We start from the raw sequence: 71,623 nt of genomic DNA, 5'->3' as shown, positions 1-71,623 counted from the left end.
GTGTCCCCCCAGGTTGCCAAAAGGTCCCCAAAAGGGCAGCACAAGTCCTTCACGTCCCCTGTGCCTTCACTTCTGTGTGACCTGGACAGTTTCCATGACTATGAACCCAAGGCTGTAGAGACAAGTCATTGCTTCAGGGAGAGGAAAGGTTTTCCATCTGTCAGTGGAAATACTGTGGGAAGCACACGGACCGGGTCTGAAGGAGGAGAGAGTCAGTTGAGTTGTGTACAGGGCCCTGGCCCAGGGCTCCATAGCTGGGATTATGCCAAGGAGTTTGAACAAAAGCCTGTGCTCCCAGCTGCCAGCCCAGCCAGTGAGAAAGCCCCACAGATCAGCCTCCCACAGCAGAGGGCGAAGGCAGTGAAGAACACAGAACTCCGAAGCATTGATGCCTGCCCTCCAAGCCAGGAAAGCCTGAAGCGCACCAAGATAACTTTTTACATGGCCCCAAATAAAGCAAGCTCTTGGAGGGCTCCAGTGGAAGAGGAAAACCAGCCATCCACAGCAAACACCAGCAGCAGCCACTCACCCAGCAGCAGCATAGAGCGAAGCCTGTCCAAGAGCGTGCAGACTGTGAGCCTCCATATCCCCCAGACCGTTTTCTATGGGCAGAATACCCCCCTTGTGCTGCAGTCCATCTCCAGGCGCTACCACCATGAACCAATGACCCCATCCCCACAGACAGAGCGCAAAGGGAGTCCCCAAAGTACCTCCACTCACCAGGAGCTGGAGAGCAAGCCGGTGGCAATGGCGCAGGCGCCATCCCAGAGCAAGGGCTTCAACACCTTCAGCCACACCATCCGTATCATCCTCCCCGCCTCCATCCGAGACACCGTCAGGGAGTATTTTAAGCACGATGACACCAAGACCTGTCCCGCTGCTGCTGCAGAAGCAGTGGAGAATGAACTCCTCCGCAGCAGGGTGGAGTGGCTCAGGAGCCAGCCGCTAGCAGAGGTGGCCACAGAGGAGTGTGACCCAGTGGCCATCGCAGAAGAGACGTTTGTCTAGGGCCGTGGCCGTGGCTGAACTGAGTGTTGTGTTTTGTGTATGTGCAGCAGGAAATATTCTGTAAGATATGATCAGGGTGTGAAGAATCTGGAAGATTGCATGGAGCACTACGTGTAAAATGATGCTAATGTGTATGTAATGTTGAGGTTTAATATTAATTTGGGGGGGGGGGGTCTTGGGGTTTGGGTTTTTTTTTTTTCTTTACACTGTCTTTCTATGGAAGAGACGCCACTGGCTGGGCGTCTAGTGGGCTGAATGGCACCAGCTGCTGTCTGTGAATTAGTGACCTGTTCAGGGCCTGACTCCAGTTCTTTTTAAAAGCAGAAAATGAGAAAATGCTTTACTTTCTCCAGGCAGCTGCTGATGTGTGTAGATAACCAGAGAACTGGGACAGCTAATGGCCCATCACGATTATTTAAAAATTATTTGCACTTACACAAAGTCCTGCACTACTCACTGTTCATCACCACCTTTCCTACAAAGGAAGACCCTTCACCTTCAACCCAGAAGTCACTGCTGGGGCTCTGTGCTCATCTCTTGTCCCTGGGTGGTCTGGCTGCCAGTCTGCATTCGTTGCTGTTTGAGGCTGTGTTCCAGACACAGCAAGCAGAGCCCAGCTTTCACTGACAGACAGCATATGTGACATTCTAACCCCAGGATATTTTTTCCCCCAATTAATTGTGTGTTGATTCATGAACATTTGTCATCTTTGGTGCCCTGGTCCTTTTAGTCCTGTTAAAAGGTGACATTTCAGAAGGCCCTTTCCAGAGGCAGCGTGGCTGGAGCCACTAATCAAATTCATAGTCGTGCTGAGAGGGCCTTAAGTAGGATTTAGCTTTGGCATGAGGTCAAGGAGTTGTGGAAGTTGTCAAGAATGTCGTTGAGTGGATCCTGAAGCAAAGCCCCATTAGGCCAGAAAGTTGTCAGACCAAAAGCTGAGACTGTCCAGGCTTCAACAGCACCGATGCTGCCACAGAGCAGCAGTGAGCTCCTGTGCAGCGCAGTACCTGGCCCACTGTGCTCCAGCACAGGTAATTTTGGAGAACTGCCAGGCAGGGAGGCAGGAAGCAGGCTGTTTGTGCTGCACTGCTAAAGCAAAGCAGCCAGTGGACTGTTGGAGGATGCCCATTATTCCACTCAAGGCAATGCACCACAGCCATAATGGGGCTTGCTTAAAGGGTTGTGATGTTGCCAGTCGAGCTCTAAACTGAAGCTGAGCGCTCCAGGTTAGTTTGACAGGCCTTAAGGAAACGATGGGGAAGGCTTGAAGGGTGACTGGTTGGGGATGTTTCACATGAAAGTTATGAGAGAGCTTTCCAAGGTGGTGTCTCCCTGAGAAAGGACAAGAGAAGTCCATGGATCCTGATGACTGGAAGGTAGTCCTGGTGTTCTAGGTGCCCTGCGAGTTGCTGAGTGTCTGCAAATAGCCATACCTGGAGCTGCTCGGCACCGGCCGCGGTTCTGTCCTTGCACGGAAGGGGAAGCCATGGCTGCAAAATGACCCAGTAGGTATCACATGCCCCCGCTCATCTGCCAGGTGCCTGTGAGTGGAAGCTGGCCTAGCACTCCAAATACACACCAGGGCAGGGAGAGGAGGGGGCAGAAGGCCAGAGCCCACTTTCCAAAGTGCACAGATAGATTCCTTATATGCAGGGTGTTCAGCTCCCCGATGTGGCACTCTGTGTTCCAAATCACCTCGGTGACCCTTGTATGATGAAGGGTGTATATAATCTTAATACAAGCCCCTGCCCCCACCATCATTTCCTTTACACATGAACACTGACAAGGCATTCACAGGCTTTTTTCCAGAGCTGCAGTTGTAACTATTTCAATAAAAGACACACGTTAGTTTGTCATTGTGATGCAGTGATCACCTTTTATTCCCTTGCTTGGACTTTGGTCTCTGCTGTGCTTGGGTGGTGGCATGTACAAAACACCAAATTCACCCATGAAACACGTGTAACCCCCCCCCCCACCAGACCTGCAAGGCTGGCATGGAGACCTCTTCCAGCACATCAGCTCAGGCATTGTTGCTGCTGCCTCTTGAGGAAGGTGGACCAGCATTGCAGTACCTGTCTGTACTTGGGGGAGAGATTGTTCTGTATTCTAAACATGCTAACGCATTCTACACTGGCTGGACTGGTCTCAAGTCCAAACATGGGGGACCTGGAGCAAATGCAGAGTAAGACCTCCCTATCTGCATCACGTAAAAGAACTGCAAACAAGTTAGAAAGAGGTAAGTATAGAAATGCTGAAAGAGGTGGGGCAAAACAGTTTGCTCATCTTGGGCTCCCTAATGGTTTTTCACATTTCTGTGGGTAGTTGCTCAACCCTAGCTCTCTTCATTTACAATAAAATCTTCTGAAATGTATCAGACACGATAGCAGAAGCCACCACTGGTCCCCTGTGAGAGCACGTGTTTGCATGGCATGGGAGGGTGCTGCACAAGGAGCTTTGGTCTCAAGACCATGCTTACCTGGTCCCTCCAGTTCTGGGTCTGCAGCACTCCTTTTCTGTGAGCCCAGGCAGTAACACAATTCCAAGAGTCCAGCTTGCTCCTCACATGTTGGCACCAATCCCACATCCACCAAGTTAACAGAAGTGTGCCACTTCCTTCTGATCCATCAGCACACACATAGCAAATTAGTCCTGGATTGCTGTTCCTAAAGATAGCAGACTAGAAAACCTGTGAGCTATGCCACCATACAGCACACACCAAGCAAAGTTGTGGGGATGCCTTAATGCAATGGCTCACCTGAGCAGGTGGAACTTGCTCCCCAGGGAAGTGGTCACAGCCCTGAGGCAGGCTGAGTTCAAGAAGCATCCGGACGATGCTCTCAGTCCCATGCTCTGACTTGGCTGGCACTGTGTGGAGCCAGGAGTTGGACTCGATGGGCCTTATGGGGTCCCTTCCAACTCAGGAGATTCTGTGATTCTGTGATCTCTAACCCCCTCCGCCCCCCCCAAATCCTGGCCCCGGTCCCCATGGGACTGGGCAATAAAAAGCAAAAGGTCCCAGAGCTGAAAGAATTGAAAATGTTGCAGAGCACCCAGCTTGGTCCTAACAAGACATGCAAACACACAGACAGTTGGCTTTCTGCCCCATAAAGGCTGTATTTTCTGTACAGCCCTCAGACACAAAGGTTTTCCCTTCTGTCTCTGCCCTTTTTCAGATGAAAGGGAGAGATATAGTCCAAGTTGGCCTGAGACACACTGAGAGGCCTGCACGGTGCCCTGACAGATAAGGGAAGATGCATCATACGCTTGTCACGTCCGGGAAGCGAGGAGCCTTCAGGACCTGCTCCCAGTATCAAGGCCAGACCAGGAGAGAACCTTGAGGAGACAATGACTCATGTGCTTCAGCCTCTCCTCATTTCTGCCTGGCACGTATGGTTCCCTCCCTTATCCTGCAGGCTGATGAAATGCCCACGGGCTGCTGCAGTTCACTTCAGCTGTCTCAATTTTCTGACAGCCCAGAGTCAGGAAAGCCAGTCTGCTGAGACACGTGCTCCCCCACCCTTAGCAGGTAGCCCCTTTGTGCAGAGGGGCTGGCTTTACTGCTTTCATTTAATCCATTTCTATTCCCTTTATTACAGTAAATCTAGGGCAAGCTGGAGGTTTGTGAGAAACAGGCACACCCGGGTGGAGTTTTCTGAGGTGGAGCAAAGCAAAGGGCTTGGCCTTGCATTGGTCATCAAGCATGGACTCAGAGCTCTGAGCTTTCTGAAATAGAGCTAGTCACAAGCCAGCATGCCAGATATGAGAAAGGAGGGATTGAGATAGAATGAAGTTGTGTCCTCTGCCTTCCTGCTTGCTGTGCTTGCAGGGAGCTGCCCCCCACGTCCCGCAAAGCCCTTGGTGGTCCCCATCCCTTGGCCTGGGCGTGCCACCAGCCCAGTGCTGGAGGAATGGTGTGTGGTGCTGGTGTTGATCCCAGTGGCTGCAAGGCTGAGAACTGGGAGATGATTTTTCTCCTTTTGCTTAGCTCTTCTTCCAGGTGGATCCTGTCTTGCAAACCCAACACAGAGGCCCAACCCAGCAGTTAATGAGGGAAAGCTCCAGGAGGAGACAGAGTAACAAGGTGGTCCCAAACAAAATAATTTAATGGACTTGCAGAGATCCTGACCTTTAAAAGATCCTTTCTACTCACTTTGCACCAGGATGTTTTGACCTTCCAGCTCTTACTTCAAACCTAAAGAAGCACTCGCATGTGTAAAAGTGTTTACTCTCCCTTGCTCCCCCCAGCATGACACGAGCATGGAGCAGTTGTTGGCCTCTCACACAGGACAGCCCTGCAGCACTGCCCTCCCTCCCCCTGCCATCAAAACTCTCTAATTTATGCCAACTACAACCACGAATGCTCTTTAATCGGGTGAGCATTTTTTAAATGTGTCCATCCCTTACGGGGATGATACCTTCCCTAAGAACAGTAAGCAAGCTTGTTGGTTTCAATCATTTGCTAAACATAGCCTGAGTTTTAACTAAATCCATAGGAAAGGTTTCTGTACAGAATTCTGTTTGGAAAACTTGGTTACAGATCACACATTCTCTATGACATTTAGATGGAGAGTTTGACACGTTCACTCAAACACGAGGGGAAAATCCAGTTGAGTTAACTGGAGCAACAGGATATTACACCTAAATTTCCATCACACTCATTGTATTCCAGGCAGGCTTATGTTACCAGAAAAGTGCATCTCATAGGTCTAAAAGCCTGATTAGTAGAATTTTATTTTACTTATGTGCTAGTACAGCAATGGGAAAATTTAATATTTAGGGAAAGTAGCAGATCATGGCACATAATTCAGAGACATGTAACATCTCAAGTTCATAGACACTGGTCAGCATTCCAGTGGGTATCACTATGTTCTCATGAAGCAAACTCAGTCTGTATCGTCAAACCAATCAGCACACCATCTCGAGTTTGGAACAGCTATCTCTCCTTAAGCTTCCCAAATTGGGAAAAATCTGCTGTATAGTTAAAGAGCCAAGCCTTGAAAAATTCCTAACAGTTACTTAGAATAGCAGAATTCCCTAAATTTCAAAGGAGAGGGTGAGTCACATACAGCACAGATGCTTACTGTCACCCGCCCAGGGAAATGTAAAGTCATAGGCTTTAGTCAAGTTGCATTCAGCAGAACACTTAAGCACTTAAAATATGTACCAAAGACCCTAGCATTAAGCCTTGTTTAAATAAGAGATTTTCCAAACAGGCATTTATACTGAATCAGACCTCAACTGTCTACTGCAAGCCAGCCACAGCATTAACCAAAAGCAAAAAGTAGTGTGCCACACCTAAAATGAGGACGTCTGTTGAGCAGGAGCTGTTTCCAGTTACTGTTTGCTTTGCTTTCCAGCTTCCAGCTGCCTCCTGATGTCCGATACGTCCATGGGGACCCTCACTGTCAGACCATCCATCGACTTCTTAACACACACCTGGCAGCCAAGGCGAGATCTGAGAAGAAAACAAAGTGAGGCTCAGCTGTTCTCACAGTAAAGGAAGAAGCTCCCCACCCACACTTGGATGTCTGGTCCAGGCTGGGTTTTCACTTAATTTCCTATTAAAGGTCTGTGTCCCAAGAGAAAGCAGCTCCAGAGGCACAACCCTGAAACACTTGAAGTCCTGACCCCTTGGAAATAGGTCCTGGGGGCTAAGAATCTGCCTCAGAATCTTGAGAACCTGACACGATCAGCAGGGAGGCTTACGTCTCAGTGAGTCCATATGCCAAGTCCAGCATGTCCAGCTCTTCATCTGAGATGGCACCCAGCTTTTGGAAGGTGTCCTTCTCAAAGATGAGGTGGCAGGTGGAGCAGGCCAGTGTCCCTTCACATGCACCTGGCAGAGAAACAAGGGAGTGAATCAGAAAATCAGTAAAAACAAGGGGGTGAGAGAACAGTGTGAGAAAAGGTCCTTCAGCGGATCTGGGGTGTGTCAAAAGAGACACCAGCAAACAAGACAGAGGGATGCAGATTTCAGCCTGCTTCTTCTCTGGGAGGCTCACAATACATTTTCAAATTTGTGCTTCAGCTTTAACCAGCTGCACAGACACAGGCATGACCGTATGGAAGGCACACTGGCATCTCAGTGTGGTGAGCCAGCCCAGCAAGCAGCTATTTGGGAAGGAAAGCTTACTGCATGGCTTCACCAGAACACAGTGGCTTGCATACAGCTCCACTCATCCCAGGTACCCACTGGTCACAGCACAAACAACAAACCCTTGTGCGACACCTACCAAATCCATCGATGGCCAAGTTTTGATTGACTACTACTTGCAGCAAACTCTCCCCTTCCTTGGCTGTGGCTGTAAGTTGCTCTCCATCCCGGTTTATAAAATGCACTGTCACCTGGGCTGCAGAGCTGCAAGACAATTTTGCAAGAGTCAGAGGAGCCCACCCTTTCCTGCACACTCCCTGCTGACGTCTCCTGGCTGAGCACTATAGCCATGCCACTTGGAAGTGAGCGTGCATACACTTTCTAGAAGGATTACACCATGCATGTCAGAAAAGATTCAGGTTATCAGTTCTCAGAGGCAGGCAAATCTGAGTTGGCTCAAAATATTTACCCCTTTCTCAAATATCCCTCAGAATAAATGTTTAGCTGCCTATGAATGAGCGCAGATGCTCTGTGCCCACTGCCTCTGCCTGGGCTGGCTGTTGGAGGAGTGTTTGTAGGCAGGCAAAGCTTCTGGAACACCTGGGATGTTAATCCTGGCTGGAGTGATGTCATAACAAGAAAAGTGCTCAGGATCAGATACTAATCATGCAATAAGGACTGTCATCATTCACATGTTGCCTCCCCTTGCCTTCCCAAGGGGATTACTTGATGATTGTTCCTTTTCTGGTGCTTGTTCTTTCATGAAGTGTCCACTCCTTTCCTGAACTCAATCACAGGGAGCCTTGTTATGATGAGACATGCTCAGCCCCAGCTTACAGAGCAATCATGCTGAGTAACCTCCTCCAAGCTGATGTGATCCTTGCTGAAGAGAAATTGCTAGCTGTTTGGAGAGCCTGCAAGCTTTAATCCGGTAAAGAACAAAGCCAACAACATCTCTTAGTGCTCTACTTGTGGAAACCACATCTAGAAACAAGAGGGAACTACCATCCACTTCATCTCCTCAAGACCAGGATCTCCCCGACAGTGGAGAAGTGCTGCCACCCTGAACAGCAGCACCTGAGATTTCTCACCAAGAAACTATGTTCTGAGACAACCTATTGCATTTGCCAGGGGAAGCACACCAACAACCAGTGCTTTTTCTTAGTGTACATATCCAAATGGTCACTGAGAAGCAGGAGGTCCCAGTTAACTCCTGTGCCGAACCACGTCAGCAGCCCGGAGGCTGTATATGTTACCCAGCACTCTCAGTGTGGCACTGCCCCAGTGCCCATCATCTCAAAGCCCAGGGCAATCTCCACTGGCAGAGGCAGGGCCCATGCTCTTTTCTCCCATCAGGCCAATGACATGCACCACTCCCCCAGATCTCTGGAAAAATCTATTTACTTTTGAATTTGTTTCTTGCCAAAGTGTGAAAAAAAATCCTTTCACATGTTGTTAAGAAAATATTTTTGAACCAGAATTTTAAATCAACTCAAAACTGATTAATTGATTAAAATTTTCCTTAATTTAGACTGAATTTTTACAATGCTGTTACTGTCACAGGATACACAGTCAAAGCTTTGGAAAGATATGATCAGGATTTGACAAACTCAGCACTGCAAATTCAATACATGATAACTAATTAGTCCTCTTTAAACAACGTGTCAAACTTTCTGTGACACAGGTAACTAAGGAAGGGGGTTTTGGGAATGTTCTTCTCCCTATCAGTGTTTTTCCCTACAAGACATTTTCCAAGGCCAAACATACTGCAAGATGCCTACAAGTACTGCCAGGGATAACTTCATGGGCAACAAACCAACGATAACGAGTCTTTATAAGCAGGGTTATCAGTGTAACTTTTTCTAAGGTCAGATAGCAAAATGGTTTATTGTATTTTCTGTGACGCTGGTTGGGTCTTTTTCTCAATGTCTAATAGATTACAGTCTGACCCAGACTGTGCTGGCCCAGGAGATCTGCAAAGTGCCTTTATTCTGCTCAGAGAAATGCAATCTCCTTCTAAATTACCCCTAAGGAACAGAGGAACGACTGGCGGGGTGCCTGCTGCAGTTCCTGCCTCAGAATTATGGATGTGCACTCTGTGTCAGGCAGCCCCTCTGGTCAGACCCCTCCTTTGGGCACAGGGAGGGAGCCTGCTCCTGCATCTTTAAGGTTTCATTCTGGAAGAGTGCCCATTCTTCCAAGACTCCTTTGCCCTCCCAAGCAACTCTGCCATTCAGGGCTCCTCAACAAGCCCAAGCCTGCCCTTTCAGACGACTAGTTGGGAGTCCTCCACCCTGGCAGGGACCAAATGCCTTTAGAGGCATTCAAACCACATTCTGACCAGGTTCCATGGCAGAGTTCAACTCACAAACACCACAACAAACCTCCTGCAGCCCTCGCACCAGCAGACACCTGCTGAGTGGCCGCTCCCTCGCACTGCCGGCATCACTGGCTCCCTACTCTGCCTTTCCAATAGCAGGGACAAGAAGCCCAAGAGAATCTGGAATTCCCAGAGGAACCCAGCAGTCATCCCAGCCTCCCCACAGCAGGAGTGCAGCAGGCTGACAGCTCATCTGCCCTACACGCCTTGCCCACCACCCCATTCCCCCAAGGCTGGTAACTGGGCCCCAGAGCTGTAGAGACTCTTGTGCCATGTCACCATCTTCATGCTTGAGATCCAGACCACAAGCTGTGGCCTCCGCAGCTCCAGAAGCTCTCACAGAGCAGCTCCCTGCATCACCCTCCTCCTGCCAGCACCTCCCTAGCCTTCACTTCCTCATCCACCTCCTCCTGCAGACCAACCAGGCTTTGCACCAGTCTCTCCTCTCCCATCTGTGGGGCAAGGCAGGAGCAAGCATGGTTCCCTCCTGAAAAGCCCCTTCCAGATGCAGTAGGGTAGGGCTCAGCATTTTACTCACCTCGATTCTCCAGGGGCATCCTGGAGCTTGAGCGTGGAGCTGAACCCTCTTTCTGACCCCAGTGTAGCTGGTGTATGGTGCTGCTCAGTCACCCCACACAGGGAGGGAAAGCGGATTTTCTTCATGCTCAGTCCACTTCGCAAGGGCCGCACGAGTCCCCAGATGCCTTGAACTATCATACTGGTGTGGGTCCTGCTCTGTCTCTCCGGGGCTGTCACTAGTTGCAAGGCCAGCTAGATTGAGTTGTAAGTGCAGCTGGCAGGGGGGGGGGGGGGGGGGGGGGGGGGAGGGGGGAAGGGGGAGGAGGGAAAGAAAGGGAAAAAAAAAAAAAGGAAAAATTAGGACAGCCTCCTTGGGGGTGGAGGGAGGGAGGGAGGAGGGAAACATGGACACAAGGCTGGAACTTGCTGCAGTCCAGCCCATCAGGCATGGGAAGCATGGCAGCATGAGCATCACCCCCACATACCAGTCCTCAAGCAACGTTCACCTTGGTTTTGCCTTCCAGACTTCCCCTTTATGAACTAGGCTGCAATAGCAATACTCACTGCAATGTCTAATCATAGGAGGGGTTACAAGGTGAGAGCTGGAAAAGCAGACTGGCACGAGCACCAAAGCCTGCTGTCTCAGGAAGAGAGCCATGCCAGTTCTTACAGCAACGGGGTGAGGTACTGCTCGACATGGATGTTGTCCAGCCACACCGTTGCCTTCCCCAGCACTGCAGGCACCCAGCTCTAAAATGTGAACATTCACTTGCTTCACAGGACAGTGGTGAGCAGCTGCCACAGTTTGTTCATTTGCTAAATTCTCTGGATCCCTTCATGCTGATATCCCACGCTAGGGAGACTTCTGCAGAAGAAAATTCTTTTATTCCCGGAAACACTGTCATGGGTTTCACCTACCTTTCTCTCCAGGGTAAGTCAGTTTGCCCCTGAGGACCAAAATGCAACAGTGAAGAGACTTTCAGTTCCTGGTTTCTCTGGAGTTTGGGAGCAGCTGTCATTGCAGGAGCCTGAAATGTCCTTAATACCAAATTAACAATTCACCATTTGGTAGGATGCCTGCTTCAAGTTTTTAAATGTAGTGACATATTAGCTGCTGCTGTAAACAAAAACCTTTGACACTGGACTCTTTAATCAACCCATAAAGGGGAGAGAAGCTTCAGCATAAGAACAAAAATTGGCTGGAAAATATTCCCCTTAACACATACACACGTGTGCGTGCACACACATGCACCCCACACACACACACCACCCCCCCAATCCCACACCCCTTTATAGTTTTGAAGATAACTGGAAAGTTTCAACTTTTCACCCCCAAAATGAACATTTTCCACTTGAAGTTTTCAGGTTGAAAGGGGATGCTTAAGCTTTTTCAGAAAAGCACCAAAACCATCGAGGAGCACAAGTAGTTTCCACAAAGGGGCAGAGAAATCCTATTCTTCTGTCCAGTAAAGTTTTAAAGGGGAGTGTCCAAGCACTCAAACACACCACTGAGGTAGATGACTTCAGTGGAGAGAAACTCATGGGCAGTGCATAAAGGATTAAAAAAAAAATGAAACCTTTTTTTTTTAGGGGGGAATCCAGTTTCTAAAATCCCCTGTCTATTTCCTCTGTTCACAGATGCCACCTCACCCCTGAGCAGGCTGGCAGTTACTGCTCCTGTGACAGGGCACAGGCAAGAGGAACACGTGGTGCTCTGCTATAGAGGGGCACAGTCTGACATAATGTAGTTGGATTTGCAGGGCATTGTGGACCAAAATCTCCTCCTTTTGCTAAACATGGGTGACACTTCCCAGCTCACTGTGCGATGGGCTTGACAACCAGCAGGCACAGCACTCCTCTGCCAGTCCCTGTTCATCCCACAAATGCATTTGCTTTCTGTTGCAGGGTTTGTCCCTCAGGTTTTGTTCAGGCCAACAGCTCTGCAAGCACAAGGATGGGGAGATGAACCACTGAGTATCACCAGGGTTTTCACCCAGGGTGAGCACGACCCCCAAGTGCAGAGTCGGCGCGAGCGCTGCCAGCTGCCTGGAGGGACCCACAGCACGTCCCTGGGCACAGTGTGGAGGTACAGTGCCAAAGCTGGAATCCCATGGGGCAGGCATGGGTGCACAACAGGACAGCCCAGCCATGAACAGGGTCTCTGTGACCTCTCTGCAGTTCCACCCCCTTGCCCCAGTTAACGTAAGAATTCCTCATTGCAGGCTATCTGCAGGATGCCCTTCAGAAGCTCCCTCCCTGCTCTTTGCTTGCATCACAGTGGAGAGCTGGGGAGTGGTTTGTTTTAGCTGGGCACAGCTCTGTCCAGCATCGCTGCTCTGTGGTCCCTCACTCTCAGCTTTTCCAGATGGTTTGCTCTCTCCTGCAAGCTGCCTTCAAACCCAGGCTCTCAGGCTGCAGGTCACCCCTGCATTTAAGGTAACTCTGGGCAGCTTCTACAGCTGAGACACTCTGCCTAGTCCTGCCTTCACTTTCCAGGCACTGCAGAGATGCAGTGGGCAGCCTAGTTCTATACCTTGGTCATTTCCATAGGCGGAGAGCTAGGCTTGCCCTGAGTAACACAAGGAAAGGGGCCACAGCACATCCAAACAAACCACTAAATATCTTATCTCTCCAGCAAACCTTGAATCGAGATACACACTAGATAAATGTGCAGCAGTTTTCACAGCAAGGACATCTGTGTGTTTGCCTGGCACTGACCTCTCTCCTTGCCAGGAACTCGGAACACAGCAAGTGACAGGTCAACGCCCCTTGACGGGAGAGAGTGAGGTCGGGTCCAACACGTGGTACCCAGTCCTGCAGGGAGGAGGGAGGCAGCCAAGGGGACAACTGTCTTCTGGTGAAAGCAGGAACAACCCTGCTGGAGGAGGAGAGAATCGTGGCCCATACTGAGTTTGGATAGCCTGGTTTAAGCTTTGAAGCAGGGGAAAGGGCAGAAGTAAGATCTTGTCTTACCTAGTCTCCTCCACTCTACCTATCAGGAATCCTTAGAAGTAAACACAGCCATTCTGGAATAAACCCTTGTTCATATAGCCCAGGACACAAATAGAAAGCTTTGCAACCAACCACCCCTCCCACACAAAAAACCCACAAAACCAAACACAAAAAACCCAACAACAAGCAACAACAAACCCCCCCCAAACAAACCACCAGCCTAGTTAATGAAAAATACTTTTGCTTTGAAAAAAAAAAACCCTTCAAAAACATTGCTTCAGAGGTCAGCACACACTTTGTGGGCAGGACAGACACGGCTGAACGGAATCTCTAGCTCTGTGTCACAGCAGTTGAGCAGAAGCCAAGCTTCCATCCGTGCACACACACTCCCCCTGCCTCAGTTGCCCTCACACGCTGCTGCTGGCGCAGTGGCTGTGGCCACGGGTCCAGCCACGTGTCAGCACGTGATGGGAAGGAAGCAGGGGGGTTTCTGGCTTGAAAATAGATCTCCCAATTTCTTCTGCAGCACGCAAAGGACAATTTTCTCCTCCCCACTCCCAGTCTAGGGTCTCTAATGCAAATGTCCAAAACAGGTCTGAGGTGCCACAGGCTCCAGGTCATCCCTGATTCCGGCACAAGAAGTAAGCAGGTTGCACTCAGCACTGTTGTGATCCAACAAGAAGTTCCAGCCCAAATCACACTCAGACTTCTGAAGTACCAGACCCAGCTCCTCCAACCATCACTAGGGTTTCAGTCCCTCCATGGGCCAATTCTGCAAACAGGTGCAGTCAGCACAAGACAGACCTGCCCAAAGGAGCCAAGGCAAGAGACACTGTGCAAACAGCTCTGACCAGAATAGCTCTCCTGTAAACTTTGTGGCTTTCAAGAGACCCTAGATGGTTTAGAACTACCATATTAGCCTGCTGCCTCTCTGAAAGCAGATGAAAATAACTGTTTAAACCTGCATTTATTAATATACACATTAATATTATTTTAGCAATGGCCTCTGGGGTTGTGAAAGTAACTCCATTACAATTGGAATCAAGATTTAATACATTTGATAAATTAAGGGAGGAAGAGGTTCCTCCCTTCCTCTGCAAAGGAACAGAAGACTTAGAAGGAGCAGGAAGAATCAGGAGAGGCAGCCTGTCCTGCAGCAGAGCAGCCACAGGAACAGGAAAAGGAAGAGACAAATTGCACACAAGGCAGAAACCACCTGGCTGCTCTCCATGAGCAAGCTGCAACAGACACAGAAAGATTGCAGGTGTCACCCAGGCAAGCAGATGAACACCAGTCTGCTTCAGTACCAGAGCATTTTATAAATGAATTATTTGATGAAATATTAACCATATTATAACATGTAAAATATTATATCAAACCAGCATTTGATAAGATCCCGGGTGCCCCAAAGGAAGAGCATCCAGAGGGGAGGGAGGAACTGAGCAAGCAGCTCAAGGAGCCATGACAGAGCTGGAGGCCAGCACTGTGCCCTGGTACAAGTGTCATCACTCCCCTATTGTGTGGACCCAGCGGGAGTGGCCCATGCTCCCCTCAGGTCTGGGGGTAACAGGCAGGCTGGCACACGAGGGGCGCAGAGCTGGACGCCTGAGCCAGGTTCTCCCGGCTTCAGCCACAACTCTTCTGCCTTGGCAGAAACACAGGACCCTCTGTGCCTTGTTTTCCCCCTCAAACAAATGGGGGAAAGGATTCCTGGTTGGCCTATGAGGAGCATTAGCTGGGGACACTGGGTAACACACACAGCTCTTGCCAGAGCTGCACTGGCTTAGTCCCTGCCAGGAGGTAGCCAGAGGCAAGCCCGTGCTGTCCCTGTGGGTGAAGCCTCAGGGACTGTGGTCAGAGCAGCACTGGCACAGACCCAGGGATTACAAAAGGTTTCCAGAATGCAGCCTTCATGCTCAACTTGAACAGCCTGTCCCTCACCTCCTACTGAGCCCACCACCTCACACACACTCTATAAGGAAACAGATGATGGCTGCTTACTACACAGAACAAGACTGAAATTCCCCTTCCCTGTGTCACTGTGAAAAACATCAACCACCTTTCCTGCTCCAGAACAAGCTGCTAACACAAGCAAATAAGCAACCTGTGGTTATTTTGCTTTCTCTCAGCCCACAGGACCAGGTATATAGTGCTGCCCCAAAACAGATGCACTGGATGCAAACCTGCAGATAAAGTGCTTGCATGAGGTGTGCCTGGGTCTCAGATACTGCCTTGTAGGGGCTGGAGGGTCAGGAGGAAGACTGTAAGCATGCCTCAGTTTCTACATTTGTCAAACAAGACTACCAGCAGCCCACTTCAACCTTTCTCTTGTTTGGAAACCTTCTGAGAACCAAACAAAAGGAACAAGGGGCAAATTTTCACCTTTGGAAGCAACAGAGCTATAATACAATCAGAGATGAGCTAATACTGCAGCAGAGAAACAAAATGAATTCACAACAGGGCTTCTTGACAGCAGCACCTCTGGCAATGCAGCTGCTGCCTGGCTGGGTGAAGGCCACTACGAAGTTGTGGTGTTCCAGCCAAGGTCTTAATTTGCAGATGCTTCTCCTTCAGTCAGTCAAGGATGCATCAAAGATAGATGGGAGGGCAAGACAGCCCTCACAGTACAGCCTCCCAGCTAAAGAGCAGCATATTCCAAATCCCCTTGACCCTTTAGGCAATCCTGATGATTGAAAATCAACCCTGGCTTGTGTCTCTTCAGAAGAGCAGAGTCAGAGGCAATAGCAGTGCCTTGTCATTTTCCAGCCAGCTCTGCTCACCAGAAAGCTGCATCAAGGGTACTAAATGCCCGCTCAGAGCCAAGGGCATTCGCAACACAAGTTGGAGGTACAGCCCCTCCCAGGAGCTCCCAATATTCCTTTTTGCTTCACTGCTCTTTGTTTCACATCTCCTCCTCACTCTTTTCTCCACTCCTCCCCATACCCACGTTATCTGCTGTCTATCCTGAGAAAGTACATCTTAGAATTCCTAGCAGCTTTCAGAGACATCACTGGGCACTAGAAGTCCTAGAAACCTGCACCCTGACCTACAAACTGCACTCAGAGCTGCAGGATGAAAGCCAGCTTCAGCCGGACGTTCGATGCATTGACTCTCACATCCTTTATCTCTTACAGGTAAGTTAATCTGTTGCCACATGCTCCAGTTACACACTGATGTGAGCTAATTAGAGTTATGCATAGTTGCAAAGGTGGCACTTAGTCACACTGGCTGTACGGGGTGAACCAGCTGCACCTCAGCCATTCTCTGCTTTCTTACTGGGATGCCTTTGTAGATGCTCAAGCATCTACATCTACAGCTACAACTGCCTGTGACTGTCATACCTCACCCTGTACATCACATTACTGAGCTTTGCAAGATGCTGGAAACCAGCTGTTAGGTGCAGCTCTTTGAAGAACAACTACTGCAGCATGACACACGAAGTCTGAAGCCAGGTTACAGAAGGAAGGAGCAGCTTCTAGGGCCAGCTAACACGAGAAAGAGGATAACACCTCAGAGGTTACCTACTGGTTCCACAACCCCAAACAGATTTCAGGATGATAGTGCTGCCAAAAGGCAGAGTAGTGCTCTAATAAGCAGAGAACAAAACCTAACCTAACTCCCTCGCTAAGTTGCTGTAGTTACTAACAGTACCACAAATACACCAATAAGTGCTGCATCAGGGGATGTTCATATTTGTTATTGTTCCTCACATTAAAAAAGGATGTGGCTGGAAGCCTAGCAAGCCTGCTCATCTGCTCACTGAGTCTCACAGCAGGTCACTTCAACACACCCGTGTTTCTCTCCTGAGCCAGCAACCGAGAAGTTTGTCATCTACCATGGGAAGCCCCTACACAACTTGCCTACATCAAAACAAATCAGAATTCAGAGACCAATCCTGGCAGTTCCCTGCCTTGGAAAGTGAAAAGGAAAAAGCACTCACAGCCTTATTTCTGCAGTTGTACTGACTCTGAGTAGGACAAAGGATCCCAGGCCAAAAGCATTAGTCCACCAGACAGGTTTATTTCAATGAAAACTTAACTCTGCACTTACTTTGGCTTTTCTTTAGGCTGCTTCCTAAGTTGCACTGCGTAATAAAGCCACAGTCCAGAACCTGCAAAAAGACAGTGTTTCCAGTCCCCAGCATTTCTGAGAGCCATTTATGCTCCAATCTGTCCCTGTCCCACAGTCAAAAGCATCTGGGCTTGTAGGTGTGGCCTAAACTGGATCTGAAACACATCACAGAACAGAAATCCAGCAGAAGCCATATGCACAAACTAGAGTTTAAATACAAGTTTCTGATTTTAAACTACACAATGGCTCCCAACAGGTCAGAACAATCAGGGGGGTTGGATATTTTTCTTAAATTTTTTTGAGTACTTGGTCCCACAGAGCAGCTGCTCCATTAATGCTTTTGCACTTCCATTTCTTCAAAGACAAACCAAATAGATTACACCTAACTGAAGAATATTAAGCCTCTTAACGTCTCCAGAGATAGAGGGAATGCTGTGAGACCTGGGCCACTCATGCAGAGGAGCAATCTGGGAGAAAGCAGAGAGTTCTCAAAGACTCCAGAAATACAAACACAAGCTGAAAGTTATTGTCCATTTAGGAGCAAGAGCAGTAAACCCAGCAAGAAGCACATTTCTGAGAGCAACCTCCCCAGAGCAGTGCAGCCTTCAAGAGAGGGCTGCAGTGGCATTAAAGCAAACATGCAATTCCTCCCTAAGTGTTCCAAGTTTTTAGAATCCTGAAGGGAACCAGGAAGACCCACCTGTGGAAACGGGATCCATGTGAAGGCTGGTGGGGAGTGCAGAAGTCTCAGTTGCTCCACACTTCATGTTTTGTTTGTAGATCAGTTCAGGTTTCTCCCCCACCACCAGAGCTCTGAGCACTAACACATTCTGATGAAACCTCTGCCTTGCTCTGCAGAGCAGCCACCATGAGGCACAGGTTCTGCACAGCTTCTCTTCACAACCACATGGAAAGCAGCTACAAAGAAACGTCACAGTTCTTTACCATGAGAGCGGTAAGGCCCTGGCACAGGGTGCCCAGAGAGGCTGTGGAAGCCCCTGGATCCCTGGAGGTGGTTAAGGCCAGGTTGGATGAGAGGAGGGTGTCCCTGCCCACGGCAGTGGGGGTGGAACTGGATGGTCTTTGAGGACCTTTCCAACCCAAACTATTCTGTGACTCTATGATTAGGAGAAAGGTGGCAGTAGCCACACTCTTCCATCACCAGGCCCAGTCCTGAGACCTCAGGAAATAGGCAGATGGCCATAGCAAGGCAGCTGCAAAGCAGATTGGGTTGAAATTCCTGGTACAGGGCCAGGGCAGGACAATCCCAGCAGGACACCCAAGCAAACAGCAGCGCTGAGGCCTGGACACCCTCTGCTCAGTGACCTGGCTGTGGGTGCACACGGGCCTGGGCACAGGACAGGAGGTGCTCACTGGTGACAGGGTCCAACAGCAGCTCCTCCTCCTCCTCAGCTTGCAAGTTAAACCCAGTATAAATCCATACTCTGTGTCTCCACAAAGAAACATGAATTCCAGTACTGGTTCCAGTCAGACAGCTCTGGGGGCTGGGAGGGGGGGAAAGATGTAATCCAACCAGTTGCTTTCCAGGATGCAACCAGAGCTCCTTCTTTGCACGAGGGCTCCAAAGCTGCCCTCTCAGAAATGAGATGACAGACCTGTTTAGCCTAGAGACACAGCACTGGGTTCGAAGCAAGCCTTAAGTGACCAGCCAGACACCATCTGCTGAATTTCTCTGAACTTTATTGGCACTTTAAGAAGAACAAAGTATAGATTTTTAACAACTCCTCCAAACAGGGAAAAAAAAAAAAAGTCTTAATATCAAGGCTCTCAGCAGATAAGTACATGGATGCATGGTTTACTCCAAAACCGTAAGGAATTGATGTTTTATCAAAAAACCCTCAACATAATTTACAACAAAATAACCCCACAACAACATCCCCACCCCCTCCCAGGAAAAAAAACCAACCCCAAACCCAAAATAAAACAAGAAAACCCAGGCAGCCATTTGATAAAATACTTCCCTCCCCCCACCCCCAAGAGGAGCAGTTATCCAATTGAACTGGAACATGGAGAGGAAGAGCAATTCACTGTATCCTAACAAATAGAAAAAAGTGTCTACAAATCTCAACATAATACTGAAAGCTTCTTACATTACTTTTCTTGCAAAATATCATTTCTTTACAATACAGTATACATTTTCCAAGGGAAGGAGGACCATAAACGTATCTTCCATCCCATTACTAATATTTTCTAATTGTGTATAGCTAGAAGTATTGAAATCAAATATCATTAGATACCACTGGAATATAATACTGGTTAAGAAGGCAGGGCTGAAACAACTACAAAGAGTTAGGTGGACTCACTGGCACAAGCCGTTCTATTCCTATATTGGACCATTTGGAATTAGAACGATTAAAAACCCTATAAACAGAAGCCAAACATCATAACACATGAGCTCAGCAGTGTTGTGTGACCCATCAAAGCACAACAGGTTTACTGGTTTATTATTTGAACACGTATTCCAGGCACCGTACATCAGCTGTTAGGAAACTATATTAAACTGTAATAAAGGCTTTTCTCCCCCCAAATGCATCAATAGTTGCCATGGACAGAGCAGAAGTGCTGAGAACCAGCTTTAAAGCACCAAAACAGAAGTGTAAAGGTAGTCTGTTCCCCCAGTAACCCTTCAGTATAGAAATACTCAAATCAGTTACAGCAAATCCAACTGCAATTCTTCCATCTGTGACTTCCCAAGTACTGAGCTGTGTGTGTTTGGCCAACCAGAAGCTTACCATGTCATGCACCCTCAGAAAGCATCTCTGTGTCGGGGAGATGAAGGGGGGTCCCACATGACTTGTCTGGATGTTTAGAAGCAACACACAAAGCTAACAGAGATGTGGTCACTATTCATGTGAATCGCTACACAGACTCATATTGCTTCCAAAAAATAAAACACAGCTCTGGCAAGGCTGTTTCCAGCAGCCCAAGGAATTCTCAGGGAATTTATTAACACTATCATGACATTTCTTTTTGGCACAGTCCCCCTTTCCCTCGGTCAGGGAGCTGAAGAGCCTCTGACATTCAGATGTTCTCCTTCTACCCTCACCACCAGTGATACCATACAGAGGGGGAATCCACAAAAGGGAGACAGTCACAAGATTTAGAATCATGCTAGGCAAGGGAATAAAGCACAAGCTAGCCTCATGACTTCCTATAGGGAAATCCTATAGGGCTAATCCAAGGAGGGCAAGGCAAAGGAGGACTCCATTGGAAGTGGAATCCATTTTTAGGAGGCCTCTTCTGAAGGTTAACACTTTCTTCTATGAAGGATCAAGGCAGAAATCCAATTCAACCCTGAGCATACATGGCTGTTTCCTCCCCAGAAATGGCAGGAAGGATTCTGGGTAGCTACAGCATGGACAACTTGGAAGACCGGAGGTGATGGGTATTAAAACTACTGGTAAAATGGCTCTCAGGACCAGTCTCACAACCACTACTGTCCCATTTCTGAGACAAAGCCTTCTGTTTTCAGAGCTACAAAGGAGCAAAGCATCCTTCTGGGGAAGGAAAAGCACTTGAGCCAGGGATCTGGCAGAACACTAGTAAGGATTAAGGCAGCAACTGGACAAGTATCTCAGGATCCTCTCTCGCCCCTCAAATGCTGCTTGAAGCCAGGAAGACTGTTAGTCTTGTACAAGACCCAGATACAAGAGTAGTTTTTGGTCCCCAGCTGCTTATCACTTTTTATGATTGCATTTAGTTTAAACCAAAGACATCTGAGTTACAGCAGATCTATACACAGTCATAAGGCACTAATGACTACGTGCTAAAAAGGCCTCTTAGGGGAAAACCTGAAATCCTGTTCACATGACTGGAAACATTCTGGGTTCAGCAAGGGAAAGTGCAGCTACAGGAATTTTTAGTCTTTTACATTTCTACCTACCCCTTCAGGTTTCCACTGGCAAACCAAGAAAGGAAGGCAGCGGTCTTTAGCGATCTCTGCCTCACTGGTTACATTCAAGTCAGACAAACAACAGGGAACAAAGCCATTTACTAGAGACAGAACTTCTGAGAAGCAGGGAATTGAGGCTCCAAACCACACTGCATCAGCAGAAATACTCCTAAGGCCTCCTCATGATCAGGATATTCAAAGTTCCATCATTAAACAACAAAAGGCAACACCAGCAGGAACACCACAGAATCTGTTTGGTCTGCTTATGTTTGAAGGACAAAAGCTTTGGTCTTTTGTGAAGTCCATATTGTACCTCCAACCCTTCTTCCATCCTCTCCTTCTCAACTATGTGATTCAGACCTTGTATTAAGTCAGAAATTCAGACCCTGGCTACTAGGCTTAATACTGCAGTTTGCACAAGTTAGTAGGAAGGCACAGTGTCAAACCGTTAGCACTTTATGCGATTCAGGATAGGTATCTGCTGGCCTCTCCACCCAAACAGGAGAGGACAGCAACACAGCCACTTCAGTAAGCAACACAAAACTCAATTCAGTGAGACATTTCCTAAAGCCAAACAATTTCAGATTTGCCCCAATACACGTTTGCTTTCCCAAGCCACCCCAGGAAGATGTGAATAGTTAATTCTTTCTTCTGTTGTTCAACTCCAGCATTTGCCCAAAACTCGATAAATAAGACCATGGTCACTCTTCTGTAGTGGTTCCAGCGCAGCATGATTACGAGTGAATGACGGGAGAGGGTGGGGAGGAGGGGAGAAGAGAGTGCAGGGCAGCAGGTGCAGAGGAGAGTTTACATGGACTCGAACTCGTCAATGCGCTGCTTGGTGTTGCCCTGCCGGATCTGACGAAGGGTCTTGTACTTGTCTCGGCCCAGGCGCATGTTCTCGGCGTGGATCATGTCGTTGGCGGTCTTCTTGGTTTCATCCCGAGCGTTTGCCAGCTCTGAGGAAAGAGCCTTTGGAGAAAGGGACAGGAACAGTAAGAGGTTACCACGTGCCAGAGACTCAAGGCTAGACAAAGCCTTCTGAAGGTTCAGTATCCGTGGAGACAGGGAACAGATAAGCTTGAACATTTACAGTTCTGGGCAACCTGCTCTGGGCTCTGGGCAAGCTGACTCTGCTTGAGCAAGGATGTGGGACTAGGTATTACTAAGAGGTCCTTTCCAACCTAAACAATTCTGTGATTCTGTGGAAACTGTTAACATTTTCCTCTAACACTTGAAGGTAGAAAACATCAATCAGTCTGTCACCCTATTCATCATTGTCAAGCACAGGAAGAACAACCATCTCCAGGGCAGCCTGTCAGGCTGCCCAGAGAAGGGGTGGGTGCCCCATCCCTGGGGGTGTTCAAGGCCAGGTTGGATGGGGCCCTGAGCAACCTTGTGTAGATCCAGGCCTGGAGATTGGTGGCCCTGCCTGTGGCAGGGGGTTGGAGCTCTGTGATCCTTGGGGTCCCTTCCAACCCATGCCATTCCATGATTCTATGATTCTCCAAAAGAAGAGTCAAGTGGAGGAATCCCAAAAGACAGCAGGAGCATCTTGCAAAGTTTCAGCAATTACCAGCCTTCTACTACAAAAGAAACTTGCTGCAGAAGATAAAGGGCTCCTCTGTCCCTCTGCCTGTGTGTATGATGCAGAACAAGCCAAGCCTGACCCAGCAGCTTAACAAAGCTCTTGGCAAGAGTCAAGAGCAGAAGACTGTAGATCCTCACGAGAAGGTGCAGCGCTGCTCCCTCCATGCCCAGCCCCAGCAGCTGCTCTCAGGATTTTGGAATACAACCCAGTCAGGGAAGAGCGAGGCAGCTGCTTGATAGAAACTGGACTGAGTCCTCTGATACACTGCAGCCAGGGCTATGAACAGCTGTCAGATGGCTGGCAAGACTCACGTAAGCACCCTATGTGTGACAGATGCTGCTTTTTGGCACTGCTTGGAAATACTTCACTACTTCCAGAGAAGTGAAAGTCAAGTGCCAGGAGACAAGATCTGCCTCTCTGCTCAATGGTTAAGCAGTTATCTTGCAAGATTTATACACCACCACCACCCTTCTCTGCTTGTTTTTTCTTTGTGGGGTGTTTTTTCCATACCAGCAATACCTCTCAGCCACAATTAATGGCAAGAACAGCAGAAGCAGTACCGAGACACACTCTTTGCCATCAATTTCTTACCTTCAAGTGTTTCTGGACCCGTTCATTCTTCTCTGCCTCAGTGGTTCGTTCCTCCTCACTGCGATCTTTGATGGTGGCTTCTGACCGTAGCTCAGCACTGGCTTCTGCTGCATTCTCATCCTGCTCATCATCGTGCTCGTTCTCAGACTGCATGGGCTCAGTGACATGAGGGGTGCTCATGGCAGTCTTCAATTCCTCTTTGGTCTTTTCTAGGTCCTCCTGCACCATCTGTGCCTGCAGTAGGGCATGCCACAGTCAGTGTAAGCCTGAGTGTGCACACAGCAGCACTGCTCAGCACTTCCTGCAGGGAACCCCCCACACACACACACTGAGGTGCTGTGTTCCACAGCTCTGCAGCCACAGTCACTGGCTAATACTTCAGAGTTTTGAAGAACGTTTCTAATTCATGGAAAATGGACTATAGGCCTAATTAATCCAAATATTCTTAATTTTAATTATTAGTTAGAATAAGGCACTCATTCCACCAAGAAAAGTAAAGCTGGGTATTTACAATGGCCTCAAACTTGTAGCCCTTCAGTCAGGTATGGTATCTAGTGCCAGTAGTTTAGGTCACAACACAGAACAAGATCAGCTCCATAAGCAGTACTGCTGTTTGCTCAGGTTCTGCTTTACCTTCTGTTGCCATTCCTGGGCCTCACTCTCTTTCTTCTGCCGAGCCAGCTCCAGCTGTGTGATCCTAGTTGTGAGTTCTGCCATCTCAGCAGCCTGCAAAAGAAAGGCTCTTAGTGGGGACAAAATGAGAGTTCTTGCTAAGTGAAGCATTTAGTTAAAATTCTGAATTTTAAAAAAAAATTTTACAAGTATCTCTAACATCATTTCTGTAAGGAGAAAGCCTCACTATAAACTAGAGTCCCACCAGTATCTTCATAATGCAAGGGAAAAGGAAGCCAAAGATCTTTTGGGTTTTGTTGTGAGGTTTTTTGTGGGTTGTTGATTTTGTGCTTTTTTTTTTTTTTCTTCTCAAAACAGAGTTCAGAACTCAATTACTTGAATCCAAATCAGGGAAAGCAATTAGTGAGCTCCCTCCATTCTATTCTCAGCATCAGATTAAAAAAAAAAGGCAAAAAGCACAACAATCCAGATCTACTGTACAAATACACTGGTACTTAGGTGTAAGTCCATTTGCTTGAAGCTGGAAGGTAAAGAACCAAATCTGTGCTTCCTCATTAGATTCGTAGCCTGGTTTCCTTCAAGTATTTAGATCCCTATCCTGTCACTACTTTTCCTACTCAATTTTCAGCTCGCCCACTTACCAGCTGCTCCTGGGTCTTCTGTTGATCGTGGGATGCTTTCAATAGGGCCTCCTTTGCCTCTTCTGCTTCTCTACGCTCTTTGGCCAGTTTCTCTGCTTCCTCTTGAGCTCGTTTTCTCTCCTGTTCCAGCTCCAAAGCTCTGCGGGTCTGTTCTTCCAGTTCTGGAAGAGGGGAGCACATTTGAAGAGAGATCAAGTAAAGAATGGCAGCAGAAGAGTAAGGTGCCATCACACCTATGTTCTGGACAAAGGTTTTTCTTCAGAAGGACAGGTAAAGGAGAGGTGCAAGCAACTGTCCCCCTTCTCCACATTGTAACTGGAGTTGGAAAACTGAGAGACCGACCTGTTCTGAGCCAACAATTACTCTCCCAATTGATTTGTGGAGAAGTCTGGCTAAGCAATTAGATAGTAATCACATCAGAGTACTGGCTGGTGTGACCTCACTACAGTCTTGACTCCTTCCTCTACAGATGTGCTGGGATAAAGCTTCCAGCAAACACACAACAAATGCAAGGTACTCCTGCTGCCACCCATCTCCTCAGTGTAAGCCCTATCTCAGCTGCATACAGAGGGCTTAAATTCAGCTTCAGAAGACTAAACCAGGGCCCTAACGCCAGTTAGCAAACAATACTGAAAGCCAAATGACTCAGAGATGCTCACTTGAACCCTTCTCACTCAGACTATACATCTAAGAAAACTGAACACTTCATTTTACCTTGCTGAGCTTTCTTGGTTTGCTCTTCAATTTGCTTGAGCCTCTCCATTAGCTCCTCCTTCTCACGTTCAATCTTCTCCTTCTCTTTCTCTGCCAACTCCCTCTTCTTCTTCTCGTTCTCTAGCAAGGCTCTGAGGAGGGGGAAGCAGAATGAAATTTCAAATCAACAACTGCTCAGATTGGAGTGCACAAGAGATGTGCACTACAGTGTGCAGCTGATGAGTTTCACTCCACACGTTCCCCTTTATAGAAGCACAGACAGAAGAAACTCTGCCAGCATTCATCTCAATGGCAAGTTCATAACAGCCATGTGTATCAAGATCGATGCTAGTCCTGTCAAACAGATGGGCAAATCTTCCAGGAAGTGATGGTGGGTCACGTTTGTGATGAGCAGCACTTCCATCATCTGACTTGATCTGCTGAAGCAGAAAGCAAGCTGCTCTATTTTTGGCTCAAGCAGATTCAGGTACAGCCAGCAATTTATCTAGCACATGATGCTACAGTGCAGCCATCAGCTGAGCCCAGGCTACTCAGAATCCTACCAACCTCTCCATCTGTTTCTGGTGCTTCTCTTCCCGAGCCTGTGCTTTCATCTGCTGCACCTCGATGGTATCTGGTTTGCGCCGGCGCATGTAGAGCTCGTGGTTCCCCATGCAGAGTGCCAGGATGCGTTTGTTAATCCGTAACCGAGGGGCATAGAATACAAAGTCCTTCAAACAGGGAAAAGGCAGCATTAGAACTGTTCTTTCAGAGAAGCAGCCCTCTGTGTATGTATGCAGTGTGCTCCAAGACCCCAAGCTTTCTAGACCTGATAGCCAGCTTTTCTTAGTGGTATCTAACTCACTGGTGGTGTAGTTACACACCTATTTGTCAGGAATTAGTTTCAACCCAACAAATACAGGGCAGAAGCACCCAACTTGTCCTAACAGCATGCTGTAGTAAAGCATCCCTAGCACACAGAGCACACAGCAACCTGCTTCCCTGTTTCATTGCCAACACCATCAGGGGCTGGCTTACCAGCCACACTGAGACTATGTTGTGTCCCACCTTTCTTCCCACTTAGTTATTTAATGCAAAGGTCTGGCCAGCCACATGAAGTGTGGTGTGGTGTCTTATGCCAGAAAGGGTGTTAAACGTTATGTCCAATGGATAAATAACTTTGTTCTGTTACAAAGGAGCAACAGCAGCAATGAAATCATAAAATCACAGAATGGTCTGGGTTGGAAGAGATCCCAAGGATCAGAGAGCTCCAACCTCCTGCCACAGGCAGGGCCACCAACCTCCAGGCCTGGAGCTACACAAGGTTGCCCAGGGCCCCATCCAACCTGGCCTTGAACACCCCCAGGGATGGGGCACCCACTTCCTCTCTGGGCAGCCTGTTCCAGCAGCCTGTTCCAAGCAGCAACATAATAAGAATGACTAGAACCTATCAGCTGACACAGGAAATTAGTAAGTCTTAAAGATTAAACCAATTATGTTCACTATAAATTTGCAATAAAAAAGCCCTCCCAGTGTACCCTACAAAGTGAGTGACCATCCTGTGCAGACTGCCCTGAACCCACCAGGCAGCACAGCACTGGTTAAGCCAGCACTGACAGCACTGATGAAGACTTTGTGAAATTAAAAACAAATAGAGACAGATCATTCAGTTAAGAAAGCAAAAAGTTTCATTTGAATGTTGCTTCTTACTGGTGCTTTCTTGTCAATAGGCTTGATAACAAATTTCTTGTCGTTGAATGAGATATTTCTGATCTCACTCCAAGGGAATCCAATTTTTGGTGTTAGCCTGCAGAAAAGGAAAGCAAAAGGAAATAATGCTTGACTTTATATTAAAGCTCAAGATTCTCCCAAATGTCCCCTCATATTTCAGTGTTTTTACTTTGACTGGAATCAGCAAACAGAAATAGTTTTGCAAATATAAAGAAGCAATTTTTCGATTCCACTTTTTTTTAATTTTTAAGAGAAAAGCAGAACTGGAGAAAGTGTCTGTGGCAGGAAGACCAGGGATGCCAAAACACCTAGTTTGATAAGACTTGCCAATTTCTTTTATGTTTTGGTCCAAACAGCATGTTTTATGGATCATTTTTGGCCATGTTTTTGACACTGCCAAGAATGATACAGAAATTGTATAGTTTAGTTAAGAGACTCGAGTTGCAGAAGAGTTAATTTTGAATGCCTTTATACTGGAAGGGAGCTGAAGGCAATGATGAGAAGAGGAGGTTTATTACCTGTCATTCTGTTCATAAATGTTGAGTCCAAGAGCATCTACTCCTAGCCAGAGTTCAGAGCCTTTCTTGTTCTTAATGTTGAAGTAGTTTACACCATACATTTCCAGATCCTGTGCAATTTTCAGGTACTCCAAAACAGCATCTTCTCTGCATCATGCAAAAAGAAAGAAGAAATTCCCTTTTAAGTCTATAAGCCACTAGAGCAAAAAAGTGCTGCCTGCCTACATCAACAGGGCAGCCAAAAGCTGCAAAGGTTCCAAGCATCACCCCAGCAGATAGTGACAAGCTCTGCAAACTCAGCTTTCTTTGAATAAGAGCAACCGGCTCATGTGGACTAGCAAGGGTAAAGGAATGTGAACTTAGTTCCTCTGAGCAGAATAACCTGAAGAACTCTAACTCATTCTGAAGCAAGGCACAGATTCTTGTATGCAGTCACACATTACACACTAGCATGAACACACTATTTAAACACAGCAGTTTCACATGGCATCAGTTACCTAATCATTCCTCGATGTTCCTCATGCCACACCTGGATCCTCTCCTCCCACTGGTCCTTGTTAAGCTTGTGCTGCTCCAGAACTCTAGAAAGAGTACATGGGATGTTGGAAACCAGCCACTGCATTCATGCACACACAGCAACATCGCTCCTAAATAATGCTTCATTAAATACTCCATTGGCATCATAGTTTCCCCCAAAAAATCTGCCAGGAAATACAGTTCTACTCTAAGACTAGCTGGAGACACACTGGTCAGCACTCAGGCTCCTGACAAATGACAAGTTGTATTCAGTTGTGCTTCTCCTCGTAGCTTGTTTGTTTGTTTTGGAGCTTCTCTCACCACTTCTAGTTAGAGTTTCTTCAGTAGCTGTTAAGCAGGATGTTTAAGATTAAAGCTCTTAATTAAATGAATACCAATGCTGGGGTGCATCAAGCACGGCATGGCCAGCCAGTCCAGCTCTACACTAAGCTGGGGCAGCCTCACCTGGAGTACTGGGGGCAGTTTTGGGTGCCACAGTACAAGAGGGACACAAAAATATTAGAGAGTGTCCAGAGGATGGGGAAGGGTCTGGAGGGGAAGTCTTAGGAAGAGAAGCTTAAGTCCCTGGGTTTGTACAGCCTGAAAAAGAGGAGGCTGAGGGAAGACCTCATGGGAGTCTGTGGCTTCCTGACAAAGGGGAGTGAAGGGGCAGGTGCTGATCTCCTCTCTGTGGGGGCCAGGGATAGAATCAAGGGAATGGCATGAAGCTGAGACAGGGGAGGTTTAGGTTGGATGTTAGGAACAGGTTCTTTACTGAAAGGGGGTCAGGCACTGACACGGGCTCCCTAAGGAAGTGGTCACAGCACTGAGCCAGGAGTTGGACTTGATGGTCCTTATGGGTCCCTTCCAACTCAGGAGACTCTAATGATTCTATGATAACCCCAGGGTGTATTTTATTCTGGACATTCCACTCAGGACACCCCCACCCACCAATAAAAATCCCAAACCTTTTAAGGCAAAGAAGGTCTAGGACTGCCCAGGTTCACTTACCTCTGTGGGAGCAGTTTGTCACCAGCAAGATAGCCAGACTTGTGCACCTCTTTGTTGAAGTCTCCGTATTTCGACTGGACGGCGTAAGAAGCTAGAAGGACAGCTGTCTCTGGAGGGCAGTAAATGTCATCATTCAGAATTGCCTCCTTCACTTGCAGGAAGAAGAGGCGCTGCGTGATGTCCTGGATCAGCTCTTCTGCCACATCCTCTGGGTAGAACTTGGCACGGAATTTGAAAAGCAGGGGGCTTTCCTTGCGCACGTCTTGTGCTGTCACCTGCAACAGAGTTACCAGATTGTACAGCCTACACACCAAGCAAAGGGAAGCAGGTTTATGAACTGGAAGACAGGCATTGCAGGGCACCCAGAGACAGGGCAATGGCTGCAAGTCAGAGCATAGGAAGTTCCACACCAACATGCAGAAGAACTTTTACACAGTGAGGGTGAGGGAGCCCTGGGACAGGCTGCCCAGGGGGTGTGGAGTCTCCTTCTCTGGAGAGATTCCAGCCCTGTCTGGACACCAACCTGTGTGATCTGTCCTAGGGACCCTGCTTTGGCAGGGGGTTGGACCCGATGGGCTCTGGAGGTCCCTCCCAACCCCTGTGATTCTGTGATTCTATGCATTAGAAAAAAGAAATTCTCCTTTCCCATGCATAAGTGAGTAGGAAGAAAAGGGAGGATTTTCAGTTCCTTACTGCTAAAGACCTCATCAACACTCCCCACAGGGCTTCTGACAAACCACTAGTTACCATCAGTGCTAGGAAGTACTTCCCAGGCTTTTCTCCAAACAAGATGCTCATGTGAGCATCACAGTAGCATATTACTCGGAATGGTAACAGATCTGCCTCGATAGCAAACAGGACTAGATCTAAGACCACCAGGTTAGACACTGGCACCTCAGGGAATGGATGTGGACTGAAGGAAGGCAACACCAATGTGCTAATCCTCTGGCACTTCAGCAGGAACAGATCCCTGACAGCAGTATGGGAGCCTGAATTTGCTCCTACCCTCCAAGAGAAGAGAACCCAGGACAAGTGAAAGCTTGGAACAAACATACCTTTTTGTTCAATTTCAGCCACGTTGAGAAGCCCTTGGTGTCCTGGTACTGAAGTCCAAAAAACCAGACCTCTCTTAGACCAATTGTCTTGACAACCTGGAAGAGAGACAATTAGCAAGAGCCCAAGGGGAGACAGGCTGATCTTGCTGGTGGCAGAGAACACTGTTAAAGCTAAGTTCAGACAAAGACAACCAGTCCCCAGCCTTCTGCCTCCCCTGCTACCATGCACATCACTAGATGATAGAGCATCTGAGTGGTCATAAGTGCACTATAGTCTTCCCTCTCCCTTATCTCTTTAAGGCTTGTTGCTATTTATAAACAGCAGCTGGAATACTGTTTTACTCAGCTACTTAGAAAACAACATGGATAGCCAAAATGCAATGCAACAGGTCTGACAGGTAGAATAGCTGCCAGGAACCAATAAAGCTGCTCCATTTGTAGGTACCCTCTGCTGTGCTGGTTTTGGCTGGGATAGAGTTGATTTTCTTTGTAGTACCTAGTATGGGGCTAAGGTTTGACTCTGTGCTGGAAACATTGTGAATAGCAGATGTTTCTGTTACTGCCCAGCAGTGCTTACACAGAGCCAAGGCCCCTTCTGCTACTCACCCCACCAGTGAGGAGGCTGGGGTACACAAGGAGCTGGGAGGGGACATGGCCAAGAGAGCTGACCCAGACTGGCCAGAGATATTCCATACCACGTTATGCTCTATAAACACCTAGGGAAGCCAGCCAGGAGGTGGGCTTGCTGCTGGGAAACAGACTGCACATCATTTGTTCTGTGGTGGTTTTTTTCTTCCACAGCTGTGGAGCAATTGCATTTGTTCATCACTTGTTTTGTTTCCATTCACATATATATATGTACACACATATTATCTTCCTCTGTTATCCTATTAAACTGTCTTTATGTCAACCCAAGAGGTGCTTCTTTCCCCACTCTCCTCCCCATCCTGTTTGCAGGGGTAGACAGGGATGAGTGAGCCACAGCCTCGTGCTTAGTTCCCAACTGGGGTTAAACCACTACAACCCCTCACTTGCCCTGGAGTGGTACATCTACACATTAAGCCAAGCCCTACTAGGCTGTCCTATTTCAGGATGTGTCTTCTGCTCTGGACAGGCCTTTTGTGCAGAGCTGGTGAGTGGCACCAGTGGGTAAATGGATATGCCATCCCTTGTGCCAGGACAAGGAGCCCCCAGAGAAGTGAACTGCAGAGCTAGAAAGCTCTCTCCTGAAGTCACTGCCCTAGCACACCATGGATGCTGTGTGAATAAGAGTTAAGAAGCCTTTGCAGACAACCTGTAAGAAGAGACAGGAGCCTCATGGGGGGGCAAGATGACTGCAGTATAATGCTACTTCTAGTAAAAAGGAGGGGGAAGCCTGTTGGTAAAGCCTGTTCATGAGCATTTGTGCCCTGCAAGGTCTGAGGCATGCCACAGGGCGCAGGAGGTCTAGAAGCTGAAGTTCCCCCACATCCTGAACACCCAGGAGCTATTCTTTTACTGGCAAACAAGACACTTGCCTGCCACCTCCATTACTTGGTAAGAAACATTTGTCTCTAGGTGACACTGTACCTAAAGTAAACTGGGCTTACACACCTCCCACCCCCACAGCTTCCCTCCTTCAGAGGAACTCAACAAATGGAGGGCTGGGGGTGATGATTTTACCTCACCCTGGGAAAACAGCTACCTGATCACAGTGCCTCCCTTGCCAGGAAAGCTGGAGGTATACTTTATACTGCCTTGCCCCATGCTTTATGATTTCTCCCTAATGTCTACCTCCTTCTAAATGACTTTCTTGTTGAATCCTAAGGATGCACACTGTTCCACCTGCATCCAAAGATGCAGGTTCCCCACAAACACATTACTATTTAGATCCTTTGGGGCTTGGATCAGACATTTCTTCTGGCCTTACAAAAGCAGCGTTACCATCCTTCCTCCTCTCAGGCCCCAAAACCAGCAGGAGTTTTCAGCAGGGTCATCACAGAGATAAAACCTACGTATGGTCATGTAGCCTTTATACATCATCCCACCGGAGTCCATGAAATTATTGCTTGAACATGAACTGGAGAGCTGCACTGGAGCCCCTGTGGAACTTCCCAGGGGGGAACATGGGGCAGATAAGCCTTCACTTGTGCTTATCATGTAGGAGTATGCACCACAGCTAAGGAGGCTTCTGGAGAAGCATCAGTTTGCTGTATACATTGAAAGCAGGGGTACAAGGAGAGGAAGAAAGGCTGTCCTAGAGCCTAAGGAAACCTCTGTTCTCAGCAGCATTAACATCTGAATGGGATGGAAGCTCCCTCTTCCGCTGCATGCATCTGCTTGCCTCACTTCCACTTGTCAGCAGCTTACGCCTGGGAATTGAACAAGCTGGACTGCCAGCAAGAGCTGAAAGGCATCACACTGAGGCCCTGCACAAAAGGACTTTTATTCCGGAGCTGAAGCCTGCACAGCAATAACCGTGACAACAAGGGACTGGACAGAGGAAAGGGCAAGGCAGCACAGCACACATCACACCCCCAAACTGCTACTGAATCAAACTAAAGCCTAGCACAATTCCTGCTGCAGGAATTACATGAGCTTACAGCAAGGCATGTTGTGGCTTGTCAGCCTGAGCACAGATCTGGGCCATTCAGCCTTCACCAAGACACTACTTTCCAAGTAAATGTGCATGAGAACAGCCTCTGAAACAGAGGAAAGGGGCTGAGGGTGTGGATGTATGAGTGTGTGGAAACAGCCCTCCTCCCTCCTTCCCATCTCAGCTTTAGCAGCTTATTTAGTTCCATTTAACAAGGAAAATACCATGAAGAAGAAACAGCTTTCTAGAGCAGCAAGGAGTCTGGCTGGCAGTTTGCAGCTCAGGCTACACCACAGCACAAGCCTGTCTTTATCTAGACCAACAGCTGAGATTCAAGATGAAGCAGTCCTCCCTCCCCTTCTGACACGCATATCAAGTACCTCCAAGAAAAAACTGCTAGCAAACCTTATAGCTAGATGAGCTCTGAACTGGTGCCATATCTGCATACCCTAGTAAAACCAACTCAAACCGTGGTCTTCCCAGTATACCCAGACTTAACAGCCAAGGAGGACTCCATCCACAGCCATAAATGTTCAACTGTTCCCTTTCCACCTGGATAATTCTGGAACATGGATATTTCTGACCTTCCCTTTCTATGTGGTAAAACACCAGAGCACTAAATGACAGGATCTTCTTTCAGTTTTTAAGCTTATTACAGTTTGCTATTGGCTGCCTTAGCAACAAGTAAAGCAGTCCATTTTTGGCTGGGCTATTGCCTTTATAAAAGCCAATGAGTTTCCACATGTTCCTGGGAAATGTGAGACATCTCCATAGCACTCAACCACAAGCCTTTAATACACAAACAAGACCTCTGGGGTTTGATGGAGGAACCCACCAGCATCCCCAGACTCGCTGCTTTCTACCATGAGACTGACACCATCACTCTTCAGCTCAGTGCTTCCCCCTACCCAGACCAACCCCTGTGTATTTAAGGGCTATTAGGTAGGACCTCATGAAGACTAAAGGCTTCTTGACAGCCACTCTCCTCACAAACTTCAGTTTACAGGCCATGACTGGCCATGTCTGTTCCAAACACAGCTCAGCCCAGAGTTACTCCAGTCAAGAAGGATCTGGACAGTGTGAGTTGTGAGCTTCAGCAGCTCTGAAAGAAGAGACTGACAAACTGCCACTCCACAAAACGATTACACTCACTGCAGCAGAGAAGCAAGCCAGAATCTTAGGTGCTCTGGCTCTTAATGAAGTCTGATGGATCCCTAAGAATTAAAAAACCCAAACAAAGCAAAAAGCAACTCCACACTCCACTGTATTTTAACTGAACACAAAGTACAGCATCACTGACAAGGTTTAGTGTGAGCAGAGTTGCTTATTGCTACAACTTTAACCAATAGCTACTTTTCTGATACAAGCATAGCTTTGACCCCAAAAGCTCACAAAACTGAGGAAAAAGCCTCCTAGGAAGGTTAATCACATACTTTCAGTTTGAAGTAACAGATACTATAAGTTCTTCTAATGTCACATTTCTCCATAACCTGTGACTTGGCTTCATGGCTCTTAATTGGACAGAGATCAGCTTTAATGGGCCTGTGTGTTTTTGGTTACTCTAAAGGCTCATTCTGCAGTCACACACTGCAACTAGTGTCTCCTGGACTCTGCAACGTCCAAACAGCTGCACTGGAATGACTGAAGTTGAGAGCTCTAAGCACATCACCAAGAAACAAACCTCTTCTGAAGTTCATTTTTGGTTGAAGGAAATTCTGAGTGAGCAGTTTAGTAACCACACCTCATTGTTAAAAAAGGTCTGACATCAGGATCATCAAATGGGTTGAGATCCCCACCCTTCGGTCACACTCACCACCCAGCAGACTGCTAAGACATCTCTACCAGTGATTGGATGGAATAAGGGGCTCTGAAGGGCAAATGAAAGCATAAGGTGCCAGCAGGATCCAAGGTCAGAAGAGATCAGAAGGCACTGTAGGAAGCTGCCTCACACAGCATGTGGGAAGCATGGAGGGAGTATGTTTTTGCAGCACAGAAGTTGTCAGCAGCTGAGAGTTTTGTGATGAGTCTGTACACAGCCCAGCTGTATGAACGAGGGCATGTCTGTGAAAGCCTTCCAGGTAGCTGTACAGCACTTAGCAAGCAGCTTAGTTACCTCTCCCTGTCCAAGGTACAGGCAGGCCCCAAGAGGATGGTGTGTTGCAGACAATCTCAAGTATACAGTGCAGTAACATCACGATTTATAGCAACTCAGTGGTATTTCTACAGCCAGCTACTTCGGGGCAGAAGACAGTTTCCAACAAAGCAGTGAAGCACCTTCTGGAGTTTAACCAAGCAGGAGAGAGACAGAGACACACAGCAACATTTCCAGCTCAAGCCCATCCACCTACTACTACCATGGATCTTTAGACTCAACCTTTTCCTCCTCATTAAGCTGCTACCTAGACACAAGCTTTCCAAAAGTCTCCTGACTCCTATTCAGAGGAGGTTAGAATTATGGATGGCATAAACAATATATTCAATCTACCTTTACACACACTGGGTGGAAACAAATACTGCCTAAATCTTACCAAAGCCAGTGGCATGCACTGAGGTAGCTGTGCAGTTAGAAACTGTGGTAGTACTTAGCAGCTTCCTTTTTGCTCAAGTCAGAGCTGACAGCCTGAAGTGAAAGGGCACTCCAGGGTAGATACATGCAGGATAACTTGGTTTTTCTTGCAAGACAGTCAAAAGTCAAGCTTTGCATCATAAGGTAAATGTGCTGCAACAGCAAAACTAAGTTTGTTTTGTAGAGAAGCTCTCCCTTCCCTAAAAAAACTCCATTTATTAAAGCATTCCTTTCTCAGGAACAGCATCAGGCAGAGAACACTAGCTTAACAATTCCAGGAGCACATCGTTTAAGGGAGGTAGAAAACAACCAGCCATAACTTTGTTCTTACACACCAGAGCACAGGACCCAAGACCACCTTGGAATAGAAACTGAGTCAGAGCAAACAGACTGTCAGTCAGATAGCAGTCACTGCTTAGTCCCTAGTAGAGCAGGGGGAACAGCTCAGGACTAGCTCTTTACAGGAACTAACCTACACAAACAGCCAAGCCATTTGAAACTCACTGGCTGTATGCCACTGACACCTTGTTCACAGCCCCATCCCCATACTAAAGGGAGCAGATTTAGTATTTACTGTCAACTCACTACTGGCTCATGTTTTGTCTGGTATTCAGCTCTTTATGCAAAGATCAGTAATCAGTTTGAGCATCTGCCACTGATGAGGGTCTAGGACATACATTTCACTATCCACCCTATCAAGAACCAAGATCTTTACCTCCACAAGGAAACCTCATGTGCTGACCAGTAGAAAACAGTTTCTTATTGCAGTGAGTGTGATATATGGACAGTATGAAGAGATGGTGCCCACCAGGCCTTTTAGAAACAGCAAATATTTAGCAGCTAGCTTCAGAGGCTTTTTTCCCCACTGTATTTCCTCTTCCAACTCCACATACAAACAATTTAGCTGAAATAACACTGCCTCATTTACATTAACAACTTAGTTCTGCAGCAGCATTTGTCTTCTCCATTTGCAAAGTATTTACCAAGGAAAAAACAAAATAAAGCCTCTGTTTGGGCAGGTGCTGTGTGAAACACACTGCAGGGAGGAGGACATGCTGTTTAACAGCATGACACAGGAGTGAAATCAATTACAAGGACATGAAGAGTTCCCATGCTGGAAACATGATCAGATGCCTCTCAAAGGAAAGCTGCTGAAGCCCAAGTCTGCCATCCCAATGTCAGCTTACAGCAAATGCTGCAGATGGTCCAGAGCTGACTGAAAACACTGTGTGCAGATAAAGAGACTCCTGACTTCAGCACTATCACTTCTCAGCTTTGCTCGGATCACTGTTGCTTTGCTGGGATCATGTCAGAAACCAGGTACTGAAAACTAATGGTGGGAAACATCCACATGAGGAACACTCCCTGCAAAAAACAGTCACCTTTTGATGAATTTAGGGGTCTGTCACCTCAGCTTCACTGGCACATGTTCCCATGGACTAATTGTGGTGGAGTTCATGTTGCACACGTGGATTTTGAACAGAAGCCAGCTCTCACTTCTATCACTCCAAAAATGACAGATTTTGGGATAGTGCAGGGCTAAAATGTGTAGAGGCTGCTATGCAGTAGCACACAGGCAGCTGAGGACTACACTGCAACTCAGAACGTCTCTGAAAGCCGTTCTGCTTTTCCCATTATGAGAGGATGATCGTTCAGTAAAGCCCAGGATCACTGTTTCTTCCATTTCAGGGCTGGGCTGCAAACAGCAATGTAATATCTAGTGTTGAGTCATCCAGCTGAGCATGAGAGAAAGTAGTAGTTTGTGGTTAAACATCTTAAAAAACCCAACTTGCTGTCCCCTAAAGAAATTGCTGACTTCTATGGGTGGTTCAGCCCTTCAGTTTCTCTCTTCATTTAGATAGGTACTGTGTGAGCTGGCCTCAGAACACTTACCACTGCTGAACCGCACCCATATCCGACATCTCTGGTCTGGCAGTTCCTTCATCTTGTCATTAAACCCAGACTCCCTTTACTTTTCTTTAAGCTACAAACTTACTGTTCAGATTTTCCTCCAGGTAGCAAACCCATGCCCTTCAAGTGCAGCAGAGAAACACCATGGAGCTTGTCAAAGCTTCAGCCACTGCAACTGATACTGTCTGTCTCCATCTGCTCCAGCTCTGTGCTGCACGTGCCTCCCTGCTTCTGTCTGGGCCAGAACAGGAGGCGTTTTGCCCAGCCAGTGAGTGCAGAGGAAGGCTGAAGCAGCCAGAGGAAGACAGCCCAACACAGTACAGTATGTAACTTCTCTTAGGACTCCCCTCAGGGCCTGATTGGAGTATTGAATATCACTTAACCTGCACTTCGGGCTTGCAGCAACATCTGAAACCCAACTAAACCTCTCTTGTTTTAGAGGCCCGCTACTCTTTGAAATCAATTACACAATGCTTGCAAGTAAGCCAGCCAAAGATAGCCTGATAGCTCCCTCATAAGAGTTATGGATGATGACTGCAGACACCTACTGCTTTCCAATTATTTATTATGAGCTACAGCATCAATTCAGTGCATATGAGTTAAAAATATATTCCTGGAGATTAAAAAATGCAGTAGTTTTGAAAAAGGTGTAATTTCTTACTATGCTGAGTTCTCAGGTTATTATACACACTGTCACCTAACCTTTGAAGTCCTTTAGAAATTGTTTGCTGCTGTCTTAATAGAATTACAACATCTGTATCAACTTCAGAACTTGGCAGGTCCATCACTTACCTGATCAAAGAGTTGCTTCCCTGTTGTGTTGGGCTGGATGGCAAACTCCAGCTCAGCATCCATGGTAGTAACTCGCACACTGATCTGGAAGACAGAAAACACATCATTGCAGCACATGCTCCAAGCTACACTGCCCAATAATGAAAACCAACATCTGCCTACAGCCAGGGACCAGCTCCCAAGCCCTCAGGAGCTGCACTGCCAGCAGGTACAGTCACCTGCTCTGTTTTATCAGTTCCCCTGTAGAATGTAATGCTTGTTTCACAGTGTAAGAGTTTATCCTCTCTGTTCCTATCAACATTCCCATCTATGTCCTGGCACTGGGGAGTCTTTGACAGATTCTGGAGTTGATTTCCTAGTATAGAACATGCTGGTGTCTTTCACAAAAGCAGAGACAATCCAAGCCTCAGTTCACATGACCAGACATCCAACCCATCCACCTGAAGGATGAAAGTCAAGGCAGCATTAACAACTCAGCCTGCTGCAGCAGACAAGTCTATGCCAGCAACACTGTTCAGTCTCCATGGGTATTTGGAGAAATTATAAGGCACAATCCCCAACATGCTCCAGGGGTACAAAGCAGGCAGGATGCAAGGATGATCTCATGTTCCAAGGCAAAAAGGACACATGTTGAACTAATTCAGGCACTGCTATGTGCAGACTGCTCACAAAGTAGAAGTATCTCTATACAGTTCCCCGCTGCCTTCCATCTCTTTCAGGGAGGTGAGATCTCTCTAAATACTGCAGAGATGGGTTAAGTGTAATTTAATATTGCAGTCAAGATTTCATGACATTAGCCTTACACATAACTAGTAAGATCATGAATGGTGTTCTAGAAGAAATGTTACATGACACTATCTCAACAGGAAAGCCTCACCATCAGGTTTTCACATGAGAAATGTAAGTGGCAAGGGATTACAGCATGGGAGGGTGCAGTGTCATCCCACAGAAGCAGGAAAGCGCCTGTACTCCTTTACACCAGCAGTTCTCATGACGTTAAACACCTCACAGATTAATGTAAAATGTAGCCACAACTCTTGACCTTTACTAGAAGACATCATGTAGATTCTCATATTGAATTCTCCTGCCTGAACACAGATGCCTTAACTTTTGACCAGGCAAAGTAAGGACTGCAAGTACACCAAGCAGTCTGAGAATTCACTGCTCTTTGCTTATCTATCATCTGAAAAAGGTAAAGATATTTCATGACTTATGAACATAAGCTGCAGATCAAACTGTTCTAATGCTTTTCCATCGAAGCAAAGATTCAGAACTTGAAGATGTACAGATGCAGTGCACCACTACCCATATCTCCTGCCAACAAGCCAATTACCCCACATCAACAAAAACTAATTTATATGCTCTTCAGTGCAATCAATCCTCTTAACACACTGCACCAGCCTTCCAGGGGTGAGGGGAATTATGCTGTGAAGAGTTTTAGTAAGAATAATTCACACTATAAGCTACCCACATGACACTAGAGATCAGGGAAGGAACCACCCAATACTGATACAATCACAGACAGTATTTATCCCTGTATATAGGATCCATGAACAGATTTTGTGTATTTTCAGATTCCACACTTTGTCTACTCATAAAGCAGCAGATGACTGCTGAGACCTACCACCAGTTATTTTTTCCCCATAAGCAAGGAGCTTTCTGCTAGCTGAGTCTAAGTCAAGTGCTGAAAGAGACCACAGCATCCAAACACACTCTGAAGTTTCTCAAAAGCCCTACTTGAGCCTAGGCACACTGCTATGTTGTACCTTGTGATAAACTCAAAGGCTTTCTTGTTTAAGTTGAGCTAAGGAGTGATCTCTTCCACCAGAAAGAGTGCCAGCTTGTAATCCTGACTAGCCCAGCACACCTACCAGTGAGAGCAAGCTGTCCATTTGCTAGCCTACAAAAAGGGTTCTCTTAAATGAGGCATTAGGCAACAGGTTGCTTTTAAAGTATTTCCTGTTCACCTAAAACACTGGTGTACCAACTACCACAGAAGAAAATGTCTTCTTGCTGCAGTTTATGTATAAAACACAGTAGCTGCTCTTATCTGGTATCTGCATAGGTGGTTGTATCTAAGCCCAGAGCAAGCAGAACTGAAACACTTGTGGCAGCTCTTTACAACCCATACCAAACAGAGCAAATCAGACCTTAAAATTTAAAATATAGCTGCTCCAGTAAGTATCTGCATAATCCATACAGAATACTCTTTTGTAAGACTCATATCTGTGTTAGAACAGCAAAATAAAGCCCCATCTTGCTGGAGCCAGCAAGATTCATCCCTTCATTGGAACTCAACTGCACTTTAGCCATCTGACAAGTTATCCTTCAGTTAGCATATTCAGTAGGAAAATATACAGTTTTCCCCCTAAAGGCAGCCCCTCATGCTCAAGATCAGCAGCAACCTAAGGTTTAGGAACAGCAGTGGGGTGTCTGCACTTGCAGCTTCAGCCTGTGCTACTTCAGAAGGCAGCATGAACTAAGACAGGCAGGAAACGGAGCTGTGCTTGCAGAACCACACCCCAGCAAGGCCAGCTTCCCCATCCCAACGTGTTAACACTCAGCAGTGCACTGCTGTTAACTGTCAGCAGAACAGCCTGGGAAAACCATGGCCTGGGCTGTACCAGTGACATCTTAACCACTCCTTTCACAGTCATTCAATACTTGGCTGGGACGTTAGTTTGCTGCAGAACTGAGCTTTGTTAAGCCTCACTGATGTGGAAACTACATACACAGAATTTTCTCCCATGTGCTACCCAGCCAGGCTTTTTGGTTTGGGGTTTTTTTGAAGTAGTGATTGTTAACTGGAACAACACAGAGAGGTTCCTACACCTCAAGTGGTGGGAGCCACAGCTCTCCATCCCCAGTTAGCAGGGAAGAGGCTTGATAGCACTTCAGAGGAGGTGCAGCTTCACCAAGCGTTTTGCTGCATTTCAAGAGCCTGTGTACTGGCACAGAAATACAAATCTATCTTAGCACATAAAAAGGCTGAAGAACCAAGCACCAAGGGAGCTCCCTTCACAGAGATACCCACGGGCCACCCTGTTAAGGCAAGTCAGCATCACTGATCCCAGCGTGCTCTGCCCACAGCTCCAACTACACAGAGACCTACAGACTGCTGTGAGCTCTACCCGACAAATGCCAGGCACTGCACATCTACCTTCATCCTCCTCATTCATTTGCAGTCTTGCTTTTAGTAAAATCACTTTACTGAGGCAGTCACAGACAAGTACAGTCCAACACAAGATGTTACACAAGGGTTACACGACTCAAGTGCTGTACCAGAAGCTACTGAGAGCAGCCCTGAGGAGAAGGACTCGGGAGTGTGGATTGATGTAAAGCTCAACAAGAGCTGGTAACGCACACTGACAGCACTGCTGCTCTGGGGACACCCCCTGCAGCGCTGCCTCCAGCTGGGGGACCCCATGACAAGGACATGGAGCCGTGGGACTGAGTCCCAAGGAGGCCATGGAGATGATCTGAGGGCTGGAGCCCCTCTGCTCTGGAGCCAGGCTGGGAGAGCTGGGCTGGCTCAGCCTGGAGAAGAGAAGGCTGCTTCTGGGGAGACCTCTGAGCCCCTTCCAGTCCCTGAAGGGACCTACAAGAAATCTGGAGAGGGACTCTTTATCAGGGAGTGTTGGACAAGGGGAGTGACTTTAAACTGAAGTAGAGGAGATTTAGATTAGATAGGAGGAAGGAATTCTTCCCTATGGGCGTGGTGAGTCCCTGGCACAGAGTGCCCAGAGAAGCTGTGGATGTCCCCTCCCTGGCAGGGTCCAAGGCCTTTGGCTTGGGGCAACCTGGGCTAGTGGAGTGTGTCCTGGGACATGGCAGGGAGGCTGGAACTAGACGATCAAGGTCCCTTCCAACCCAAAGCATTCTATGATTCTGCCCCTCTACTCTGCTCCTGAGACCACCACCTGCAGTACTGGAGCTCTCCTAATACACCAGTTTATACTCAAATTCTATTTAAACCAACTCATTCATTTTTTTCAACATAGCATTTATAATGCACTACTCTAGCAGAGTTATCTGCAACCCTCTAAGTTCTTAGATCTTAATCTAGTATAAGTTTTACCCTAGCAGATGGCCTCTAAATACCCTTCTTTGGTCCCTCCATCACCATTTAATATCATGTTTTGCCTACAAACAGCTAGCAACATTACACAGAAAGCTTCCAGAGGAAGCCATCTTACACATTACAGGAAAATTCAAGTATCACATTTCACCAAGCTAAAAAATGCTCAAGAAAAAAGCCCACATTTAAACAATTCGTTTCATAACAGCTACAGGAAAGAGCTAGAAACCTAGCAACTCTTCCTCTTCTCTATTTGAGGATTCACCATTGTTCTACCAGTCTCAGCACAGCTAAAGATTGCCACTAGCAGAGCATATTAAAGAGCTTCCTGCTGCCAAGGACAGTGCTGTGGTGAGGGTGAGACCTGCACAGACAGAACCTCTTGCATGGATGAGATGCTGTTCCAGCTCCCAGAGCTGTTGCAGCCAAAGAAAGCACCTGTTAATAAGCAAGAGCTACTGGACACATCCCCACACACACACACACATTTAGCAGACTACAGGAGATGAGCTTAAATAGACAGTGGCACCAGACCCTATCTGCAACATCTTTTAAGGTATTTTAATATTGCCCTTACACTTTCAAGTCCTATTTTCCACCCCACTGAGATTCCCAGAAAGTTTTACTAGCACCAATTACTACCAGTTATCTTCCAGGTCTCTGAGGGAGCCCTACTAATAACCTGCTACCACTGCTTCCTAAGATGAAAAGCTGTGGCTGCACATGGCAGAACAAACAGGAAGGACTCATACTGTCAGCCAAGTAACGGATGTATGGCTCGTACCAGAGCAGTGCAACAGCAGAACAGACAATTCTGTTTGCACAAGTTGAGACAGGAACAGAGTACTAGGAAGTCTGTGTCAGAATAATAGGTAGAGTCAGCACAACAGAGTATCAACCCCTACAAAACCCTGACCCTGAGCTAAAGCTTCTTTCCTCCCTAGGTTTCCTGAACGTGGGGAAGCTGTGATACCCTGTGCTCTGCAGGCTTCAAGCTTCAGGTATTCACACTTCTCAGGGTCAAGCCACCAAGTAGGTATTTCTGGTGAAAATGGTCTCAGGAAAAGTCATACTTTATTGCTGATTTGATACCTATGGAACAGAAGTTCAGTTAAAAAGACATTTCAGGCCATCCTTTATAGACACTACACCCTCCAGGGCACCAGTTTGCCCAGCAGTGACCGCAGGTAAAGGTACTAGACCAGTGCCATGCATCAGTTTCACCAGCTCTGACCAGAGAGGCACATCAAACCCAGCTGAAGCTGCATCAACTCTGAACTCAAGATCTTGTAAGGCACCCTAACAATGTAAAAGCCTTGCCAGGTTTGGCTTTCAGCAACAGTACAGCAAACGTAACAAGAACTGTTCCCCTGTCCCTGCACACACACAAGTGTCTCCTGGAGCACAAGCGCTCCCCAGGACTGTACTGTGCTTCCCACAGGCTGGGCAGCCAACACGAGCACTGCTGCAAGGACAGGAGCTGCACGCCAACCCCCAGAGTCTACCAGGGCCTGGGAAGAGCACCAGAGGTAGTGTCCCCCACCAGCAATACTCACAGACATCTGGCTCCTTCCCCAGCGCCAGCACGCTGCCCAAACAGCCCCAGCTCCTCTGTGTCAGGGTGAGGATGGAATGGGTCATGTGAAAGCGCTTGCAATTTCTAAAGGGATTACACTTAATTAAACCAAGCCCCCTTCCAGCAGCCTTAAAGGAGCTTTTCATACCCTTAAGCTCATCAGGGAGCAGAACACCAGCATGGCACTGTGGCCCCCAGAGCGAGCATTAACCCTCCTGACAACTCCCTTCCCTGGAGCTTCCCAGCCCTCCCCACCACCCTTCATCAGCTGGGGACCGCAGTCCTCATATGACTGGAGCCACAGCAAAGCCAAGGAAGGCATCCCATCCCACCCCACTGCAACAATCTGAATGAAGTCAACATGATACAGTGCAGGAGGAAGCTTGCCCACCTTCAATGCACTTGGTACCAGAGAGCCAGAAGTACCGGGGGGAATAAGTCCATAAAAATGGCACCTTCCCCACCCATCCCCTGTACAGGTCTGACAGGGCAGCACCGAGGCTCATTTTGCAGAAGTAGTTGTCAGTTATTCAGTTGGTGCTATTTTTAATGTCATTTCCGACCAAGCCAGACACACAGAGGTACTTTCAGCAACACACTAGTTACAAACACATCTCAACTGTCTGCACCTGCTGTACATTAAGGCATAAAGCAGGGCAGTCAGCTATAGGTTGTGGATCAAATTTCTGAAGGGACTGGGATGCCTAGTATTTTGCAGCTTCCTGCCTTTCTTATGTGTTGTTACCTTATGCACTCGACCACAGTGTAAAACGAGCTCAGTATTACAAGCTTCAGAGTACTTCACATGAACAAGACACACATGACTGTCATTAAAGCACAAAAAATGCCAACTATAAGTTACACTAAGTAAGAAATAGCAGGTTTACATGAACCTTACAGTAAAATTCATCCACTGCTATGCTGAATTCCCCATCTCAGTGTCATCTACCACGGGAAATTCTGGTTTGTACCTATAATAAAACTAAATTAAAAGCCGGCTGCAGAGAGAGGACAGGCTTCTCTAAGCAGCCAGTGGCCAAAGGAACAAGGGACTGGATGCTCTGATCTCAATTAATGGACTCAACCACTGTTTGAGTTCAGCTTGGCAAAAACATCAAGAGCTATAGTCCAGAAGCACAGAAAGGAGCTCCACTTACTAGCTTCAATAACAAATACTTCTTCTGTCCTGTTCCCTCATCCCTATCATCACCCCCCTTGCAGAAGGATGGAGGAGGTCATACATGCAGTGTGCTATGAAACATGCCTCACTGGGCTCCAGACCAAAAACACGAGGAGCTGGCAGCATCCTCCAGATTCCACTAGAAAACACATGTCACTGCTGACTGATCTAGAGATCACAAACATGATACAAACCCCCAAGGAGAGTCCACAGCCACTGGATTCCTGTGCAGAGTCCTGTAGCCACAGATGCAATACACTGCTCTGCCCCGTGTATACCACACTTTTTAACAAGTTCACTGAAGTAACAAACTTCCTTCATTTAAAAACCAAGCAGCAGATAAGGCTGAGCTGTGCCCCATCAGCACAACTGCACATGGAGGGCAGCATCTGAACTGCAAGTGATACAAGAGAAAGATTGCTGGAGTTGCATCATGATTATCTTACATGAGTGAGTTGGCTGAACAGCTGGGAGAAGGCACCACCGCCTGACATGGAGAAAGACAGTTCTGCTGGCACCCTGGAGCTGTGGAAGGTGCTGAGGGCCCCCCCGGTCTGCCATGGTCCTCACTGGTCTGCAGGCAGGGAACAGGGAGGAGGCAGCTGCTGCAGAACCACCTCGCTGCACGGCCCTGCTCACACACAGCGCCAGCAAGCCTGGTTGGGGAAGGAGGCAGCCAAATCTAACTAGTTATGCTCATGTGGTCTTACTCCTTCCCTGTGAAGCACAGCAGCAAACTAGCTCAGATTCAGAAACCACTGTGGAGCCACACCTGAAAAAAAACCCAGATTAGAGGTGTTCCCCCTCACAGGCTGCTCTCAGTCCCCAGCAAGGCAGCCTGTGTGGGCAGCAAGCTGCAGCTTCAGCACAGCTTCAGGAGCCACGCTGCTGGGGACAGAGGAAAAAGCTACCACAGGAAGTGAGCAGGCAAGACTTGAGAAAGCTCAGAGCTTTGAAGAATCTGCTTGCAGGAACTGAACCCAGAAGGGGTGGAGGAGGGAGCACCTGAGCTGCAGGGAGCCAGACTGCCCTGTGACAGGAGTATGTGTCTGTATTTTGCTTCAGCAGAGACCCCAGAGGGGATGCTGCCAGTGCAGAAAGCACTCTGCCCATAACTTCCAGGAAAAGTCACCTTTACAGCACTGATTTACTAACACAGGGCAAGGGGGAACGCTGATTGCAGCATCTTGGCCATTGAAAAGCTACGCTGCCAGTTACCTGCTCTTCTAGCACTTGGCAACTAACATGGGAGTAGTTTAGAAGTAATTTAGAAGTACCTCTGCCCCATGTGCAGCTTGGAAGATGAGAGCTTCTGTCTAATCTAACAAAGGGCTCTAAAACAAGCCGATTCTGAATCCATTCCATCAGCATGTTCCACACAAGTTCTCTGACAGGGTTTACAGTAGCTATTGTATCCAGTGGCTAAAAGAGGCAACCCCTGTCCTTGAAAAGGGTAAGAAGAGATTAAGGTGGCACTAAAAATCTAGTACAAAACATAATGCTAAAGCTGTCAAGTTCAAAAAGGAAATTAAGTGATTTATCCTAATATAAACACTGTCATACTGTAGTGTTACAGCCCCAAATATGTACTTGTTTGGCTGCTAACACAAGACACTATTTTGAGATTAATTTGGACTTCTTATCTCCCAGTGATAAGAAAAATAAAGTTCTTCCATAGAGCCAGTGGTAAACAAGAATTTTCACAGGAAAAAAAAAAGTTTCCTTGAAGATACCCATGGCCATTGGGAAGGTGATGCCTACACAGCAGAGCAACACAGCAGTATTTTGTTGCTTTTCTCAAGAGTAAGTGTGAGAAGCCACAACTACCTTCCTGTTGAAGTCCCCCCTGCAGCTGATCAATAGCTGATCAATTCAGAAGGGCCTGAGTACAGAGCAACCAAGTGCAGCCTCAGGGGATCCTCCATGCAGGACCTGTCCATCAGTCTAGAGATCAGTTACTTGTATCTAGGCAGGGAGCTTACTTCAGACATCCTTGTAAGTTACATAAACTAGGGCTTCTTCCACACCTCCCCAAGTGGTGGGGAATCAAATTTATTAATTTATCACCCCAAAGACAGTCTCTCTTAAAAAGCCAAACAAAAAAACTCTCCTTCAAACCACGTTCCCAGAGCTCACAAGAGGGTTTCCATGCCCCTTTTCCTCATGCAAAGGGGTTGATGTTTGCAGTTGAGTTACTTTAGAGACCTCTCATCCACCCTGCCCCAACTCCCCCATTTTCTGATAATCAACATTTCAAAGGTCCAGAGCTATCATCTTCAACTAGGACTAGCAAGCACACACTAGTAACACACACACAGAGCCATACAAAGATGGGCCTGTGCCAACACTTCTCCAACTTCAGGTTGGAGAACTCTGCATTTTAGAACTCCGGAGGCATCATTTATCCAATTTAATTAGTAATCTGATTTGGACAAGCAACTTTTTCAAGAATAGAAGTTCGACTTCATAAGATTACTAGAGTTATTCATTTAAAACAATAAAAAAAAAAAACAAAAAACAATACCCAGGGAATTTGCCTACCCCCTACACAGCATGGCTTCCAAAAATCATTAATGACGTTTCCAAGTTCAATTCAAGCAGCTTTAATACTTTCCTTTCAAGCAGATAGTAAGCAGTCACATCCTACCAGTGGTGTTTCAACACCATGGCTGCTAGCAGCTTGCCACCCTGCCCAGAGGGCAAACAAGTTTCAGTCTGACAAAAGGAGCTGCAAAATGAGAGTACTAATCCAGTAAAAGAAGCTGTGGGTGGATCCCCACATTTACAGTCAAGTCAGATAATTGTATGCCACTTATTACACAACTTACATCCTTGTGCAATGGATCAATTCCTCTTATTTTTGCCATTTCCTTTCCCATAATAGATTCCCCCCGCACCTCCCTGTGCTTTCCTGTGGCTGCAGCAAGCCGTTAGTGGTACTGTTAGAGCTAGTTTGAAGAGGCCTTTAGAATAACTGTTTTTGTACCTGTTACAGTTACTCTGAGAGAACATCCTTTATTAGTCACAACCCAGGAGATTAAAATAAAAACCCATGGGGAAAAGCCCTGGCCCCTTTTCCACAGCACCTGGATCAGGAGGTGAACAAAGCAGCACATGCAGTCACCATCATTCAACTTCCATGCTCAGGGCAGCTTGGGGTTTTGTTACAGGTTTGTGTTGTTAACACCCACTTTTCTGCCTGCTAGAAGGTGCTGTTCTCTGGAGGGACAGCCTATGGCCCTGCACCTCAATGGCAGAGCTGGCAGCTGAGCTCTGCATGTCTGAGTTTAACCACATCCCCAGCTAACACCCTTCAGCTCAGGGGCTGCCGGCAGGGCAGTGGCTGTGCCTGAAACGCCAGCAGTGGTTTGGGGGACACTCCTCCCAGCCACGGTGTGCCCCTCCTATGCAAACCTACTCGTGGATTACAAGTTGGTAATGCGCCCACCGCCCCAAAATCGTACACTGCACACTAGTGTTCTGATCCTGCAGTAAGCACCAGTCCCAGCACTCCCCACCACCACAGGAAGCGTTTCAGATTGCCTGAGAAGGCAGCTTTGCCCCACCCCTGAACTTGTCACAGTCTAGTTCCATCCCAAACTTCATTACAAAGGCTTCCCAGTACCGTTTAACGGCTGCAAAGACCCAGTTCAAGGGGTTAAGCAGACAAGCCCAGTAGCCAAGATGCATTTCCAGACAGCCAATACGCTTTCCAAACCTCGCATCCAGCGGATGCCTGCCAAAATTACAAGCAGCTATTTTGCTGGAAGGGGCTCAAGATGAGATCAAGACAGGATGCTAACAGGACAAGTGTGAACTGCATAAGAGGCACTACATGTACAGTAAGTAGTTGAGGTTCCTGAGCCAACAGACTAAATACTCAATCCCTTTGTAAAGGTCTCTAAATTGACCTGTGGTTAAGAAATGTTTTAGAGGTAATTTGGAATTGAGGGCAAATTTAAAAAGAAATAATAAAAAAAAAAGCCACGCTCAGATTCTCTGCTTGTCATTCAAGAGACTTTCCATATGGAAGACAGCACTAAGATAGCTGCTGTGACAGCCCTTCCTTCCAAAAGGTTTGCATGTTTGGATGAACAAGTCAGAAGTATGTTTATCTGTTTCATACACTCCTCTGCTCTTCGACCAAGAGACACCTCCTAGCATTTTAGCTCTCTGGTAAGGAGAAGGGCAGCAGAACACAGAGCTGCCTGTTTCATACTTCCACAGCACTGCCTGGGTGTGGCACATCAAGTTCTTGGCCGGCTCACAGCCCGAGTATCTGAACAATAGCCAGACTTCTAGGAGCTAGAACACAGCCTTACTGTGGGATCAGGCTGCCCAGACTATGAGCCATCCCTCCAAATTTAACTACAGGCACAGTCAACTGTGAGGTAAAGTTGTTTCATCATCCTGTGATTTTCAGTTTTATCATTTCCAGTGACTTAGACAAATCCAGCAACTTCCTTTCGGTACAGGGTCTCATTTAGGCTGGCTGCCTTCTCATATCAACTTCGGTCACAGCTCCCTAAAACGCAGGATTTCCCTGAAACGGAGCAGTTCTGCTTTTTAATATTCAGTTTCCCCACCCACGTTTGCTTCCCTCGCCTCCAGCCTATTTTAGGTTTTGAATAGCTGTTGGGACCGCACGCAGTTTATAAAAGACCAGCCTGTGATTACTGAAGTACTTTTTGTTATTTTAAGCTATATCTAGTCCAAGCACTTGAGCCTTCCTAATATAGAGGGGAGTAGCTACAACAGCAGGACACAGAGAACCCCGTGTCCCAAAGGGCTCCCAGGCGGGCACAGAGCTGCTCAGGGAGGAGAGCAGGATGCCAGCACACGCAGGGTGTGGTCCCCCCACCGCCACAAACCATCCCAAATGGCCTTGTGCCTTCCCACTGCCTTCTCTGGGCTCACAGCAGCACCCCAGGCAACCCCACAAGCAGGGCCTAAGAACAACTTCTCTGGCGTTCTTTCCAGCAGAACCACTTCACTGGTCCCATTCACTGCGCTTACACAGGGGCACGGCTACGGGCACAGGTTGCAGGAGGAAGGCAAGGCGGCTTTTTGGGTACAGCTGGGTGAGATGGGCTGCTCTGCTGAACCACTTACACCTCACTCCCAGGCACTCCTGGCTTTATCCTTCACAGCAGCTCTGCTACATAACCAACCCCTTGGTGAGATCCACCCCACACCACGTGTGCCCACGCTGCTAACCCACCTTCCTGCTGCACTGGCACAACTCTTGAGCTGAGCTGAGGCAGCGCAGGGGAGGAACACACACACTGGAGATACACCTGAGTGCTGGCAAACCAAAGCTCTCAAACATGCAACCAAGTTGACCCAGTTCATTAAAGCTGCAATTAAATGCACACTCTCAAATTCACACTCATATACCTCTTGAAATATACAGTTTGAAATTGGATTATTAGAAAAGAATGCCTGATAAACTTCAGTTATTATTTGAGACCTAGGTGTACACATGAGGACCTTGATAAATGCCCAGAAATCTCAGCAGTCAAGCAAGACCTATTAACGTGTGCCTTCCTCTTAAATACAGCTCTATCCCATACCACCTTTACAATGCACAGGAATAAGGGTAGATGGTAGTTGGACTTTCTATAGATCAGGTCCATAGACATCATGAGACCAAGCAGCCAAAAACCAGCTATAGTAGAGGGCATCACTTAAGGCTCTTTCAGATGCAAAAAATAAATAACATTCTGCATCAGGCAGCCTTTCACAGAAAGCCTGACTAAACTGAAGAAAAAAACCAACCTAAACAGATTTATTTTAATATCAGAAAATACTTAATTACCCCTTCCACTCCAGAGTATTTCCTCCCTTAGTCTTTCAGGGTGTTCTCACAAAGTCTATTAACTGAACAAAGTTACAGCTACCTAAACGTAAGTTCTACCTGGTGGACTTGAGTTAAAGGCTGTAGCTGTCTCCACAGTTGTGTTTTGGTTTGTTTGGTGGTTATTTTCCAATAATTCTGCAAGACCAGAGAGTCTGACCTTCACTTAAATATTTGTAGTGATGATGGTAGAAACTGACATTTTGTATCAAATAAGTATGAGCAATTCCTTTGCATGATTTGTGGTTTCAATATTCAGACCCTTTAAACCTCTTCTAGACATGTGATGGACTGTCTTCATGCAACCAGATATACAGGTAAGCCAAACTGGTCGTGGTCTTCCTGAAGCTGGTGGTCAAAACTGAGAAACACCACGAAGTAGTAGGAAGAGAAATAGCCAGATGCTGCATACACCTCCTGTGTAAGTCAACATACATGCAAATATAACTTAGGAAAGCAAACAGTAAAACTCAAGAGTAGCCAGATGCAGGGAGCCTGCAAAGCCCCCATCTGCAAGGGGCATTCATAAGTCCACTTGAGAGCGTAGCTTCTTTTTCAGAAATGTTGTATAAAGTTCTTTTTGTTACACTTTCGGGGTTTTTTTCCACATGCTAAGGAACAGCAGCATCGGATTTGAGGGCATTAATCCAAATTTCATCAAAGCCTGAGGCTCCTTAAACATTCCTGCATGCAGATCCCCAACTGCACATCTCCAGAACACTAGTAGCAGTAAGAGCAGCTAACTACTCTTGCTCATGAAAGCGAATAGATCCACCTTAATGCATCTAATAAGCCATCTTCCTCTAAGGGAATGGCAGAACAATGAATTCATGTGGTTTGCAAGACTGTCCGAATCCCCCCAGATCCAAATTGTTTTCAAATCCTTCCAAACACTGCCAAATCAGAGTTTTCATGAGAATATTTCAAAAGCATTTTACTGGAAAGTCCTCTGTGCCAACCTTTTCTGAGCCCAAAGCATTTGCACATCATAATTTGCAAAGATATCACAGTCCCAAGACGCCAAGGAAGAGTCAGACACCATGGACACCTTCTCCAAACTGAAGGAACCAGCTTGCTGAGAAGTTACGATGAAGTGAATCTAAATTTGAAACACGTTATAGGAACTTGAGGGGTTCTATATAGAGAAGAGACACACCCACCAACCATCTTTTCTGGCAGTATGAAAGACACTTTCAAAGCTTATGCATGGGAGAAGTGGTCTGTCACCTCTTAAATTACACTTAGTGGCAGAGGTGACTGCACAACGGTGAAGCAAGTCCAGAGCAAGCAACAAAGCCTCTTATATCAAATTTGTCAGAACTTTAGAAGCAGGGGAGTAGCAGGACAGCCTTCTGTCAGAGTTCTAATTATTCAACATTTGTCAGAACACTAAGACAGCACTGTGCTTCCTGTGTATGTTGCTGGAGCAAGTATAGTCCAGGACATCTTGTCTTCAGCTGATTGCTCTGATCTTTTGGTGGTTTGGAAGTTACTTTGTATTTGCTCTATCTTTTGATAAAGAGATTCAAAATAGACCTTACAGTGGAACGTTCTTACAGCTGGAGATGCTGGCATGTACCCTCATGCTAAAAAGATCTCCGTCCTGTTCTGTTGGGTGTGCAAAGGGGTATTCAAACTGAGCATCATGCATTGCATTGCAGCTTGCAGTCAACCTTAAACTTGAGATGGTAGTAACAAGCCACAGAGCAAGATAAAAAACAACTAAAAACCTGGAGGATAGGGGTGTTTAACTCATTTCCGTGTGTATGGCTGTCACCACAGCACCCAAAGTACACACACTGCCCATCAGTGCAGAAGACATTGGGGTTCAGGTAACAGAGGCTCCCCTTGCTTGTTCTGTGAAGCACAGGACCAGCAGTACAGCAGCAAGGAAAGTGTGTCACCTCAGCATGCCAGGGAAGAGGAAGTTTCGGTTCAGCTCCCATAACAAAGGCAGCACAACCCAGCTGCAGGCAGGAGGACTAAGACATACTGCTTATCCAACTCCTTTCTTAGTTTAGTGATAATGTGCTTTATGATGCTGCATATGGTCACTCTCAAAGCTCAATACCTTCCCAACACAGAGCTTTCAGGTACTACAAGCAGTAGTAGAAGCCTTTTATGACTCTGTTATTCAAGCTCCTAGTAATCTTCAGTTTTGAGACAGCTCACAGAACGAGCAGTCATGTCTAACACTCTAGGCAATTTTGCTTTCTTGACCTGTAGTTATTAGAAGATCTGTTTTAGTGGTCAGATATTATTAGATTAAGCAACTAATTAGTCCTTTAAATGCCTTTCAGTAGCGTCAATGCAATCATCAGGCACAGTCAACATGGGTTCACAAAGGGAAGGTCCTAATTTGATATCCTTCTACTATAAAGTCACACATGTAACAGATGAAGGGAAGGCGGTGGATGCAGTTTTTCTGAATTTCAGTGAGGGTTTTGATACCATCCCTCACAGCATACATCCAGCTGTCCATCAGAGGAAAGCAGGTTCACAGTGCTCTGTGTGGAGAACCGCCTGGTTGGCAGTGGTCAACAGGCTGCAGTGAATGGGGCTGCATCTGGCTGGTGGCTGGTCACCAGCAGCATTCCTCAGGGTTAAATCCTAAGGCCAGTGCTGTTCAGTATTTTTATCAACGATCTGTATGCAGGAGGTGAATGCAGCATGAGAGCACGTTTGCTGACGATAAACTGGGAGATGCTGTTGGCTCTCTCAAGGACCAGGAGAGCTTGCAGTGCGATCTCAGTAGATGGGAGCACTGGAAAAATCATCAACAGAATGATTAAAAAGAACAGATGTTGGATTTTGCACCCAGAGAGAAGTAACATGAGGCACAAGTCTAAATTGGGAGAGGAATGGCTGGAGAGCAGCCCTGTAGAAAGGGACCTAGGGTGCTGGTGGCAGGAGCCCGCAGGGTGTCCTGGCAGCCCAGAGGACAACCTACACCCTGGGGGCATCAACCACAGCAAGAACCACCTGTCCTGCTGTGTTCAGCACTGATGATGCTTCACCTGGAGCATCATCTGCAGTGCTGGACCCCACCATGTAAAAATTTTGTTTTGATGACCCTTTCCTGGACTAATGGTCTGCATTACTTTGCTAAATCTTTAAAAAAATATCTGGAATGCCACTTCTTATTCAGTTCTTCTGCAGAGATATATCATTGGTCAACTTCTGCAGGCATCACCTCTTGCACGCAGGGAGGAAGCGTTTCTGAAGATATCTATATAAAGATCTGTGCCATATCCTTCTTGCTAACTTACATTTAAAGAGGTCAATCATTCATTAAAGTGTCTGTTTAATGAATCAGCAAGCAACCATTACCTTTAATGCATACGTACAAATCCCTCCTTTACAATTTCTACTTGGAAAACCAAGGTTGCCAGTCAGTTGCTATACTAATGGGACTAACAGGATCGTTTTCATATAGGATGATGTACTGGACCACAAAATATTTTGTGAGGTTTGTATCATCACTTCATTACTAGGCAACCTGATATTGCTTAAATTTATCAGCAATGGAACTGCTTTTCCTCCCTTACAGAATCATTTGCTGCCATTCTGCAAGCCCTGTGGATGACAATCATCTTAACATGATATCAAGTTCTGGATTTTAATACAAATCACATTTAATCTGTTGAAGAAATACTTCTTTTTTTAATTCACTATTACATAATAGCATATTCAGAGTCAAGTTCAGCACAGTTTAAAAGCTATGGCAAGGAAAGATTTAGCCCAGAATTCCATACTTTATTAGCCTGTGCTATATAAACCGAAATAAATTTATTAAATGGTGTGACTAAGTGATTGATCAGACTGCAATGGCAGATTTTTCCTGTACTTAGTCATTTCCCCATCATAACTAGTTCTACCAATCCAGAGAGGAAAAGAAATGTGAGTCATAACTGTATTAATGAGAAGGGGGAAAGAAAAAAAAAATCAGTGATATACAGACAGACAAGAACAGCTCATGGCTGCAGGAAGTCATCAGTTTGGCTTTAAAAAGAAAATACCTCAAGAACATAGGAAGGCACACAACCACAGAATACCAGTTCTCCAATATGCTGCACTCAAGATTCTCCGACATCAACTTAACCCCCTCCCCCTGAAGAAAGAATAATAATCCCCAACAACCCAACACAAAACCAGCACTCACACAAACCCAGGGACTTTACAACACTCACACTCCTGGACAGCCACTCCTTCTCCCTCCATGAACCAAACAAGCTGACCAAGAGAGCTAGGAACTTGCAAGAGCGCAGATGGATCTGAACCACACATGCCATGCCCCTCTTTATTACTCCCCTTATCCTCTTCCTGATCTCTTCTGAGACTTCTGTTTTCCTCAACACGGAATCGCTGCTGGCAGAGAAAGGAGTCTTTCTTTTCCCCCTCCTAGCCTGTCATCCCATTCTTGCCTAACTGTATTTTTCTCTACACATAAGATGAGATTCAGAGTTTTTTCCATTCACTCCTTTAGGAGCACTCCTGCACCTTAGCCTGCAGCTACTCCTCAGCCAGCAATCGCCACAGGCAGAGGAACGCAGTGGCACAGCCAAATGCTCCTATTTCTTAGCCTGGGAACAGAGCATCAACCAAACATTATTCCTTCATCCAACCTTTGTGCTTTTCAACTCATTCCTCAGAACAACTGCAGCTTCAGAGATGCTGGAACAACTAGGAAAAAGCATTTTGCAGGAGTCACCATTAAAAAAACCTCTTTAAAGATTGCTCTCCATTTCATTCATGTTCAACAGGCTGCTATACAGAGGCCAGGCACTTGAGTGTCCCAGAACTGCCCCGGAGGAGGGCACACTCAGACAAGCGAGGATGTCCTGCGCAGCTGCGCAGAAGGCAGCAGCACTACTTCACCTACCGATGTACCCACAGTGCACAGCATGTTAGGAGTCAGAAGGGACCTTGAAAGATCATCCAGTCCAACCCCCTGCCAGAGTGGGATCACCCAGACTAAATCCCTCAAGAACACATCCAGGCGGGTTTGGATGTCTCCAGAGAAGGAGCCTCCCCAACCTTTCTGGGCAGCCTGGCCCAGCTGCTGCAGTTGTAATCATCCCAAGTCAGTGCAAGGCCAAACCTCTGTGCCCTTTCAGGTTTTAAATCTCCAAACAGTTGCAGATGATGTGTTTTCTAACAGGTGACCATCCCTTCCTGCAGCCCTGACAACTGTTTGCTGCACAACCGTTTACACATTGCAGTAAGTCATCACTAGCTACCAGAGTCAGAAGGGTGGGGTTTATGCCCACAAATGCCAAAACTGTAGAATGCTCCACCTTGAGACACTTCTGTGGCTGTTTCCAAGAGGTTTGCCAGAAAGAGTAGCATTCCACGAATCTACAGACTTAGCCTGCTTTAGAAATTTCAGACGGGATAAAAACAAACTCCTTTGAAGCAGTATTACTGGCTGCACTATGCAAATTCCTGCTCTTCCCAAACACCCCTAGGGAAAAGCAAGCAATTAACTGGCTGCTTACTAGTGCTCTTAATTTACATCAGTTAATTGCCCTGGATTATTCCCGGGCAGGGAAGGATTTCCTCTTTTCCAATAGTGTCTAAAGCAGCAGAGAGACTCCTCGAAGGGTGATGTACAATCTAGTACACAAGCAGACAGATACACACACACTGGGAGGCGGGGACCAGAGGAGTTAGAGCGGAGATCCAAGCAGACCTCCATTGTGGTCCCCAGAACAGCGGATTAGGCACAGATAACGGCTTTATTGTGCAAATTCAAGGCGGCCCTCTTGCTGCACAGAAGGGAAGAAGACAAAAAAAGGAAAAAAGAAGTCAGCCAAATAAGGTTGGTTGAGCTGCACCGCGCCAGGAAAGAGGCCAGGAGATGACGTCGTCGCCAGAGGAAGCTTTTAGTCAGTTTCCTCTGCAATCTGGAGCGCGGCCAGAGTTACCTCTCCAGCCCAATGTCTGAGGGGGCAGCTGATCAGCCAGGACATGCAGAGCCCAGCAACCCAGGCAGGGGCCTGCTCCCCCTGCACAGCCAGCCTCACGAGAAGCAGACAGAAGGCATTTGAATCGCTTGGGCTCTGTTGATCAGCTCTCTGTGGTTACCTTCGGTCTTCAGCGAGATCTGCACAGGAGGATTTCGCTTCAGAGCAGACATTAGACATAAAACAACTGAAACAAGTTTCCTCTAGAGGCAGTGATGCCATTTCCTGTCAGAGATGAGTCCATATTAAGACATCTCATGAACTATCCTCGCAAGGAAAGCAAGAATTGTAATTAACCTGCAGGGGTGATTAATCAGACAGGATTGAGTGCTGCAACCCCTCGCAGGCCCAAAAAAGGTACAGCCTGTCATTTGCAAGCAGCAAGGGATAAGCAGCCCCTGGTATTGAGCACTCTTTTCCCCAGAGGATTCTTATAGCAGAAGAGGCAGATCTAAAGCTTCCCTCAGGCTCTTTTTATTGTGTGCACCTCACCAACCTCCCCAGAGAAGCTGTGGCTGCCCCTGGATCCCTGGCAGTGTCCAAGGCCGGGCTGGATGGGGCTTTGGGAGGCCATCCCTGACCCTTGCAGGGGGGCTGCAACTAGATGGGCTGTACGGTTCCTTCCAATCCAAACCACTGAATCTATGAACCAGCTTCTCACCCATCTGCCTCGAGAAACAAATCAAGAGATCATCAACAAAAGAAAGAACTCAAGTAACAAGTTCAATCTTCCTGAATCTCTAGTATGATTAGCACTCTTAGGCCCAACATTAAAGTTTTAAGAAATGGATCCTGACTACTGAGAGCAGTTCTTGCTCATTACAGTCTGAAGCCATGACAACTGATGTTTCCTGCACAACACGGGCAGTTCACTACAAGGCTTGCCACAAGAAGGTGAAGCAAGATTTTACCAGGATGTAAAAACCAAGCGAATACTAGTCTATCAGTGGCATTCTTTAAACTCCCTGTTTAACACAGAAGGCCCAAAAATACCCAACAGAAGCTTTTGCTTGCTACCAGGCCTAACTGCTTCATCTGCACAAGGGGTAACACCTTGCTATCCCTGCAGAATCCAGGAACCAAGACAATGAAGACAATACAAGCTGAAGTGCAAAGGTCTCTTCTGGTCTGTAAAATCCCATGACAAGTATAAAGCTACAGAGAATTGACTGTGTATCAGTCCCATAGTTTATCTGGTTCCACTGTACACTCAATGTGTTTTAGCTATTATTGCTTCTGAAGTACATTCATCTTAAAGTCACCAACAGCGGTAACACAGACTCCTGTATAAAGCAAGGGCTTCAGAAGCTGTCAAACACACGTTTTTAGAGCAAGTCCACCTACCCAGTAGTGTTGAAAGAAAGGTACAATGGATTGAGTTTGCCTAACAAGTAGAATCAGAGAATATACTGAGTTGGAAGGGACCCATAAGGATGTTCGAGTCCAACTCCTGAAAGTACCCACGCTGCATCAAAGCCTAACTTTGGTCAGTGCTGCCAGGCTTCCTAAGATACACTGAGGGAGGGAAAGGAGGAGACAACTCCAAAGGGTTGATCCTTGGATAAGACAGAAGGCATGTGTAATGCTTCGAGCGTTCCTTCATAGCACAAGAGGATCCAAACTAAGGGCATCAGAAGAAAGGTATCCATCAGGTCATGACTTCCATCACAGTCCACACTCCCCCCTCAACTTTCAATCACTCTGCTCACAGCTGCCATCTTGTTGCAGCATTTCATAGCAAGTAGCTACACATCAAGAAACTAACTATCCAGTAGGTTCTTCTGATATCTACCCTAGTCTCAGATACCTTTCTTCTAAACCAACCTATTCACATGTCCCAAAGAACAAAGGAACATACACTTTAGGTAGCTTTGGAGTCCAACTGGGAATTTGGATGACCAATGTAAGATACAGATGTGGATCCTGAAGGCCCTATTGGCTATTACTATTAAGGGAAAAGGCAGAAATACCTTTAAAACCAATCTGAAATAGCATCATAGATCCAAGGCCTATGAATCTTACTGTTCTTTTATGCTGAAGACTTCATAATTATCCAAGTTGATTTTCTCTGCAGTAGCACTTTGCCCTAGAAACCTGGAGACTCACATTCTGAACATTGAGAGAAATACTTCACTCTGCCAATACAATATCCTATCTTAGTCTGAAGCTTTCTGTATTCACAGGATTAGCTCCAATTAAACCCATTTTTCTACAACGAGTAAAGACTACATTACCTAAAACACAATTGCACAAGTACTATTGATGGGACAGTTGAATGTTCACCTCATACACAACATCTAGATGTTCATGTTTCAAGTTCTGTGTTGTATCCATTCATAGAGCTACAAAGTAAGTACATTCATAGGCGAAACAGTTAATGAAACCCAGTACTGAATTATTTTCTAACAGCTAAAAATACAGTAAAGTATCAGCCCATTAAACGGGCACAACTGATAAAAAAAAAAAAGATGTAGCTTTCCCTCCCATTTACCCAACTAAGAATTTTTTTAATACTAAAGCTCAAGTGACTAACTATGGTGTTTGGACACGCCACCAACATGACGGCTCATTCAGGATCTGGAGCTGAGTGTACAGGCTCTGCCCAACCTGACATGACTGGATGAGAGACCAGAGCTCTCGTCACCAAGCATGAGACCACAGCCTAAACACAGCCAGTAAACAGACTTCTCACAACTGGGGAAGAGCAAGAGGAGTCTTAGTGCTCAGCTACTTCCACCACCCTGCCATACAAAGCGTGGGGCACTGTATGCCCTCATCTGTGTGTGCTTTAACTCTTGACAGCCAGCAAGCTTTTCAGAACAACAAAATTATAAACCAGCCTTGGTTGCTCAGCTATAAAGATCACTAGATAAATAAAACTGTGGAGCCTTCTTGTGGAGAGGATGGCAGGGTCAGCAGGCTGATCCATGATGGACTTTCTGTATAGCCTACAAGCAACCAAACCCCCCAACTGTGCAGGCATTACACTTAGCAGCAGCAAATCACGTGCTGCTAGTTCAAAGGTTACCAGAGTTAATCTTGGATTCCTATTAATAGTGCACCAAAGCATAGTGCCACTTGTAGCAAATCTCATACAGCTAAATAGCAATCCCTAGCTAGATGTGTTTAACATTTAGCCTAGCTGAAGGAGGAGTAGGGACTCAGAACTCAACAGGTTTGGCTGCTCAAGCCATGCAGAAGCATGTTCTGTAAGCCTGGTGAGATGAATGATAAGAGCTACCAAACACTTTAGACACAAATGTTTTTCCTGCCCAGCCAGAATGGTTCCCTGGAACATTTCCTCCATCTGTCTTCTTCACAATGGATTTATTTTTGCAATGAAACCCACATATAGCTACATCCAACTGCTCAAGTTTCACCCACATTTGACCTTGATTGAGGAAAGTCACTTGCATTTTACTGCTTTGTTAATTAAGCAGCTATTAACAAATCTTAAGCTAGCACACTAGTAGTCATGTTTCTTTCACATGAAGACTTGATTACACAGTTATGCCAGCATATCCTGTTCCTGCAAACCACAGCTCAAGACATAATGTTTAAACTATTATTTCAGTTGGGTCTGTAAGTGGGGTAGATGGGGCAGGAAACCGAGGGCTGATACAGCAGGAGGCCTGCAGCTCTGCACCTCCACACAAGCATCTGAAATGCTCTCTGCGGGATCTGCGGTGTGCAACAGTGTCAGGGCAGAGCACTGGCGCTTCTTATCTCTTCAGTTTTTAAAGGCACCAAAAGCAGAACTGCTGTCAGAACCAGACTGAGAACGTGAATCGGGCCTGGGGTGTGTCTGCAGACAGAAGCTGCAGCCAGCACCTTGCAGCCAGGGCCGTGCCATGTTTGGAGTCAGCCTGTTAGCAGGAACCTCACCGCCCAAGTGTCTCCGCAGCACACTCAGGGCTTCTTGGCGGGTTCACACCAGAAGAATTCACTCCTTGCAAGTGTAAACTCTCCAGCTAAGAGGTCTCAACCACGTTGTACACAGAAGTCCCCTAACCTGAGCTACTTCTGTTAATCTTGCCGAACTCGCCGCCTGTAATCTTTTCGGTTTTAGGAAGTAACTCGTCATTAGTCATTGCTAATGTTTGAAGAAAGGCTTTTCTAAAGTTTCAGAAAACACTGCCATAACCTTTAAGTGGCTTGAATTTGATATCCTTGAAGTTGTTGATGTTTTTTAAAAAATAATAATCTAGCTATTGTCTCGGAGAGCTGGCATTTAAGACAGCAGGAAAAGCAGAAGTCAGTTAAACATCCATTTAGTATCTATTTTAGAGTAAAATAATTAAACTATCCGCAAAAGAAAAATAATCAGGGTGGATTCCATTTTAACTTCCACTTGCATAGGAGTAGTTTTTTGTTTAGAGTTCTTCTCTCCTGCATGTAAACTAGAGTCTTAGCTTGAACATCAGATGTTCTTAGGCTGTTTCAGATCACTCCCAGCCAGGAAACATCCAGAGCCTTCCAGCCTGCTCCTTCCTGTTTTATCAATGAAGAGCTAGGACCAACTCTTTCACTCCAACCAGAAGAAATTAAATGGAAAAACCCCATGCTCATTAGTCACCGAATTCCTGCTGCGAGAGGGAGAGTCAAGTACGGACCTGACCATACTTTCTGAAGCACCAGAACCTCCCCAGCCAAGAAACGCTTCGAGTCAAGCTGGGGCAAGGCTCCCTGGCAACTCGAGCTGACTAATTACAAGCTGTGAAAAGCCCAACGTCTCCTCGCAGAGCACATGAGAGGCGGCCATAGAATTAATTAATTCCCCATCAGGCTCTCGAAAGCTTCACCCAGCACGCCTCCCGCAGCCGGGCGCTCCCCGGGCCCCGGGGCGCACACACGCGCGGGCGGCAGGCACCGCTCCGCCGGACGCTTCAGCCGGCAGCGGCGGCCCCGCAGGGCGCTGCCCCGCCGTTATCCCGCCGTCCCGAGCGGGCAGCTGCGGCCCAGGCCGGGCCCCGACCCAGCAGCCGCCCCGCGCCCGCCCCGGCCCCTCGGGCGGGGGTGCCGCGGCGGGGCAGGGAGTGGCCGGGGAGGGCAGCACAAAATGGAGGGGAGGGCGGCTCGGCCCGGCTCCGCTCCCCTCCCGCCCGATCAGCGCCGCGTTCCCAGGACTCCCTCCTTTCCCTTCTCCTCTTCCCTCCGTGGCGGCCACCGGCCGCGGCCGCTCCCGGGCGAGGCACAGGCGGGAAGTACCCCCCGGGCTGGCGAGAGAGGCGGGTAGCCAGGGCGCCGCCGTCCTCTCCCGCCGCGAGGCCCGGGCGCCGCCACACCCGCCCAGCCCCGCGCACCCGCCCCGGGCGCCAGCTCCGCTCGGGCGCCGCCGAGAGCCGCCTCTACGGCGGGGGTCCCCGCTCCGCGCCGGCAGCACCCACCGTTTTCGGCATCTTCCCGGCGGAGTGGGCACAGCAGGTCGCTCCTCCTACACCAGTGGGGCTCTCGGCGGGCTCCGCGCTGCTCCTAACGGGACGCCGCGCCTCTCCGCCCGCCCCGGCGCAAGCCCCGCCCGACCCCGCCCCAGGTCCTGCTCCCGGCCGCCTTCGTTCGGGGATGGAGCAGCGCGCCCCCGCCCCGGCCTCCTTAGCGGGCCCGGCCAGGCCTAGTCACCCTGCGCCTCATGGCCGGGCCGGGCGTCGCCGCCGAGATTCCGGGAGGCCTCGCCGCGGCGGGGGGCGAAGCGCTGGTGTCCCGCCCGTCGGAGCGGACCCCTTCGAGGCGGTCTGGTCCGGGAAGGGAGAGGCCGTGGAGGCGGCGGTAAAGTCGCACCAGCGCAGAAGCCGGGGGCTTCCAACTGCCCCAGAAGCGGGTGCTGAGAAAGCCCTGAGCTTTATCTGCATGTCAGGTGTCTTCGGGACTTGCGGCCCTAGCTACAAGCGTTATTTTACAAAGCAGTGCTGTTTCCTGTGCCATTGAGCCGTTGGAAGTCAGAGCACAGCGCTGAGAGGCGAGACATCCCTTTGTCTGGCTCGGTCTGAGTCACGCAGGCTCGGGGTGCGGCTCAGGCAGCAGTCTCCTCAGGCCGTGGCCTGTCGAGTGAGCACACTGCCATGTTCCAGGCTGTCCTCGCTCCCCAGTGAACTGAAAAGCACACATCCAGCTCCAGCTGTTTGAAAAGCACAAGGGGCTGTGGCTCCCTGGAGCTTGGCAGGCAAACCACCTCAAGGCTTCTGGGAGGCCACCACCCTAACCATGGCATGAACAAGCACTCCCGTTCACAGATGAAAGCAGCCCGAGGACCAGCCACAGACCACTTGCCAGAGCTTCCAGTGCCATCTACATTATGGAACCAGGGATGGAGGGAATCAGGGTCCAACATTTTCATGGAGATTTAATGAAGCCATCTTAGCTCGTTTGGGACTTGGAAGATAATTGTCCAACAGCAACCTGAGTCCTATTTTCTCCCAGGAAAAAAAACCCAAACTTACTCTTTTGGAAGTTAACAATTTGTGAAGAAAATTAAATCCTTTCAATAAGCTCCATGTCTTATTTTATAGGGGAAGTAGAAACCCATCTTCCTAATTTTCTTGAACTTGTGTCTTCTTGTTAAAACTACTAACATTTTCAATCTTTAAGTGATCTTGGTTGATGGAAAGTCCGTGCAGACTAGCTGTACTTCATACCTCCTTTCTTTCCCAGCATGTTGAATAAATGAGGATTGTGTTAATATGAGAACACATAAATCCAGATATAAAATAGCTTCCTATTAGAAGCAAGCCAAGCTCTACTATGCAGATCCGCACAGACTCCTGTGAAGAAACTGTTCTCTTTAACTGGATTACAGGATTCTGCTGGGATTAATATCAAACTGAACTATGCTGGGAATTGACATCAGATTCGTTATAACACTTTGTACATCCTTAAAAGTTGCAGCTCACTCAAAAGATCACAAAGTGCCTTGTAAATACCTTTAATTAAATCCTCAGGGTCTGCAGAAAGGAAGTTTCTCTTACACCCCCCCCCCCCCCAGGAACTATATTGTTGTAAATGTGTAGGTAATGTAACACAAATAATTTTTAAACTAGATTCTTATAAAATGTGTTGATTTGCTTTTCAATACGATGATTCCTCACTATGCAGCATCATGTGAGAGAGAGGAAATCCAGAATAGTTCTCACACTGTAAAAAAGAAAAATGAAGTTTGTAAGAGATGAGCTCTTGCCTCACCCCAGAGTAAACTGAGAGTAATACAATGGAGAGTAACAAAACTATTTCTGTGCCCACCTGGCAGGAGATGGAATTGGGGTCCGTAAGTTTTGTTGCCTTCATCTGAATATGCAGGTTTCAGCTAAACAAGCATCTCTCTGCTGTGTCTATTTAGGGAAAAAAAATCAGTATAATTAAATCGATGTAAATCGGTGTAACTTTTCTGCACAAAGAGTCACAGGGCAGAAGATACCTGGAATGACATAACAAAGGCACTTGCTCGTGATTTTTGCCGGGTCTGGATCCAGGGATGTTAGCTGTGGGCTTTCTCATTGAACTCAAGTGGCTCTGTGGAAATTTCTTCATTGCCATACTAAGATCATGTGTGATGGGGAGATCCTGATTCTGCTTCCATTGGGACTTCTATTCCAACATTCATACGACCGAGGTAACAGGAGGATTTAATCATTCTTTTTCATGAAGATGATAAAACTTCAGATGTCTAGCTGTTTCCTTCCCAAATTTAAGGAAGTAGTTTATCATCTGGGGACCTAACATTTTCTTCACAGTGCTAACACAGGAGCCGGGATGCGGGTGAAGCCCTGTGCCAGTGAGACAATCAGGTCCAAAGCAGCTGCGTTCCCACTCACAGTGTGCCAGGCACTGCCCATGCACACAGAGTGCCACAGACCATGTGCAGACAGTCTAGAAACACTCCAAAGGGGCAAGTCAAAGCCAAGTGAGTTTTACAGCATGACAGACAGTTCTCACTCAGCCCAGCCACTTCTCTTCTCCTTCTTCTCTATTACTGGTGGCAACAGCTAAACAAAACACCATTCGTGCCACTTTGAAAGATGAGGGTTCCCTGTGACAGGCACATGAGTCTTCACACTTTACTTCCTCTCCTGCTTCTTCCTTTCCTCTTCCTCTTACCCTTGAGGGGAAGGACAAGACATCTGAAACATCTGAACCATGCAGTTCTGCAGCTCCAGTGTCCTGGGAATTCCTGCTTCTGAGGTGCTGCACCAAGACCCCACCTCCCCCACAGACCTCTCCTTCTGCCAGCTGCTGAGGAGGGATGGCCATGTCAAGCAGCTGGTTTGCTGGCCATGTGTGAGAACAAGCACACCAGTGAATTCCTGGAGAGCCACAGGCAGCGTTATCTCTCCTCCCGGACTGCAGGATGAGATTCCAAGGGGTAAACGTGTCGGCTGACTGAAGATCCTCCCTGCAGGAGGCTGCAGAAATGGCTAACATTACCCAGGGCCTCAAAGCTGCTGTCATTCCCAGACTGCTCAGAGCCCAAATATTAAAGTATTTCAGAATTAGATTAGACATGGGTGACATTAATTAAGTGTTCTTCTGGGAGGAGACATTGTATTTCACTGGGGATTTATTGTCTTGGTTTCATTTGCATCAAACCTTTTGTAGTACCTTCTTTCAAGCAGAAAAAGCATAGGAATTACTTGGTCAAAAATACCAGAATTATTTAGTGTGAGCATTAAAACAAGGGGCCATTTTATCAGCATATGGTTTTTCAGGCTAATGCTGGGTAACTTGAACTTCATGCAGCTTTGACATAGAGTCCTTATTCCATTCTGCTTGCTGCCACATAATTAAAAAAAAACAAAACCCACAAACAAACAAACAAAGCAAAGGTGATCCATACCAGAAGGCGTATTTCAGAGGGCTGAAAGAAATTTAGCTAGATTCACATAGGCAAAGGGAGGCACAAAATGAAGTTGTTACCACAGTGTATTACACTTTTACCACACAGTAGTCCTGGATTGTCCTCTATTTAAAATTAACCAGTCTTTTCTTTGAATAACAGTTAAGCTTCTTCCTCTTGCTCTTAGAGTTTCCTTCTGCTCAGACATTAATGCTTACAAGGTCACAGAGAGATGCCTTCAGTGATGATCTTGGATCATTTTAGGGTTTGATTGTATTCAGAGGTAAAAATCATCTTCTCTCCCAAATGCAATCACACTTTCCAAACACCTTCACCTCTTTAAAACTTTTATGCCTCAAGCATCGGGTAATCTTTTGCTGTGATTCTCAAGCTTGGAGGATGAGAAGGGCAAAGGAAGGGAAGAGCATACCACATCTAGGGAGGCAGGACTTGAAAAGGCTGAGAATCACTCCATTCCCACTCGGCCGCTGGGACAGGGCAGAACTGATGTGGACCATAGGATATCTCACCGTATTTGTCTGACTCCCTTTTCACCTCTAGGAATGGAGCTCATTACAGTGTCTTGTCCCAGCTCCTGGCTTGTTCATTCCCGGAAGCAGAAATAGCTGGATCTGCCTGGAAATCCCAGGGGCTCGAGTCCGCCAGATGCTCTGTGAAGCCTTGATTCCTAGTTCCCTCCTAGTCCCCCATGGCCAATAAGGCCCCTGAAGGACCAAGCGTAAAGACAAGACTAGGGACAGTGGTTCACTGTATGGCCCACACCACTCACCTCACCCTGTGTGTCTGGGGATGTGACGTGTCTGTGCAAGAGAACACTGAGAGGGGAGAGTTTCAAACCAAAGGGTGTGCATTGTATGCACAGATAACATAACTAGCAAGGACAAAACAATGAATGGCAGTATCTTCTGCCAGCTTGGGCAAAAGGTGCTAATGTAGAAGTGCTCTGAAATCTGGGCAGCATTGGAACGACATGAGTGTTGGAGACTGACGCTGGTGCCTTCTCAGAGCAAGAAGCTGAGGCAAGGCTCACTGATCTGTGCCCTCTCAAACTAGTGAAGAGAAATTATTCCTGTTGGTGAGGGGAGATATCAAGCTAGGGCTCTCAGTTTTAGAAAAGATATCTTATCTAAACAGTAGCTCCAGTCATATTTATTCTGATTGGTTTGATATCTATCCAAAAGGAAACGTGCTTACTCATATGCATTTCTCAGAAGCCAATAAGCATTTACTGTAGTCATGGCCAGCTAAAAACAAACTGGAAGCAGGGTGCTCGAGGTAAAATACTACATTACCCAGTGCATTTTACCCCCTGAGGCAGTCCACAAAGCTTGTGAGACACCCACCAAAGCTGTCTAGACCAGGAAAGCCTCACTGTAAACAAACCACGACAGAGAAGAAACAGTTAAGGCTCCAAAATCTAACAAAGCCTGTCACTCTGCTCTTCATCCACCTTAATTTCTTAACAAGACACTCCAAAGCTTTGTAGACATAAAATCTAGCAAATCTTTTATTCAGCAGGGCTCAGACCAGCAAGGGTGTACACACACCACCAGCAGGCTTTGCTGAAGAAAGGGAGACAGCTTATCTTCAGGAAAGGTCTTCACAAATCCAGTGCCTCAAAGAAAGCAGTGAACAGGAAAATGAGAGCTCTACAGGGACAGCAAGAGCAAACCTCATTTCTTCAGAAGTCCTGAGGCTCTATCAACACAGGTACTTCACTGTTCAAACATCACAGCTTGCTTTTTCTTATGAAAATGCTCAATTTGCTTCTCCATAGGCAAAGTAAAAGTAGCTGAGGCACTGCCAATCCACAACCCTCACCCTGAGAAAAATTAGGCTGTTAAAGTCCTGAGCTATAGATTAGGGACAGAGACTAGAAGATTGCTTTCCTTGAGCTGAGCCAGGGGGTGACTGGATGATTTTATATTCTTTTTGATCAACCCAGCTATTGAAGTAATACTGTGATATTGGCAATCTTAGGGGGAAGATGACGACATCATCGTCTTAAGGTTTCAGGCAACAGTGCAAATTCTTTATGTTATTTATAAAGAAAGGTTTCTACATATTATCTAAATTCTCAATTTAAAGTAATTGTTTCCTGGGTAGTTTTTGAAGCTGTCAGTGCAAAGTGTTTATTTTTAAAGTCTTTTGAGGTTTCATAGCTCAAGTACTTCAGAGCACTGAACCAGAGAGGCTGATGGCGGACTACAGCTGTTTTTCTTGTCCAGCCTCTGTGATACATAAAAAGGAAAGAACCAAACCAAAACAAACCAAAACAAACCCAACCCTGCAAAAGAGTCTGATCCAAACCCCACCAACTGCAAATTTGCACCATAGACGATTATGGAGTCGCACTCTCCACATCTTAGTACTTAGGAGGCAGAGAAGCAGCTTGCTGTGTCTACAGACCGTTAAGTAAGCTGCTTCCATACCATCACCAGCTTCCACCACAACACTGCAATTCAGTGATGTCTGGGTCTGTGTTGAACTCGGTGAAAGAACAGCTCTTGACTCCTGGACAGCTCTCCTGACCCTCTGTTTTTTCTTCAGGACCAGAGCATTCAGTGCCTGGGGCAGCAGAACGTAGGCTCATGCATGCACAATCCGTTCCGTGACCCTATTTCATGTCTGCAGAGTGCTGCTTGCTGCCTTCCCACACGCACAGGAAGGCCCAAGCAAACGTCCCATCACTTCAATATTCACAGTTTAAGCCTGGCTGCCCCCATTGCATGGCAGAGCCACTGTGGGAGAGGGAGCAGGATTATTCATAAGTAGCTGTTATCAATGCAGAAGCAGTAGCCAGTGAATAGGCTGTGTGCTAACCCCCAGACAGCACTGCCTCTGATGAGGTTAGTGGTTTGGACTGTAGTGCAGGCCAGTGTGCTGTTCAGGCTGTAACTGGGATGGATGGAGATTTTTTTACACATCCCCATCATCACCACCTACAGCTCTCCTGGAGATTACTAGCTCCTCAGCCACCAAACTATACAAGTAACCTGCATCTACATTAGTTTTTTAGTTCAGACCAGGAGTTTGGTTTTGAAGTTAATTTCCTACTTGCTGCATTTTTTTCCCCACCATGGTGCAGTCTCATACCTGGTGAACTGAATTACTTTTGGATGAAAATAAACCAGAAGATGTGCTTCCAGGGGTGCATCTATTGTGCTCCACCTATTGACAAGCATTCAGTCAATTGGACCAGAATAGAGGAAGTCCAAAATAAGCTGCCTCTGAAACACATTTAGTGTGTTAAATATTCATCAGCAGCTCTTTTTGTTTTCCAGATCTGCTTCTATTGCACCAGACCATTTGTTAATATAGACAATCTTGCCTGTAAAAAAGGTCCAGGCTTGACTGTACATCTACTGAACCTGTTCAAACATTTTTAGCAAGATGGATGTTAACCTGGATCAAGGGTGGCAGAACTGAGTTAGAGAGCAAGGAGACATGTGGATTTATTGGTGCCTCTGAGGGAACAGTAACCTCCAAGGAAGATGGTCTCAAATGCCCCATTTGTGTGTCTTGTGTTGGGAGTCCTGTGTCCAGGTCTGGGGCCCGCAATACAAGAAAGATGTGGGACTGTTGGAGAGGGTTCAGAGGAGCCACAAAGATGATCAGAGGGCTGGAGCACCTGCCCTACGAAGAGAGGCTGGGGGACCTGAGCTGGTTCAGCCTGGAGAAGAGAAGGCTGCGGGGGGACCTTGTTGCAGCCTCTCAGTACCTGAAGGGAACATACAAACAGGAGGGGAATCAACTTTTTAAAAGGGTAGACAATGACAGGACAAGGAGGAATGGATTAAAACTAAAGGAAGGAAAGTTTAGATTAGAAATTAGGGGGAAGTTTTTTACAGAGAGTGGTGAGGGGCTGGAACAGGCTGCCCAGAGAGGGGGTGGGTGCCCCGTCCCTGGGGGTGTTCAGGGCCAGGTTGGATGGGGCCCTGGGCAACCTTGTGTAGATCCAGGCTGGAGGTCGGTGTCCCTGCCTGTGGCAGGGGGTTGGAGCTCTATGACCCTTGGGGTCCCTTCCAACCCATGCCATTCTATGATTCTATGAAATGCAGCTGGAACAGCACCTTCAGCCTCAGGCCAGCTGAGTTATCCCTGGGAGCCAGGCTAGACAATGTGTGTGCTCAACACCAAAATGCAGTTCTTGAATTGGCTCCTAAATTCTCCTTTTCCACTCTGCAAAATGCCACAGGCTCACCCGTGGACTCAGGCTTCACCGATGGACATCAAATTCCTCCTGGAACATCAGTGTGCACCTCCCCAGAAGTTCTACCCCAGAGGTTTTACCTTCCAGTTAGCCCCTGCTCCCACACATCTCTCCCTGACCTTCTCTCTTGCCTGCTGCTGTGATTAGAAAGCCTCTGCTCCCTCACACACAGAGCAGCTGCTTGTAATCTGACATCCCTGTGCTCCTCTAAGGCTCAAAGCCTGACTCGGTGCTCCGGGCATTCCAGCTCCTACAGAGCAGAATCAGAGCAGGGAGAAAGCTCTCAGACTTGCTACTGACATGAAGTCAGTCTTCCCACTGTACCAAAACTTGCTCAAGTAAACCAGTGCCCTGGAACATAAGGCTGAGACAGCCATAGAAGAGGGAAACTGGCCCCTATGCCCAGGTAGCAGCATGTAATGTGGAAGATGATCTCAGCGCGAACCGTTTCGGACAAACTTTACTAGTTCTTTCCATCTAAGTCTTGGCTCCATTCATTTTGCCTGAGACTTCAACCTATTTTTGGAAACCTTAAAAATATTCAGGGAGTTGCCAGTGATTTTTATTCCAGTGCAGGAACACTGAAGACTCTTGGCTCTTGCTCAGATAGCAGGCTTTTTCCAGGTGAACACCAAACCCTGACCTGTGACAATATCATCTAGGTACATATTGCAGCAGTTTCTGGGCTATAGCATGAAGTAAACTCAAAAACTCCCAGAACACTGTTGTGTGGGAGATGCCTAGAGCAGGACTCTAGTCTGGAAATATTCATGCTACCTCTCCCACCCAGCTGATTCACTCACAAGTGAAGGGAATTCCCTCCCACCCTGTTAACACTGTACGGTGTGATCTGCAGTCAAGGTTGCATGACTGCAAGAGACATGCACCCCAGGCAACCCTAACTACTACTACTACTACTACTATTATTAATACTATTTCTTTATTATTGAATTTACTTTTTCTTTTAAAAATAGAATATAAGATACCCATACACATCCAATTCCAGGAGCCCAGGTTCATAAAAAATACTGATATTAAAACCTCAAGATTTAATCATGAAAGCTGGCAATATTGCTTCACTTTGACCCAATGGATGCCAAATCCTCTACTGGTACAGCTCCAGAGGTACAGTAACAGAAATTTTGTCTCCTTATCTCTGAAGGTGATTAAACTACTGCTCCTTTGGAAGAATAGTCTAAAATTACAAGCTTGTCTGCAGTCAACCATTATGCATTTCATAAATCATGAGACTTGGCTTCTTTTGACCATCATGTCATTTGCTAACGGACTGTTTTACCTTAATATGAGGTGTGTACCAGCACTGTGAAGGTGAAAGGCTGTATTTTTTTCAAAACTGAAGCCTTTGAAGATACATTTCACCCATTGGGTCAAATTCCAGGACAGGTGATGTATCCCAGCTCAGAAGAGCTTGGCTCTTCACTTTCCTGGTGAATGAATTTTTCTATTTATTTAATGCTTAGGAAAGGAGGAAGGACCTTTCACTGTCAGTTTTGCCATATCCAGGGCTAACTTCACCTTTCAAAATTACCAAGTTAATTCCATATTGTGATGGTTTATACAAGCCACAGCTTTTCACTTACCTACCTTGTTTGTAGAGTGAATTGGAGTAAAAGTGGGCACTATAAAACAGTGGACCCCCCCCGGGAACAATGAACTGATGGATTTTGGTGAGGGGCTGCCCCAGGCTTGTCCTCAGCCAAGAGCATTTCCTATATTTCAGGTCTGCTTCTGGAGTAACCACGATTTGAGGCATCAATATTTCATGAGGCATAAACGGTTCCCCTTTAGGAAAAGTAAAAGCAGTTTTTCCTGTTTGTGAAATGTCCACGTTGCCAAGAGCAAAGCTTTCGAAACTCCCTCTGTGCTGCTTGCAGAGCTCCACTGCCTTATAGGGTCTGAATCTCCTGGATTCACGCTGGGGGCGGGCTGGGAATGCTGGCGTTTCCTCCTTCTGGGTGATTCTGGGAGGCCCGCGAATGATGTCATGGTACATTTTAGGCTACAATAACAGGAAATCATCAAGTGTTTACACTGGCAGACTGGGCTGTGATGTGATTTTCCTCGTCTTCCTCTCTGCCCCCCCTCCACCCACCTCACCCCTGCCATTGGCTTCCTTGGTGTATCTG

General features: G+C 47.1%; 3 protein-coding genes across 3 annotated transcripts in view; 1 reads left to right on the top strand and 2 right to left on the bottom strand.

Moving 5' to 3' along the window:
* The window catches only part of LOC311195738 (rho GTPase-activating protein 20-like), a gene marked incomplete at its 5' end in the record, with an annotated part of 15,037 nt that extends 13,949 nt beyond the window's left edge, over nucleotides 1-1,088 (top strand). Inside the window, one exon of the mRNA XM_084269165.1 lies at nucleotides 1-1,088. This exon is cut by the window's left edge and continues 728 nt beyond it. Within this exon, the coding sequence (XP_084125291.1) occupies nucleotides 1-1,008 (1,008 nt within the window). The 3' untranslated portion in view covers nucleotides 1,009-1,088.
* A 5,254-nt stretch (nucleotides 1,089-6,342) lies between these two features.
* LOC311195635 (adrenodoxin-like) lies at nucleotides 6,343-10,199 on the bottom strand (the record flags this gene model as incomplete). Its single annotated transcript, XM_084269050.1, has 4 exons — nucleotides 6,343-6,463; nucleotides 6,715-6,844; nucleotides 7,242-7,366; nucleotides 10,021-10,199. The coding sequence occupies 4 exons, from the start codon at nucleotides 10,197-10,199 to the stop codon at nucleotides 6,343-6,345; spliced, it is 555 nt and encodes a 184-aa protein (XP_084125176.1).
* An 11,545-nt stretch (nucleotides 10,200-21,744) lies between these two features.
* MSN (moesin) lies at nucleotides 21,745-61,869 on the bottom strand (the record flags this gene model as incomplete). The annotated part of the gene is made up of 13 exons (XM_084269027.1): nucleotides 61,806-61,869; nucleotides 37,762-37,845; nucleotides 29,918-30,013; nucleotides 28,863-29,137; nucleotides 27,833-27,916; nucleotides 27,336-27,482; nucleotides 26,797-26,893; nucleotides 25,654-25,817; nucleotides 25,108-25,238; nucleotides 24,394-24,554; nucleotides 23,753-23,845; nucleotides 23,120-23,353; nucleotides 21,745-21,909 (listed from the first exon to the last, which is right to left on the bottom strand). Exons 1-13 carry the CDS (start codon nucleotides 61,815-61,817, stop codon nucleotides 21,745-21,747), a joined length of 1,743 nt encoding a protein of 580 aa, XP_084125153.1. The 5' UTR covers nucleotides 61,818-61,869.
* Between the last annotated feature and the right edge of the window lie 9,754 nt (nucleotides 61,870-71,623).

Source organism: Gallinula chloropus (assembly GCF_964237585.1).
Source record: "Gallinula chloropus genome assembly, chromosome: 11".
NCBI classification, from domain to species: Eukaryota; Metazoa; Chordata; class Aves; order Gruiformes; family Rallidae; genus Gallinula; species Gallinula chloropus.
This window is presented reverse-complemented; position numbering and strand designations above follow the sequence as displayed.